Raw genomic sequence first — 72,089 nt, forward strand, 5'->3', positions numbered from 1 at the left:
TCCTGGCTAAGAGCTTCCAAAGTGGAAAATTCACTCCCCACTTCCTAAAAGGGGTCATCTGTTTTCAAATACCGGAAACACATCTCAACAGTTGGTATGGAGCATGAACTTTTAGGACATATATCTCCTGAGATAACAGTTACAACCTAAACCTTAAAAAGGTGTACAGGGGCAGCTAGGTGGCTCAGTGGATAAAGCGCCGGCCCTGGATTCAGGAGTACCTGAGTACAAATCCAGCCTCAGACACTTGACACTTGCTAGCTGTGTGACCCTGGACAAGTCGCTTAACCCCCATAGCCCTGCCAAAAAAACAACAACAACAAAAGGTATACAGAAGACCTTTTAGGAGAAAAAAGATATCCCTTTTGAAATAGGTAGGCTCTGTTTATATGAACATATTCAGTTGGCTAATTTAGGTCAAAATTGTGTTGCATATATTCCTTTGGAAATTAGATATTTCAATTGCAAAAATGTTGGGGTCTGAATTAATGATCTAATTGCTGTAATTGTCCTATTGCCTTTGGAAACACTTCCAAAGAAGCCTTTTCTGTTTGCATGAAAAAAATTATTTCATACCCGAAACGAATAACTTCATTCTTAATTTTGTCATTATACTTAATGCCCTAGTTATCTAAACACTTTGGGGGGGGGGAATGAGGCAATTGGGGTTAAGTGACTTGCCCAGGGTCACACAGCTAGTAAATGTAAACACTTTTTTAAAAATCTGAATTATCTAGTTTGTTATCTCAAGGCTTTCTGAACTTCTAAAATTCTGAAACTTCTTTTCTCGAACTCTGACAGATCCTTCAAAATATTACTATTTATTATTTAAATCTGTAATGACTGAGTAAACAAACTAATAAAGTACATTATTTTAGCCTCCCTAAATCTCAGCATTGTACTGCAGAGAAATTAGAAGCTTTTTGTTCCTGTATTTGCAATTATGATTAATGCACTAGGACATATATTTAAGGGCACAAATTAAGGGACAGCATAAGAGCCTGTGGAATATGAACCCTGTGTGCCAAGAAAGAAAGGGGCCCCAGGCTTTTCCTACTGAACATTATCATTTTATAGATTTCTCATATTAGAACTCAGATCAGACCCTCCCTACCTTGCCGTGTTAAATTTGATTAATGATTTATTGCTTTAATTAACATTTCATTTATGTATTCATTGAGGAGGTGACCAAATTCCTAACTACTCTTGACCCTCCAGTTGCTTAATTTGTTCCTGTATATGTGAAAGATACTAGCACTTTATTAAAATACTGAAACCTGATTTTCCTAAAAATATTAATATTATTCAGTTGTTCTAACTGGGAAAGAGGCTAACTGAAAGAAATCTATTTATTTAAATCTCCCTTTCCTCTGGCTCCCAACCAAGTAAGTCCATGAGAATTTTGTCCATGTATGAATATCAAGTCCTAGACTTAGCCGGTAGACTTATGTTGGATAAAATTTGAGTTCCCACATCTGTTAGGAGCATTTTTTGTTAAGCATATTTTTCAGGAGGGAGAACTGAATGTCAGTGCCAAAGCTTTGTACCAAAAGGACAAGATCTCAAAATACAATAAAATGTGGCTTGATTTTCTACTTTGTCTAGAAGTAGAGGAGAAACAATGACATTTTAATTTTTGAAAGGAGCAGGAGGAAATAGAAGAAAAAGTGCTGAATTGGGAGTCAAAGGACTGCAGTTCAAATCAAATAAGTCAATTCATCTTTCTGAGCCTTAACTTCCCTATTTGTAAAATGAGATGGTTGGTGGGGCAGCTAGGTGGTGCAGTGGATAAAGCACTGGCCCTGGATTCAGGAGGACCTGAATTCAAATCCAGCCTCAGACACTTACTAGCTGGGTGACCCTGGGCAAGTCACTTAACCCTCATTGCCCCTCAAAAAAACAAAAACAAAAAACAAAAAAAAATGAGATTGTTGGACTACTTGGCCTTCTAATGTTGCCTCCATCTCTAAATATATTATCCTCCAGCACTATAAAATGTTAAAATTTATTTAATTATTTTAAAAAGACCCAATGGATTCATATTTTTCTGTTCAGATGTTAACAGTGCTAGTTCATCATAGATTGAGACCTGGAAGGGATCTCAAAGCTCATCATGAGATAAATGAAGAAATTATGGCTCAAAGATCACACAGTTGGTAACTGGTAGAGCCAGAAATAGAAAGTAAACATGAATCAATTCCAATGAACCTTTCCCATTGTCAGAGAACTTCAAAAATGCTCATTTTCATAGAATCCAAGAAAATTGTAGCCCTTTTTTCCCCCATGGCCAGAGGAACAGATCACAGAAAAGCAACTATACTCTAGTGACTTTGAACTCTGGGATTGAAACTTGATTTCTAGTCTAACTCCACAGAATCTCAACGATTGTTTCTATCCTTGGCTCAAAGAAGGACAAGAAATCACAAAATACTATTTTTCAATTGCACTCTCATATCACTGTCAAAATCATTTTCCAAATGCTTATGTGCCTGGCCACATTACTATTCATTGATAGCCCCTAGAGTTGGGACAATAGTACATACAAAAAATATCTCACACCAATCTTAACTTCTGTCAATTACTATGACTTTCCAATACTACAAGATCTTCTTGGAAACTTTAATGCCACACAAGAAAAAGAGATGGGGAGGTTTGAAATTATCTAGTGAATCTGGACAGCGTAAACAATCAGTGGTGGATTATTCAATTCATGAAAAAGGTGGGGTTTTTTTAATGTACTTACTACATACAGATTATGCTAGTCCAAACAGATATAAAAAATGACCCAGGCCCCGCCCTAGCTCCCCATTTATTGGTCAAGCTGAAATGACAGACACCCAGGAGTCAAAAGATGCCACCTTTCTTTATTCTTGACTGAATGCTCTAATCACCCCCTTGCCTCAGGGTTCTTCCCAAGTGAAATAAAGTACCCTGAAAGATCATACAGTCCCACTGATTCATTTTGCATATGAGAAAACTGAGGACCCAGAGACATTAAGTAATTTGGTTAAGTGATAGGTACCATAAAAAGAATAGTAAATTTGAAGTAACCTGAGTTTAAATCCTATACTGTCTGATCTTGGGCAACTGGCCCTCAGGGTCTTCACCCCTAAAATCAGGAGGTTGGACTCAGTGGCCTCTAAATTCTCTTCTAGCTTTCAATCCAACATCCTAAGGCTACCCAGTTAGTAAATAACAGAATCAGGGACTATAATTTTGAGTTCCTCACTCCCAGTCCAGTGCTCACTCCAATAAACCAAAATTTCTGCTCCAATTATCTGGGAAAATCAGGCCAGATTCCTCTCCTGATCCCCTATTAAGTGGAGAGTTGTAGCTAGGGAGGTTTCTAGTTCTGAAATGCAGTAAGCCTCCGATTCTGACATTTACAATTTGTTTGAACAGATCTGGGTCAGAACCTATGATTCCTAAAATAAGTTGGAAGCCATAAACAAAGAGTTTTTAAAAGCAGGATTTCTAGGCAGGGGATGATGTGTTAGTGTATGTTATAAAGTATATTGTTCATCATGATCTAACAGCCTTAAGAATGATTTAAAAGAGCGGGGCAGCTAGGTGGTACAGTGGCACATTAAAAGAGCACATTTACTTTTGACACTCAGAAGAGACCAATGGTAAATAGCACTAATGAATTTTGTGGTGACCAGAATTGGTAAAATTTACAGGTAACACTGAATAAGGAAGCATGGTAAACACCATTGAGAGTAGGAAAATGAAATTGGAAATACAGAGGTTAAAAATGTGAGGAATAAACAACCAGCTAGAAATCAGGAAGGCAAAGTTGGTGAAGGATGGCCATTTCTAACACTCCAGAGATCATTCCCAAAACACTGAGATGTAGGAATACAAATTACCAAAGAGACTTAGGAGTTATATTGGACAAGTTCACCTCAAGGCTTCAAGGAATCAAAATGGTAATACTTAAATGGGCATGTACAAAGTGAGAGTATAAAAAGGACCCATTTGCCATGGCTTCATCAAGTGGGGACATTGTGGTATTTGAGAAATAGAAAAAAAAATTCTTAAACTTCTTCCTAAAAAATGTTATCAAAATTGTCCCTTTAAGCATATGTCAGAAACCGTTTTCCTTTGTCTCTTCTTAATTATCAAGTAAATAGTTTTCCAGAAAAAAGAAACCTCTATAAGGCAAAGGCTACTTGGGCAACATTCATAGGTGGCCATCCTTGTCTGCTCCAGTTTGTCTAACAACCTTGAGGGATTAGGTGGAGGGGAATCAAGAGGATAGAGGCAAGAGTAGATCATAAGGGTGAAATGTCTAGGGACAGAAAGATAGTCCTGACCTCCACCTCAGCAACTGAGTGGATCTAATGTTCCTATAGGACTGGTAGATGATTCACGGTGTGCCAACAAGGCATTTCCCACCTTCCTAAATCCCTCCCCAGTGGTTCCTGAAATTCCCAATTCTTGATTCATAGGCTCATGGGTATAGAATTAGATAAAGCCTTATAAGTCATCTAACCCTATCTCCTTCTTTTTACAGATGAGGGTACTGAGGTACAGATAGATTGAATGATCTGCCCACAGTCACACAGGTAATAAAAAACAGAGTTGGGATTCAAACTCAGGTCTTCTGATTCCAAACCTATCACTCTTTCCCACTACACCTCATTGTAAGTTAACTACTACTCTTTTCTTGGTCCTCTTCTAACATACAAACACTCCTTTGGGAAGAAACCCATTCAATCCTTTCAGAAATGAGTTTGTCAGATCACTTTCTTCCATGCTTAAGGGAGGCTGGAGCAACAAAAAACAACCCCAAGAGTGGGAGGAGGGACTGGCCCAGAAAGAGACGGAAGGATGGAGAATGCAAGAGCCCACAGGGGGCAGAGGACACCAAACCTGTGCTAGTTGCTAGAGATATAGAGGAAACAATGAAAACAGTCCCTGCTTTTGAGGATCTTACATTATACTTAGGATAGAGGTCATTGTTAGTTTGCTTTTCTCAGATGCCTTCACAAGTCACATGTCAGTTGAAAGGAAGTATTTTGTATGTGGAGGTATAGCCCCATGATCAGACCCATACCACTTGGTTTGAGCACAGCTGGGAGACTTGCCTTCCCTTTGACAGATACAGCTTTGGTGAGTCCTTAATGAAGTCCGGTTCACAACTTCTAGGATTATGTGCACTATTCCAATTCCAACTCCTCCAGGGATCAAGCTGGGATGAATTGCTGGTTGCTATGAAATCACAGCAAGTAGTACAGTGCTTAGCATGTAGTAGGTGTTTAATAAATGCATGTTGAGCTAAATTGATTGTGCCCACTGACTCTTTTTCTTACAGTCCTCAATTGATCAATTCAGGAAATATTTCTCAATCACCTTTGATGTGTAATATACTATTCTAAGCACATGGCATTGAAGAGAATAATTTTTGATGACTAAAAATGAAAAAATAAACTCTATGTAAATCATGCCAGTGAATGTAGTCAACACATCAACTACTATTTTTTGACCATCCAGTATGTTTCTAGGTGCTATTATTATCCCGATTTTACGGATGAGAAGACTGAGGTAGACAGTGACTTGCCCAGGCTAAATTTGAACTGTCTTCCTTGACTCCAGGTCCAGCACTGGGAGCTATGGTGCCACCTGGCTCCTTCAAATCCAAGGCAGCTTTATTAATGTAATGTAGAATAACATTTTACATTTTTATAGCAATCAGTTATCAATCACTTACTATCTTCCAGGCACCGTGCTAAGTTCCTGGGTCACAAGAACAGAAGCAGAATGATCCCTCCCCTTGAGGGCCTTAAAGTCTTTTGGAGGAAACAGCATATACACATTTAAGCAAATAAAAGATCAGATATGTACAATATATATGCAAAAAAAAGAATTGGAGATCAAGGAGATGTCCATCGATTGGGGAATGGCTGAACAAATTGTGGTATGTGATTATGAGGGAATAATATTCTGCTATAGGTGTTAAGGCTAAAATTCTAGCTAGTCTGTCTAAAATATCTAATGAGTGGTCACCAATAAATTATAAGCTTTAGGAAGAGTTAGGCTTTTAAGCATTTATTAAGGAGAATAAGAATTTGGTAAAGAGAGAGAGAAAGGCCTACATTCATCTATCTATTAAAGGGAGAGCACATTTCTAGTTCCACATCAGAGTCCACAGGAAAGAGAGCGAGTCAGAGCGCTAGGCTCCGCCCCCCTTCTTCCTCCCACAAGCAAATGTCACTTCCTGACACCAAAGAAAAGAGGCATGGTCTGACCCTCAGAGACCTTCACTTCATGGCAGAGCTTTTCTACAGTAAGTCTCCAGCAGGTGGCATCATTCCAATCATTACATAGGAAATGATGAACAGGATGCTCTCAGAAAAACCTGGAAAGACTTACATGAGCTGATACAAAGTGAAATGCACTGTGTACAAAGTAACATTAAGATTGTAAGATGATCTGCTGTGAACAATTTAGCTATTCTCAGCAATGAAACGATCCAGGACAATGCTGAAGGACTTATGATGAAAACTGCTATCCATCCCCAGAGAGAGAACTGGTGGTGTCTGAATACAGATTGAAGCATAGTGATTTTTTTAACTTTATTTTTCTTGAGGTTTTTTTTTGTCTGTTTTCTTTCATAACATGACTAATATGGAAATGTTTTGCATGACTACATATGTATAATTGTTGAATTGCTTGCCTTCTCAAAGGCAGGATGGGGAGGGAGGAAGGGAGAGAATTTGGAACATGAAGTTTTAAAAATGTATGTTAAGGGCAGCTAGGTGGTGCAGTGGATAGAGCACTGGCCCTGGAGTCAGGAGTACCTGAGTTCAAATCTGACCTCAGACACTTAACACTTACTAGCTGTGTGACCCTGGGCAAGTCACTTAACCCCAATTGCCTCACTTAAAAAAAAAAGGGGGTGACTAGGTGGTGCAGTGGATAAAGCACCAGCCCTGGATTCAGGAGTACCTGAGTTCAAATCAGGCCTCAGACATTTGACACTTACTAGCTGTGTGACCCTGGGCAAGTCACTTAACCCCCATTGCCCTGCAAAAAAAATAAAATAAAATAAAAAGATGTATGTTAAAATTGGTTTTGCAGGTAATTGGGAGGAAATAAAATGCTAAATAAACAACATAAATGCAAATTAATTGAAGGTATATTAATATCTGGGGAATCAGAAAAAGACCTCATGTAGCATGAGATAATTCCAAAACTTGTAGTCAGAGAAGAAGTGCGTTCCAGGCAAGAAGAAGAGTCTATACAAAGGTGTGAAGAGGGAAGATGTGTTTTGTACACAGACCAGCAATTGGGCCAGTTTGTCTAGAAAATAGAATACATGAAAAAGAAGACTATGTCATAATCCTGGGAAAGGTAGAATGAGGTCAGACGGTCAGGGGCTTTAAATGCCAAGCAGAGGAGTGTACATTTTATTTTAGAGGCAACAGAGTTTTGGAGGCAGAGAGTGAGATGGTCAGATGTGTTCAGGAAAGCCACTTTGGTGTCTATGGGGAAGGATTGGAAAGGGGAAAGATTTGCAGGAGGGAAACTAATTAGGGGGCTGTTGTAACAACATGTTGCCCATGAAAGCTGTGGTCATACTTATCATGGTTAATACAACATGAGGATTATTATTAAACTGCCTTCCATTTTTTGCAATCATCCAGAGAATGCTTTCACAAATGTTTTTCATTCGATTCTTACAAGTGTGAGGTAGCTAGGTATTATTATTTCCATTTCACAGAAGAGGAAGAAGGCTCAGAGAGGCTGAGCCATTTCTCCATCATCCAGACTACATTTGAACCCAGGACATCTGACTCCAGGTCTGGTGCTGTTTCCAGTAGTGGTATCCAGTCATCTAAACCTGGAGGACAAAACAGGAAAAGAGTCTACTTCTGAGGACTCCTGCTCACAAAGCTTGACTCCCCTGAAATTTTGAGAGCTAAAATATATTCATTATTTATTTACATCAATTATCATTGTCCCTGCTTGCTCAGGAGCCTTTGGATGCATTAATAAAGTTACGCTACAGAAGGAGGTAAAGCCATTCCTAAACCCTGAAAACTCAGACCTGTTAGGCACCCTGACAGACTTTTAAAACAATTCCTTGAAGCCCATGATACCAGAGAGCTCTGAAAGGAGGGGGAAAGACTATTGGCTCTACCAGTGAGCCTTGCCAATCACCTCTACTATTTAGTATTAGTCTCTGAAGAAAGCTATGCATTGGCCTTCCCCGCTGAAGCATATGAACCACATGTTTCTACAGGGAATGGGTTCAAGAAGAGCAAAGGATGATCTTTAGAATGAAAGGATGTAATGCATCCTTTGGTTGGAGTCAGGTATTATGCCTGAGGCAGTGGGAATTCTAACACATACAAACAGAAATACAGAAATTGCCTTTTAGATAGCTGCCATCAGCAATATTTAACAGGCAGGTTCTCACAGTATAGTTTAACCTTGTGTAACCTTACAGGGAAGCCACGAAATGGAGAAATGCATGTACATATATAAAAATAGATAGGTACACAGGCATGTATTGATAATTCACATAGATAACGAGTATCGCGTCTATTATGTTTAATATAAATAATGTTTATAGATACACACAAAAAACCAATTTCACCCATTTTAATGTTTTGCTGGACCTATGAGTTGGGAGTTATTTTATGGAGGATGTAATTTACATTGGAGAGGTGAAACTGTAAGCAGCAAGAATCTGAGTGCTTTGTGCACATCAGAATGGGGCCAAATGCACTCTTGGCGCCCAACAAATAATTAATAGTAATGAAAATTGGCATTGTAAAAATTAAAGTGAGGGCGCTGATAAAAAGGAATTGGCTTGGCTGTCAAACCTTAGGCCTAAAGGGGAACAGATTGCTTTAGAGAATCTTTTAATTAATTTCAGTTTCCCTGCTTCTTTCCCCAAATTGAGAAAAGTTCCTTTCCCGGCCCTTCATTTACTAAGCAGAGGAGGCAACATCTAGGGGAGGGGGCAGGTTGTGGTAAGACTAGGCCCTTACCATCCTGGGAACCTTTGAAATGCCTCCCCTCCTTTCAAAGAGAGCGGAAGGTGGGGGTGATGCGGGATTGTGGAGGGGTTCATTTTGTCAATTTACTTTTATGAAGTATGAATACGCCAGGAGGTCTGCCTCATTCCTAGCTAAAGTAAAGATGGATCTCTACAGTCTGACAAAGTTCAGCCACTGAGCTGCAGCATTAACTTGTATTCTAACAAGATTAAAATATATTTGTCCTGGGGATTAGCATACTCAAGTCCCCTTTTGCCTTTTTAGCAGTGGTGGGGCACTTTGATCTGTGTTGCATGGCAAGAGCGAGGCTTGGGCCCAGCCATCCGAGTGCCAACTGTGAAATCGGCCTGATGTCATCCCCTTTCTTCATCTTTTACATCTTTCACCAGTTTAATTATATTTCCGCCACAAAGCTCTGGAGCTTCATTGCATATTCAAGTTTGACTAGGAAGCATTTAAAAAAAAAAAGTATGGATGAAATAGCCCTGTGGGGGGAAGGGACAGAGAGCTGCAAATCTTATTGAGAAAAGGCAACAAGGTCTAACATTGGATTTGTCTCTAATAGATTTTCTCACCTGTGTAGAGAGGTCTGTTTAACTTTTCTGTGGATGTGCACTCTGTGATGCAGGGTACAGAGTACACTGTTATGGGTACACTCTAGGAGGGAGGTTAGGTTGGCTTGCATGACACTCATTCTTTAACCCAGTGTTTTTGTTTCCTTAAGGCTGGGGGATCTTAGGGTTGGGTACTCTTCCTGGCTCTCTTCTTCACAATACATTCTTCCCTCCACCACCAACCCTCCACCCCTTCACTGTGTAATAAGGATTCATCTACTGGCAGAATTGTTCACTTTAAATCAAAATGCAGTGAATTCATAGAGGCACTAGATATAAACTACAGTCCAAATGGAATACATCCAACCTTTTCTTTCTGACTCCCTGAGAGTATTTAAAAAATTAAACTAATATCTATGGCATCTTTACAAAGGGACCCTTCGGGTCACCCTTAAGAACCGACCAATGAACAGGATGAGCCACGGGGATGATCCAGGCTGGCATTTCTTGGCTCTTTCATGAAAATAATTTTTTTTTTACTAGAATGAAAAAAAAGAAAAAAGGAGAAAGGAAAGGAAGTCTTTTGTAAGGTCTTACATAAGGCAAGTCAACTGTGCAGTTCTTAGTCAGTCAGGAGTGGGTATCACCTCAGAGGTAAAGATATGTTTGGGGGGCAAGAGGAAATGAACCACCTGCAGTGGTGTTGGGGGCTTTGACCTTCACCCCAGTCTTCTGGATGCAGACTCCATTCATACTAAGTTAGAGTGTCTCAGAGACATAGGCCATTCTCCCTGAGGCTCATCGAGTCAGGGACCGTTGGGCGTTACTTCCACATACAAGCTGGACAGAATAGAAATGCAGATCAGGTTCTTTAGCATCTGAGAGCGGGTCAATGCTGGGAAATGCTCTTCTCAGACAGCCCCTTTTGTCTGTGATTTTCCAGTGTTTTCCACTTTCTAGATATGAGCATAGACAGGTAATGGGAGAATGGCTGCAGTAAGTTTATGTTCACATGTGATCGTTTTGGGGAAAGAAGAAACAACCTGAGAACCCTTTCACATGTTCTAAATTAATGAGAATTTTACTTTGAATCATCACTCCCATTTAAAATCTGCAGTTAACAATGCATTGCTTTTTAAATTGAATTGATATAATTATAAAATTATCTCCACATAATTAACTCAGGATTATGTTTGATTCTATTTAGCATGTAATCAAAGCCCATTATGTTTTAGCTATAGGAGCAGCATTAATTTAAAAGGGTTGCTTAGAATCATTGCTATTTAGACAAAATAGCTTATCATGCCATTAGTGCACCCATGCATTCCTGGAAGAAAAGATATCCAGTGGGCTAACATATATGTATATAAAGTCTCACATATGCGTATGTAAATTGCATGCTTTGGCTTTCTAGGCTTCCTTATGTAACTTCGTTTGTTTGTAGTAAGAGGCTACTGGGGAGGACTCTAACTTTGTGTTTGGGTTCAGTCTGCATAATGACTCAGCTATAATCTTTCAGTTAGTTTATCTTCACTTAGAGAAGGACATAGCTCTTGGGCTTCAGTCTGGTGAACATATGGAAGAAAACCTTTTTTTTTTTTAATCCTGAGTTCAGGAGAAGTTTGCAAAGAAAAATCTCTGAATGAAGAAAGGGCAAAATGTGTGAACATTCATCATATAAATAAAGAAAAAAAGAACATTGCAATAAAGGCCTTCCTAGACGAAGCTGACTGTTGTTTTTCATTCTTTTTCCTTCATTTCCTATTTACGTTTGCATAGTCATATATTTGTTTTCTCTAGTAAGTATTAAATTCTCTAATGCTTTTCTAAAGTAAGTGTCTCATGCCACATTGTCTTAAGACGAGACCTGAAGTACAAGGGATGGGATACAGAGGTCTCTAAGCATAGCATAGAATACACATACAGGAAAAATAATTCTGAGAAATTATGCTGGACCCATGGTAAAGATTATTCACTTTTGTTGTGTTGTGGACCATTCTAGAAGTCTGGTATAGCCTATGGATTCCCCCTCCCAGCATACTTTTTAAAATGAATAAAGTAAAACACATGCGTTTACAAAGGAAGTCAGTCTTTTGAAATAAAGTTATCCAGGCAGCTAGATGGCACAGTGGATAAAGCACCAGCCCTGGTTTCGGGAGGACCCGAGTTCAAATCCTGCCTCAGACACTTGACACTTACTAGCTGTGTGACCCTGGACAAGTCACTTAATCTTAATTGCCCCACCAAAAAAGAAAGAAAGAAAGGTAGGAAGGAAGGAAGAAACAAAGAAAGAGAAAAAATAAAGTTATAAAAAAATTAAGCTCATGGGTTCCAGGTTAAGACCCTGGTTTATAGCATCAAAAGGCACCTGGCTGAAAAGAGTAAATTTAAGGCAATCATCAGAACGATCAGTATTCATGAAACTAAACAACCACATATCTAGCTAAAGTTTCATCCTAAGTCTTAAACCTGATTCCAAATGCCCTGCTGTTTGGCAGCCTGCAGATCAATTTTCTGAACAATTTGACTGAATTTTTCCATTCTTCGGACAGATGTTTTGGTATTATACAGAGGAGCCTGAATGGTAAGGATGGGAAAAGAAATTATTGATTGGGGGAATTTTGACTATATTATGATCTTCATCATTAATAATAACAATACTGTAAACAGTTCAATGATTTTTCAGTCGGAGAGGTCCTTTAACTTTGTTCTCAAGAGCTCTGTCAGTACCACCTCTGCCTCTGAACCAAATAATGCAAGGTTTTCAAAGCCCAAGTGCACATGGACTTTGGGAAGGAAATGGAAAGAGTGAGGCTTTAAAACTCCACAAAACCTCTGAATCAGTTTTACCTTAAATGAAATGACAGCTAAAAGGAGAAACCAAATTTAGACCTGATGCCCATTCACCAGAAAAGAAGGGCAAAGATTTGAAGGAGACAGAGAAAATCACTATGAAGTTATCCAGGGCATCAGGAAAGAGGATACCGACTAATCCTGTCCCACCACCACCACTACCACCACACACATAGAGATGAACAACTTCTTGCGAGGACCTTGGCAACTAGATCCAGGGGCTATGCATTCAAACTGAAAAAGAAAATTGCATATAAAGGAAAGGAAGTGAAGGGGGACAAAGGATGGGGAAAGAAAGAAGGCAAACTATCACATTGTACCTTGATGGTCCCTTTTAAGCAAGGAGGAAGATAAGGAGAAAGAATAGAGTTATTGGATGTTGTTGTTTATCCTTAGTTTTCCAAGAAGACCAAGAGATCAGGAGGTGATGTCATGACTTGCAGTGAATTGGATTTAAGTGAGAGAGGGCTGTGCAAAGTTACCAGCTTCACTCTCTTCTCCAGAGCCATCTGGCTCCAGCAGCAAGATATACATTAGGACAACTGGAGATGGCCTCCTATGTTTGAGGCAATGGGGGTTAAATGACTTGCCCAGGGTCACACAACTAGTGTCAAGTGTCTGAGTCCAAGTTCCAGTGGTCTATGGACTTTGACACCCAGCTGCTCTGGGCATTAGATGTGAAACTACCCAAAGGAGCAAATACATATGGATAATTAAATAGACCTACAGAGTCTAGGTTACACGCATGATGGAGAAACTTTTTGCTTTGTTCCGAGTAGAGGTTCTATCTACTATCCTTCCTTCTGAATCTTCTCATGTTAACTCCTGTATTTGAAATGACACACTCAACCTCTACAGTGCAGGACTGTGGAAAGATCAATAAATTTGGAACTGGATGGTCTGAGTGCAAATTTTAGTAGCTGTGTGATCTTGGGCAAGTCATTTAAACTCTGTAGTACTTATATTCATCTGTTAAATAAAAAGGTTTAAATTCAGACTATTAGAAAGTTAGACTGAAGTTACTTCCTTCATCTCTTTCCAGAAGAAATTTTAAAAGGGGGAGGGGGGGTTTTGGTGAAAGGAGAGGTTGAATTGAGCATCTTTCTGGCCTATTCCAAACCACCACTTTATCTTTAATTTCTCCTTGGTGAGAAACGTGTGGTGGTGGTTATCCCAGCGGAGATTATGTTGCCTGGGGGGAGGCAATAGGGGGCTATGGGAACCACAATCTTTAGGATTAGGCATATCTTTGTTTCTGGGCTGGTCTCTGGCAAATTTTGGGGGGGGGGAGATCGGAAGGTAAAGGATAGGACTTTGTAGAGTTGGAGCCCAAAGTTTTCCCCAGCTAAGAAAAATTAAACATCATCCGTTCAGGGAGCAGAGACAGGGAAAGGGGCAAAGGTACTTTTTTTGGGGGGGACGACTTCTGTTCCACGGGCTCCTCTGTTGTTCTCCTCAACGGAATAGTCTTCGTCTTGGAGGGGGGGGGGCAGCAGGTGAGGAGAGACAAGAACCGAGGCGAGGAAAGAATCTTCTTACCTGCTGACCCGTAGCACTCCAAATAGAGATGCCCTTCCCTTGTGCTCCCCAAATCTTTCTCCGCGGGTTTCCAGCCTAAGTTGGGAGAGCCACGATCCATTGGGCCCTGATGCGGCCGTGGTGAGTACCGTCATCCAAGTGCATAATGATGAGAATATTAATAACAACAACAATAATAATAACACCATCATTATCGGCTGCACGTGCAAGAGCAGGGAGTGCTGGCGCACCACGCTTGATTAAATCAAGTAATTACGAGGCAGTTTAATGAAATATTATTACATTTGTAGGGGATTTTGAAAGTGGTCTTTTTTTAAGGGCTAGCAGCGTTGATGTAATGAAGTATTTGAGATTATTAATAAAAAAGTATGTACATGAAACCTAACCCACCCAGCACAGGCTGGAATACTCGCACACCACATATTTTCTTTCCCAGACCCTAAATTAAAACTAATTTCTTCCCTGGGCTACGAGTTCCTCCTGACACAAACCAAAACCTGCAGAAACTCTGACCTCCTTTTGCAGGGAAGTACTTCCCCAAACCTCTGGTCGCCCGCCCTCCTTTTTGCTATTTCGTGGCCTAAAAAATTATTCTCCCTTCCGGCTAAGAGATGGGACAAAGGATGGGGGGGGGGGGAGTGGTCACTGTGTATGGGGACGGGGGCGGGGGGGGGGGGAGAGAAAGAAGGAAGAGGAGGAAAAAGGTGGGAGGTGCGGGTGCGCAAGGTTGTTTTCTTCTCTAGCCCAACGCAAATCTGCTTTTCAAAATTGAGCTGTGGTCCTTTGTCATCAATTGCTATTAACCTTCTTCCGTAGAGCAGCTCAGACTCACAGGCGCGAGTTGCTGGCGGAGCCCAGACCATCCCAGGGGCGCTTTTGGGAGCTGGTTGGGCGGGGGAGTGAGTGTTGAGGTCGGATATTAAATCAGCGGGAGACAGAATTACTTTTTAGCAGAACCCGAGCGAGCAAAATACTCCTTCTCAACCCCCACCCCTCCGCCCCACTCCATCCCGCCTCCCCCCAACTCAGATATGCATTACACCCTCAATGGCGAGGGCATTTGCATATATAGTGCCTGGATATTTGTTTTGTATGCTGTATGCCTGGGCACACCTGTGATATCCTGCGTTGGAGCTGCTATCGATTTGCAGTTTTCAGTCAAGGAAAGAAAAAAAAAATACAGCATGCCTTCGTACTTAGACACAGGCTCATCTAAGCGTCTCTTGATTTCTTTTTCTTTGGGAAAATAAAGCGCATCTGTTTTGGACCACGTCGTTAAAGTAGTAAGCTATCTTTATTCTGAGGCCCTACATATCACCAGCTAGCTTTGTCAAAGCCCTACTTACTGGTCTATCTCCTGTTGAGATGCTGTAGCAGCTAACACGTGGTTAGATGGGGCGGGGGGGGGGGGGAGGAAGACCGTGCTGAGGGGCGATGGGGGTGGGAGCTCGAAAACTGGGAAAGAGACTAGTCAACAACGCCCATCTATCTCTACAGAGGAAAAGACAGTGTCCGTGGCCCCTGTGCACATTATACTAAGTCCTCTCCCACCCCTGCCATCTGGCTGTATGTGCCACTATGTGGTGGGCACACAGAGAGACGTCCTTGGGATCTCTGGATTTCCCTGTTCTCCTAAATCGATCCTCCCGCAGTTTTTTCAGAGTTAAACGACCCACACAGCACGACGAAATGTCTGCTCTCCCATGTGGTCAGTGACACGTACTGGCAGGCCTGGCGACCCTGATGGCTAGAGGGGAACTAGCTTTTACCTCCTATGGAGGGCTAGAGACCCAGCAAAGCGAGTTCTTTAAAGTTCCAGACGCTTTCATTTAGCTCACACACACTCATGCAATTGCAACCTTTGGCACTAGTTTTGTATGAAAGCAGAAAAAAATGATAAAGAGAGAACCCAATGGAGAATCCCTCCTCTATAGTATGCAATGTATACTGTATTAAAGGGGTGGGCGTTTAGCAAAAAATGAAGGCAAAGGAATACATTGAGTTTAAACACCAAAAAAAAGGAAGCCAGATCCAGGGCCTTACTATCACTTTAAGAGAAAATTGGCTTTCCATTTGAAAGAGCTGCCTTGTTTTGGGGGTGGTTTTGCTTTCCACTGCTGATTTAAATGGCAGGAATCATGGAGTTGGCATTATATGCAATTATTCTTATTGGCAACAGTGGTGCTGGTTTTAAACAGTCCAAACATTCCAATTCATTGCCTTAAATTGAAAAAGATTGTTTTTAAGTCCCCAAACCCTCCACTCCCTGTAACCCCCAGCTACCTAACCTGGGCCACTAGTCTTGAGACTGGACAGATTGTTGTAAATGACAGGTGTAATCCAGGCCTCCCTTATTATCCCCAGGCCTCCAGAGAACCTCACTGTATCCCCGTTTGACCCAGCATGTTCCCAAAGACCCTGGAACACAAGAAACAAGCAACTCTTTGGAAAACTAATCTCATCACTCTTTCTTTCCCACACTACCAAGTATTCACTTTCTCCACATACGGAAAACCCTTCCCCACTCTCCCCTTCTCCCTACCTCTCCAGTCTCCCTTCTTATCTCCTCAGTTTATCTCTCCCCATGCTTCATTTAAATCAATAAATATATTTCGCCTAACTGATACGCATATAGTGCTTCAAGATTTGCAAAATGCCGTGCATGCATTTGCTTCCTTAATCTATCTACCAAAAGTTTGTTTTTAAAAAATGTTTTCTTTTGCTGGCTTTGAGGTTCAGTCTAAATCACCAGCATCCCACATAGAACTGGCTGCCTGGGAAATCAATGACTGACCTTCCATCTCTACCCAAATAGCCTTCAAGAACCAGATCTCAGCCCAAATCACCAAGTCTTTGCCTTTGGCAAAATGAGTTGTCCTTTACTCACTTAAATATATGTACAGTTTTAGAGGGGGAAAGCCTGGAGAACAAGAAACTGGACCTACAAAGAAGCATCTTCCTTTTCTGGGAATTGGGGGTGGGGTGGAAGAAATGTGACAAGGTACACTTCTCTCTTAGGCGAAAGACTACTTAGTACAAACAGCAACCGATGATTTTTCTTAAAGTCCAGATCAAAAGGAAACAGCACATTTCCCCTCAATTTTTCAGAGATCTTTGCAAAGGTATCTGCCTTTTTTTTTTTTTAATCAACTCAACAACAACTAAAATGATTCTCTGTCCAGGCAGCAGCCTCTCTGGATACACAATAATTGGTTTGCAGGCAACTTCCCCCAAATGTCTTAAAAAAAAAAAAAAGACAAGATTCCTTTTGAAGCTGAAAAAGGAGACCTGTTGAGCTTTGTGGGATTAAACATCCTATAAAAAAAAACATAATATCCTATTTTAAGCATTTCCTCCTGGTAAAGGAATGGGGATTTAAAATACTTTGGCTGTTCTGTGTTCACATTTGAGGTGTCAAAAGTGTCTTCCTTATTCAAGAAATTGATTAAATGTCTGGCTGCAAAATTATCCACCCCCTACACTTCGCTGGCACCAATAGAAATCTATTTACACCTCCACATTGATCATCCGGGCTCCCCACTCGGCTCACAAGACTCAGAAATACACTTTCGAAGGACTAAAGTCCTTCCACATGCCACATTGTGTATTTTATAATAAAGTGTTTTTATTTAATGTAATCTTCAAGAATTTAAACACACAAAAATGCAGTGAGAATGTTCACAATCTTGATACCACAGTTGTAAATAGAAACATTCATTTTTCATAAGATTATAAATATTTGATACTGCAATTGTAAAATGCACACGTTTTATAAACTGAGAAAAAAAAATCTTTGCTTCCTGCTAAAAAGGCATGTCATTTCATCTTGTCTCCTAAGCAGCAGATGATTATTCACAGAATTTAAAATTACAGCTTCTGTTTTATAGTTTCCTTTTTTTTAAGGTTTATACTAATATGCACAACGTGTGTCTATTATAGCTGCGAAATAAAGAAGTTTAAGGCAAAGAGATCTAAGAGAACCCTCCATCATCAGGGATACAACCCTGAATCCTTGAACAACACACACACACACATACACACCCTCCCCTGTCTGGTTCCACAGGTTGACATTTGGACACAATTCTTTCCCCTCATACCAAACAGAAGACAAGTGTCAAAATATACATATAATGTGTGTATATATAATATATTAAAATTGATGGGGTAGGGAATATATTTGTTTATTACATTATATCACATCTTCAAATCAAAAGAAAATGTATGTTTTAGCTAGAAGTGCCCCCCCCAAAAAAGTGACAAGGAATGATTATTTACACTGACTATACTTTCCTCGAGATCTGTGGAGTACTACAGTTAAGTTCCCCTGAAAATCAAGACAGTTGCACTTTTCAAACTTTGGGCTGACATATCTATTTATATATGTATTTATGGTGGGGAAAATACACTCCATAGCAAAGGAAGCTACTAGGATTTCATATGATTAAATTAAAACACTAGCTACCTGTTCTGGAGCCTTCAGGGTGCAGTGGGCAATATTTATGTTTTGGGCCCCTATCTAGCTGAGAGCCTGTAGAACCTGGCATAGAAATCCCTGGATCCCAAAGGCGTCAGGGTTGGTGCTTTTAGCCCAGAGTGGAACAGCCAGGCCTTGGAAGTGGAAGAAGCAGGGAAAGACGTGTGTGAAAGTGGGGAGTGAGCCAGAAGAAAACTTTTACCCCAGAAGCTCCCCAGATCACCAGCCTTAGCTACCCCACATATCTACATACATACAGCCTAGAATCACTAGCCATGAACTTATCATTACTCCCAGAAAATAGACAGGGAGCTCAGCAGATGGTGGGCAGAGGAGGGGGGAAAATCTGATCTTCCAAACTATATGGGAGCTAAGCTGGGGAACTAGCAGCTTGTGTGAGTGTGTGATGTGTGATGTCTGTGTGTGAGAGAGAAAGAGACACAGGCACAGAGACAGAGAGAAAAAGAAAGAGAGAGATTGAAAGAGAGAGTTGAAATAAGAGACTGAAAAGAGAAAACACGCATGGAAGGACTAGGACCTCAGAAAAAGGAGTATGTGGAGAGGAGAGAAAAAGAGAGAGTAGAGGAGCAGAGAGAGAAGGAAAAGAGCCGATCCACGAGGAACAGAGTGAAGGAAGAAGGAAGATGTGATTTTTTTTCTTCCTCTCCCATTCCTCTAACTTCCCACTGCATGGCCCCGGAAGTTGTGGTGTTGACTATTCACACAAGACAAGACATCAGGACCTAGTCCAAACAGTCCCGAGAAAGGAAAATAGGGAAAGATCCCCCAAGCGGCTCCTCGGTGCACTCCCAACTTCTCCCTTCCCTGCCTAGCACCACGGAACCTCAGAGCCCACAAACCCGGGGGGGGGGGGAGTTGGGGAGATGGGTTGCGGGGTGGAGAGGAGGGAGACCAAGCTAGGACAACCCAATCCAAAAGAAGAAGGAGCAGTTAAAAACAAAATTAAAGAAGCTCCCCATGCTCCAGTCGCTGGAGGGAGGGGGGGACGGGGGTCGAAGACTAGGTCCTAGAGAATGTCCTTTCCTCCTTTTGTCCCCCACCCCAAAAGCCAACACAAAGAAAGTGTAGAACTCATAGAACAAATAGGAGCTATTTATTCGGTTCACAGTTGTGTGAAATGCAGCAATAAAAATCTTTGGACTTCAGCAAGTTGTTTTAATCTTTTTTTTCTTCTTTTGAATTAAAAAAAAATAGTGTCTAATGTCCCTTAATGGCGCTTAAGGAATTTAAAAAAAGATGTAACCCTAAGCACCCCCAAAAGTAATAAAGATAATATCTAAAATCCCATAAACACAAAAAACTCAAAAAATACTTTATAATCAGATATTTCAGATTTTACAACACCTGTAAAGTATATACATAGAATATTGCAGAATCATACCGAATACACAATATCTTCACTATTAATGCTGGTATAATCTTTTTACACTGGCCCTTTTTTTTTATTAAATTATTGCATTGTTTAACTTGGACTGAAAACTGGATTCCCCGGGTCCCTCTCCCTCCCCGCTCTGTAGCTTCCCCACTCCCCCCCACCCCCACCCCCATCCCTACCTCCCCCCTCTTTCTTCCGCTACTCGCTGTCCGACTTGCCGTCTTTCGCCGTGGTCGAGTGGTTGTACAGTCCCTGCGCCATAAGATGAACAGCCAGAGTATTCTTGTTGCCCGTGGCCTTCTTTATCTTGGCCCTCTTGTTCTGAAACCAGATCTTGATCTGGGACTCATTGAGACTGAGCTCCTGGGCCAGGCTCTGCCTCCGCTGCTCCGTCAAGTACCTGTTTGTCTGAAATTCCGCTTTCAGTCTCTGCAGCTGTTCGGCGGTGAAGGCGGTCCGGGGCCGCTTGTCCTCTTTGTTCGGATTCTTCTTCTTTGGTTTTCGAGACCTAGGACCTGAAGAAGCGTTCCAGGGTGGCGGGGTTGGGGCGGTGACGGGATGAGGGAGTAGGGAAAAAGAGAAAGAAGCCAGTGACCAACTGTACCCTATTGCTGAATAATTGAGGGGGTGTTGCAAATGAGAAAAGAGAAACAAAAGCAAGCCCCGAACACCAACAGTCCTTTGCAAATAAATTTGGAGACGCGAACTCTAGGGGTACGGCTTGCTTTTGTATAGGGACTGGGTGAGTGAGGGGACCGTCAGGGAAGAGGTAATTGTGTTGAAAGGGGAGTAATGAGAGGCTGGGGGAGGGGGGAGAAGTGGAGAGGAGTAGGTATTTGGGTCAGAGGAGGAGGGGGTCCCGAATGCAAGGGGCTTCAGATCAAAGTTACATTAGTGGAGAGTTGGGGAAAGAATCCAACTCCTACTCTTTCCTAACCTTTTTGGAAGATAAAAAGAGGAAAGGAGGGAGGAGAGAAAGAGAGAAAGAGACAGAGACCGGTGGGAGCACGGGGTGGGAGTGGGGCAGCTAAGAGAGGAAAAAGGTCTTAGGGGTAATGGGAGAGTGACTGCCCTGGGTATCTCACAGTCTCTTTGCAAAGAGCAAAAAGGGGTGGTGAGTCCCCAGTGAAGGGAGCTACGGAAAAGAAGAGAACCCAGGGCATTTCCTACTTCTAACTAAATCCCTTTGCTTCCCCCAGGGAGGCACAATCTGCTCAAGTTCACTGTTTCATTTAATGACCCCGGTAGCAGTGGACTCCAAAGCTTTCCAGGGTCTAGGCATCTAATGGTTCCACAGCAATTCCCTCCCAAGAGTTTTTCCACATCCTGGGGCACCTGAGATGGGTAGGGGCACAACACAGACCAATTCCCAGCTCCCAGAACAGCCAAGTGTTTCCTCAGTACTTTTCCTTTTTCTCAATGACTCCCTTTCCCTCACCCCCACCCTTGCTGAAAAATAAGCTTACCTACAGGTGCTACCTTCTTGATTTCTCTCCTCTCAGACCACGATAAACATCTCATGGCTGGGACATTTGACAGTTCTGAAGGTGATCTACACGTGCTTACCGGAGCCCAGTCTGCCCCCACCTTCTCCCATCACTCTGGTGCCTTCAAACTTCACCAGCTTCTGATTTAGTGGTAATAGGATGCTTTCAGGGCGGGGGGGAGTTGTAATTTGTACCTTTAAAAATCTTAGTGTATGGTAACTTAACTGCAACTAAGAGGGCTATAAAGTTTTACACACACACACACACACACACACACACACACACACACACACACACCAGCCGAAAAAGACATCAAGGGAAAGAGAAAGAAAGAAGAAAAAGAAGAGAGTGGAAGGGAGGGGGAGAGTGGGGAAAAGGAAAAGGGACTTCTTTTTGGTTTTGACAAGTAGTCAAAAGGCCAGATCTTGGATGAAAAGAAAATTGATAAAGGTAGGAAAGAGCCAGTAAAGGGTCTTTATGTCAGATTTTATAAATCTCAGCATTTGTTTATAAACTTTGGTGTATGACTATTCCCCTAGAGCTTGGTCAAGCAAGTTTTATGATGCTAGACAGAAAAAAAGTTGGGGGGAGGGGATCTGACTTCATTTTCAATATCCAAAAGAGGACCAGCATTTGCTCAACACTTATTCCCCTCCCTATCTTTTTTCCTTCCCAACCTCCACCCCTCCACTGCCTCAGGGACCCTATTACAGGGCCTTCAGTGAACTGCCATGGAAAGGGTACCTAATAATGTCCCAGTTTTCACAAAGAATAAGGGCAAATTTTGACCTTGGGTGGAGCTCTCTTTTCCGGGAGGGGAAAACTCTGCACCCCATGGAAATGGGAGGACAGGATGGAGATAAGAGAAGGGAAAGATAAATATTGCCATGGGAGAAGGAGCTTGGGGTAGACAGACACCAGAGGTCTCGAACTGTCTCATATTTGGGAACTGGTATTTCTAACAGCAAAATTAAACTGTATTTCTCTCTGAATCAAGTTAAAGATGGGAGGGGAAGGGGAAGAGGAAGGGAAAGAGGAAGAGAGGAAGAAAGGATGGTGAAAGCAGTTCTACTCTGGGACCATTTAATTTTCAAAATCAAATACAACAGAAAGGTGGAGTGAGAATTGCTTTCGAGCTTGGCCTTGTTTTTCTAAGCATCTTCCCTTTCATTTTTCCAGGTTAAGGATGGCAGTATCTGGATAAGGATGTGAAAAATAATGATAGTCATCCTCCCCCTCCCCCCCCCACCTGATTTTGATCTCAGAATGTCCATGTGAATGCAGTTTCTGTTTGGGCTTGGAGGGCAGTTATTTTTCTGCCTTTCTCCCCTCCTCATCTCTCTGTCTTCTTACACAAATCTATCCTCAAAAGTTCCCCATAAAGGTACAGAAACATCCGCCCCCATAGCTATATACATATTTTAAAATAACAACAACAAAAGAAGAAGCTCCCCCTACCCCCAACCCAAACATCACACCGGGTCCCATTCTGAGATCTCCAAGTTTTCTCCACTCATGAAAAGTAATGAAGGAGCTAAGAAACACATTGGTCCCTTCCTTAAAACGAAAGATGGAGGGGTAACTGGGCTAGAGGACAGGGATAAAGAGAAAAGGCAAACTCTCCCCTCCCCCATGCCATATATATATATATATATATATATACACATATATTAATATTAACTGTAAGCACTGTTGTTTAGGTTTTTTAATGGAGGGTGGCTGTTAATACCGAATTATCCTGGTGACGATTTCTTGTGGCTCCATTGCTGAGTTGGAAAAGAAGAATCCTGTTTTTATTTCTTTGGTCTCGGCACAAAGCACAGGCGAGGAGGTTTCTCACCCTGGCCTATGCCATTGTGAGGATATATGTTAATTAAATATTAACAAAGGAAGGGAGTCGAGAACAATGGAGTAAATTTCAGTTCTGGCTAGTAATATTATTTTATCCTAATTATTCATTTGGGGGGTGAGGGAAGGAGTGTTGAAGAATTCTTTTCAAACGTTGCAAACTTGTTCTTAGAGAAACTAAATTAGACCTTTCGCCCCAAAGTCAGTATAGTTGTAGAGTAATGGGGGGGGGTATCTAACACAACAGGGGACACATTATTATGAATATTATTTTTATTCTGAATATAATTTACAAATGCAGACGATTTCCTGTGGCTCTTCCCAGACCTGAAACTATTTTGGGTGCTTAATGATTTCAAAGTTCCTACGGATTTTTTGAAGGAAAAAAAAGGCGTATCGAACATAATAGGCCCTCCGAACTTCCCCACTCTCCCCACTTAGACACATTTATCTCCCTCAATCCTATTTCTCACTAGTGTAAAACAGCAAAGAAACCTTTTGGGACGGAAGGTTCTTTTCTAAAGGATTTTAGAAGCCGTGAAAGAGTCCCAGACAGCGAGCCGCCTGCCCCCAGCTAACTCTCCCCTTTTCTAGCCTGAATGGAAGTTCCCCTTCCCCTTAACCGAAATCTGAGCCGATCCTTATCCCGGGGAGTAAAAATAAAAGATGATAAAAAGCAGAGAAAAGGACATCACTTCTGGCCCTTACCCCTGCACCCTTTCCTTACATGTTCCCCACAGGTTCATACTCAGTCCCCGATCTGTCTAGGCCTAAAGAAAGAGTGCCTGTATACAGAAGATTTCAACAGTTTGGATGTTTTTACCCCCAGCCAAACCACCCGATTATTGGATTGGGAAGATAGGTGGAGGGAGAGGAATGCAGATTCTGGAGCTAGTCTGAGCTGACTCGGAAGAAGATGGGAAACGAAAATGAGGGGATGCTTGAAAGGAAGAACTCTTTTATCTGGGCCTCTTTCTTTTCCCCCCTATTTTCTCTGTTTCTAAATGACCAGAAACATAACCCTCAAACAGATCTTGCCTGCTGGCCCAGGCTTCAGAGCAAATTTATACATCAAGGACGAGGTCTAGTGGAAGTGCTTAGAAAAGGAAGGGCCCTTTCAGGATCTCTCCCCCCCCCCCCCCAGTCTGTATTTACAGTCTCATCCTTTCCTCTCTTGTCCTCGCCACTCCCCGGAAAAGCCCGCCTGGGGATAAAACCTCGATTCACTCAACGTGCATTTATGGGTTAAGTTTTCGTCGCCCTCTCTTGCGGCTCCTTGACTTCGCCTCTAGTTTTCATTTTAGGTCGAGTGTGTGTGCTTTCACCACCACTCCCCCTTCCCCACAGGGTAGGAATTTAGACCCTTCCCTACAGTTTTCACCCTCCCCCCCCCCCCCAAGCTACCAATCGTTTTTCCGAAAAGAGCAGCTACAAGAGACTGAGTGGTAGCTCAGCCATTTGGCTGGGATTAAAGGGAAAGGAAGGAGGGAAGGGAGCCTGGTGCAGGGATGAGGGAAGGAAGAAGGGAGCCGGATGAAGGGAGGGAGGGAAGGAGTAGAGAGAGGCTGAGGAGGGGTGACGGATTCCAAGGGTTCCAAATTTGCCAGACTGACACTTTGGGGCTCAATGGTAGCAGAAGTAGGATCGGAAAAGAAACGTCGTCTTTACCTGAAGAAGGCCTGTCCGAGTACCGGGTGCAGTAAACCCAGGCGGGCCAAAGCATGGGTTGATTGCCGGGGTTGGAGCTAGCTTGGGAGCTGTCCGAGTCTGAGCTCACCGACAGATCGCCGCCGCTCAAGCCCCGAGACTTCAGGGCTCCTTCCAATGGTCCCCCTGGCTCTCCTCCCTTCTTGCCCCCTCCTCCGTGCAAGGAGAGTGCTTTGGAGCCGCCTTCGCCGTCCCCGGGAGAGCCTCCCCCGCCTCCGGGCAGCTGCCCGCCAGCTCCCGGCGCCGAGGTGGAGCTCCGGTGCTCCCGGCTGGAGAGGAGGAGCCGCTCCGGGCTGCCTCCGCTGCCCCCGCCACTTCCTACTCCTCCTCCACCACCGCCGCCGCCGCCTCCTCCTCCTCCTCCCTCTCCTCCTCCTCCTGCACTTCCTCCTCCTCCTCCTCCTCCTCCTCCTTCTTCTCCTCCTCCTCTTCCTCCCCCTCCGCTGCTGCAGCAGGTCCCGGCTTCCTTTCTTCGGCCGAACTCTGGCCGCAAGATGTTGTCGATGAAAAAGTTAGTAATCCGATGCGGGTGCTGGTGGTTCCCGGGCGCCTGCAACACCACGGGCAATATCAGAGCCCTCCTCCGGCCAGTGTCTCCATCGCTGGGGCTGCCGCCGCCGCCGCCCGATTCCTGTTGCTGCTGCTGCTGCTGCTGCTGCTGCTGCTGCTGCTGCTGCTGCTGCCTCTGGTCCTCACTAGCAGCTGCCGCCGCCGCTGCTGCCGCCGCCGCCGCTGCTTCGCTGTGGTTCTGCTCATTCTCCTCCATGCTGTACATAACAAATCCCAAAATGTTTCTCTCCGGGTTAAAAAAAAAAATGCGACACCCCCAACCCTCCAAAAAATCCCACCCCCTCCCCTCCGCACATACAGCCCTCACGCCTGCCCGCCCGTCCGCCCGCCTCCTCCCTTCAGTATGTATCTTCAGTGTATGTTTCTGAAGCCGCCTCTGGCTGCTGTGGCCACTGCGGCGGGTCCTGTTGTTAAAGGAGTGTCTCTGGCTCCAACCGGAGCGAAAGCCACGTTCACATCCACATCCAGAGAGTTGGTTTGGGGAGGGGGGAAAACACCCACCCTCGCAGACACCGAGAGATTCGGAAGAATCGGGTGTTCTTTTTTAAAAAACAACAACCCAACAGGCACCCACAGCACCGTAACAATAGTGGGAGTCGTGATAACAGAGGCGCCGATAATTCTTCTCCCCCTTCCACCACCACCCCCTTTTTAAAAAATCCTCCTTTCCTCTCTGTCTCTGTATCTGTTCCCTTTTTTCTTCCTCCTCGTCCTCCTTCTGCTGCCGCGCTATCACTGTCGGTCAAGGTTTTAATTCCGGACACCAACGCATCCTTTTCTCCCAAAGGCATTCATCGTTGCACTTTCCTGCCCACCTCCCAGCTCCCACCCACCCCACCCATCCCTACCCCCTCCCCCTTACCCCAGCTCCTGGTGAGAGCGCAGTCTCCTAAAAGGTGAGGATCGGTCAGAGGGAAAGCCACCGCAGCTGCACGCACGCACATGGAGGAGCGCGAGTCAAATAGCCACAACAAGGTGCAATATTCCTCCTACACGCAGCCCCCCCTGCTCGCGGACCGAGAGACGAGCGCAAGAAGCATGTGTAGAGTCTGCCGCCGCCTCGCTTTCCCCCCTTTGAGTTCAATATTCCAAGTTGCACGGGCGAGGGGAAGGGGGAAAGGGGGAGGGGGGCGGGTGGGTGGGTGTGCGGGGGATGTCTCCCCTGTTTCTCCCTCTTTCTGTTTCTCCCCGTCTCGGTCTTTCTCTGAGTGTCCCTTTATCTAGTGTGGGTGTAAATTTGGAAGCCACTTAACTGAACCTGAAATACTTTCACTCTGGATTTTTGTTCTTATTTTTAATAGAACCCCTCAAGTGACGTTGCAAGCCCGGTATCCTAGACACGTGCCTGCGGCCAATGGCAAAGCCGCCGCGTACACACGTGACGCCGTGGCAGGCTGGTAAGTGACAGGAGAGAACGCGGCAGCGGCCTCCCCCTTTCCCTCAGTGTCCCCCTCCCACCACCCCCTCTCATTCCCAATCTCCTCCTCCTCTCCCCGCCTTCCCTCCCCCTCCCTTAAAGCTACAGTAGCTTTTCCACTCAAGAATGCATTAAAATGGGGATGGCCGGAAAGCAGTCCCCGAAACCAAGGATGGGCCCCAAGACCACTGGTCTCACCATCCGTTTGGCTTATTATCCCTTAAGCCTTATTCCTCTTATTGACCAAAAAAAAAAAAAGAAAGAAAAGAAGAAAAAGCAAAGCTCCATTAAGCATTTATGTAGACATATGATATAAGAATCTATTTTAAAATTTCCATATTGTTTACGGTGGGGGGGAGGAAATCCCACAATTCCTTGCACAAAAATGCATAAATAATATTAAATGAGCTGCGGCGATACAAAGGGACTTTGGTGCGGCGGTTTTATTTATTGGAACGGATTAAAATTGTCACTTACTTTTTTTTTTCCCCTGCCCTAACCTCGACTTCTTCCTATTCTAAAATGCAGGGCAGACTCGAAGAATCTTTCCCCCACCCCACCTCCACCTTATATACTTATTGTAAACGTGAGCGTACGTTTAGACGGTAGAATTCCACCTGGAGTTCTCTGATCTTCAAGAAACATGTATATAGATCTGGAGGAGAGCGATGGAGGGCTGTGGGGCATGATTCGAGAAATAAAGAAGTAGTTGTGGATGGAAGGTAGGATCGTTCTTTTGCAAAGAGGAAGCGCGCTTTTGACCACACGTCTCCGCCTCCGGAACAGTCTGAAGAGAGAATTCACAGGAAGACGACTGTCTCTAAAAGTTCAAGGTGGGGGGGGGGGGTGTTTCTTTTCCTCTTCATCAAAAATCTGCCGAAGCATCCACTAACCCCGTAGCTGTCTTCCCCGCTTAACTAACTGTATGGCCAGTCGTTTTCTTGTCTTTATCGTAAAACCCCGGAAATTATTTTGCTGAAGAGCCAGGCCAATTTAGAAAAGGAATTAGAAATTAAATGATATGGTAGTGGAGCGGAGGAAACTCCCATGTGCTTTTATATTGTTTTCCTTCTCCCTCCTCCTTTCCCACTCTTCTTTATCCAAACTTTCTTCCTCAATCGGTGGTAGGGTCTGTCCCTATTAGGATTCTCCTCGTTCTCCATCCACATCCTCTACTGTTCTCTTCTCTCCCCATTCCTCTTCTTTTCCTTCTCTTTTCTCCCTTCTCTCTCCTCCTAGGCCAGTTTCTTCTGTCCAAATAATTCGTCCAGACTACTTACCAAAAACCACACCAGAGATAGTGGAACTAATACTAATTTTAAAAGATTTGGTTCATCTTGAATTTGTGGAAGTCAACAGAATCCAAAAGGCCTATGAGGGTGACTGGCTTTTAAGACGGAGATACAAACACACTTACCATGTTCTGAGCGAAGACCGTAGTAGACCGGGAAGGCTGTGCCAAATCAGTGATGTCAAATAAATCAAGGGATTCCTCTGGCACTGAAGTGGAGAAGGGCCCGAGGAAGCAGGCAGAGACGGCTTTGGAGAAACTAAGAGCTGTGAGAGTTGTAAGGTACAAAAGCCGAAGTACAAAGATTCCTATGGGCCTGAGCTAGGACTTGAAGGGCCAGGGGGTCTACAGACTGTGGGGGAAGAAGTTAGGGGTGTGTGTTGGGAGGGGGGTCGCGGAGAGGCAATGTAAGACACCATCAGACAGACAAGATCAGTTTAGTACCGCTTTTGCCCTTGGCCAACCGCTTTTCCATAAGCGTGTGCAAAGATGTGTATCTTGCCAAACTTTGCCCTCCTCTTTTCCTCCTTTCGACCCCGACCCCTCCCGTCCCGGCTCTCGTGCCGTCATCCCTTCCCCCCTTACCCTCTGAGTCCCTGAAAGCCAAATAGACTGGAGCTGCGGGAGCTTCGGAATGGACAAGATGCAACAGTTACAAAGGAAAATAAACATGCATTGGCAAAAGTGCTTAGACAAGGTGGCTGGGGGTGGGGGTGGGGGTGGGGTGGGTGAAGGACATGGGAGGGAGGAGGGAACGGGAAGCCGCTCAGTCCGGGTTCATGGGGCCCACCAACAGCTGGGACTGGAACAGGCTGGTCGGCCCAGTCTGAGGAGCATCGCCGCTGCTGGAGGGCCGAAGTGGCCTCCCTAGCGAATATTCAAAGCTTTCAGGACCCGGAATGAAAAGTCGGAAGGGGGTGAGGAACAGTCCCTGGACCCGACTACAACAGCCCTTCACAAGTGTAAGCACACAGATCCGCCTAAGCATGGGCACAAGCGCTTCCTTCTCTCCCTTTCAAGGGACCCAGACCAAATTCCATCCCTAGGCCACAACACTCGTTCCAGCTTTCTCCTCACCACCCCCAGGTGACTCAGGAGGACAAACGTCAACCTGAGACTTATTTTTATTTGTATCAACTCCAATAGTTTGCGTGTGGAAAGGGAAAGAATTTAAGGGGCCGTCCTTTCTTTGCGGCGTTCTGGAAGAATTTCCTGCACTCCCCAGGTAAATGCCTACTCATTTGAGCTAGAAAAGATGTAGGAATAACTTATAATCGTGTACATCTCCGGAAACCGGCTCAGGTATAACCGCGCCAAAGGTGGTTTTGCTTCAGCAAGCTACACGAGGTTAATTTCTCCGACTGCCCCCATGATAAGCGATTATCTGTCTCCCAAGAAATATTTCCCAATTATTTGAGAGCCCTTTCCCAGCGACTACCCCTACCCTGTAATTAAACGTGTCCAAGGTGTTATAGTTCAAATATTTCCCTGCCGGAGGGACCTAAATTATTGGCTAAAGCTTAAAGTATCTGGAAAACAGCAAACTCCTTTAAGCTATACTCGCCCGGTGTTAATAGTGGCCTGCTTGGGGCGGGGGCGGGGGGGGGCAGTTTATTTTCTGTTGCTGTGGAGGTAGCCTTATTTAGGGAAGGGAGATGGTCAATGCATGAGTTGTCAGGCATGGAAAGGGAGAGGGAAGAAGAGAGAGGGAAGGAGAGAGGGAAGGGGAGAGAGAGAGAGAGAGAGAGAGAGAGAGAGAGAGAGAGAGAGAGAGAGAGAGAGAGAGAGAGAGAGATTCCTTAGGTCAAACAAGTCAATACATAAGAACTGACTTTGGGTGTCCCATACAATAGAGAGTGTATCCTCTTTAATTTACCTGGCTTGGGCCATAGCTAGAGCAAACTGGATTCTCTGAGGCTGTGGAAATATTCTGTCTTTAAAGTACAGAGCAAGCAGGCTATTTGCTACATGCGTTTGTGACACAGGGAAAAGTCCCATCAATGGTGGCCACTTTGGAGACAATTTTCTCACCTACCATGAAATCTAGAGACTCTGTCCCTTTTTAACTGATTTCAGAGATGGAAAGAGCTGCCTTTTGAGATAGCTTTGCTCCTGTTTAGAATGCACCAAAATGTCAGTACTGCTGCCTCCAGGGTTCCCCAGAACCCAGGAGATGTCTGTATGTCTGGACTTTTCTAGAAGCAGATGAGATCATTTATATCACCATCCATTAATCTGGCATTTCTCTGCATGAAGTCAGGTGTTACCACTTGCCATAATTTCCCTCTGACTATAAAACAAGGGGACATTCTCATATCAAGTATGTTTTCTTACTCATGCCAGGGGAGCAGGAAAGTACACTAAAATACTCACACACAGTGTAGTTTCTTTTGCCTTTCCATTTCTATATTGGGAAGCCAGAAATTTGAGATGGGGGTATGTATGAGGAAATTATTCGTTAAAATGAAATATTAATAATAAAATATTTATTGATATTCAAAAAAACCCCAGACACACTGGGATGAAATTAATGTACTGAATTTTACTAACATGCTAGTGGACATGTAAGAATGTCTGGCTAAACTAGTTGCTTCCCTTTTTCATAAAGGGAGGAAGAAGCAGAATGATTTGTCTGACCACTCTGCTAACCTCATCTCCTACAGCTTATCTGGGATGATGGTGAAAGTTGGAAGTAATGAAAGCAATTAGAGAAGCCAGTCTCTCGCTGTGGTTGTCAGTCACCCAGTTGGTCTAGATGCCCTGATAATTTGGAGAGCAAAATTATGACAGAAACAATGGCAGTCAGGCCAAGCTGGGTAGTTCCTGGGTTCCCCTGAGCCTAGGAGCCCAGATCTGTGTGTGCAGGAACTAGAGCAAAGAGGAGAAAAGCAATAGAGCTGAGGCAAAAAGATCTATATTCTCTCTGTGTCTGTCTGTGTCTGTCTCTCTCTTTCTCTCCCCAACCTGAACTTGACACCAAAAAAATAAACAATGAAAAAAGTATTGCTTGGGAAGGGGAAGAGGAAGGGGGGGCCAGGGAAGAGGCTGGGCAGGCAGGTGAGGAAAATGTCCATACAACCCCATGAACAGGGTTGAACAATTTCCCACCCACCCCCAACATACTTCTGAAGCCCTATTCTGGGATTCCTGTCTCCCTCCTAACCCAAAACAAAGAAGAGAGCAGATCCGACAGTCCAACAGACAGATACCAGAATGAATTCCTCATTTAGAGGAGGGGAATAGTCAAAGCATCCGAGAAAGGTTAATGGAAGAAATGGTTAAACTCAGCTGAGGCAAGCCTTTAAGGGAACTCAAATGTTCATTTGTACACAGAGCATACACACACACCATTTTGTTTGCTAGCTGGACAGTATCTTCTCTTTTCTAGGGAACTGCCAAGGTGGCCTGTTTGGATTGCCTTTAGGAGAGAGAGAGAGAGAGAGAGAGAGAGAGAGAGAGAGAGAGAGAGAGAGAGAGAGAGAGAGAGAGAGAGAGATTTCATATTCCTGTTCTGCCTAGAAGTCTAGATGGAGAGTGGGGCACTGAGGACATATATTAAGCAAGAGCTCAATGCCTGGAGATGCTCTGAAGCACCTGGGAACTGCCAACCTGACCTGGCTTAAGGAAAAGAAAAACAACTTGAAATTCCTATTTCCTTGCTGACCCTCTAGAATTGTGTGTATTAGGGAGGAGGCAAGGCTGGAGGTGGGAGAGGAGTAACACTCTAGATGAAAAATGCACAAGTCTTTACTTCAGGGTTTAAAATGAAACAAAACTTGGGAGAATACCAAATACTGGCAGTAGACCTCACATTCCAAGCCTCCCCCCCCCATTCCTGAACACACATATTTGACTAGAAATTCATTATCTAACTAGAAAGTGCCCCCCCCCACCTCTTCCCTTGCTGCAAGACACTTCAATTTGCCCACTGACCACGGCCAGTTCTCCCATGGGACTCTCTTTAGACTATCAAGGAAAGTGTGTGGGGGGGGGGGACATACTTAGGGTCTCTCCATCAATCAGTCTGCACCCCTAAACTCAAGTGCTTCCTCATTATTACCTCCTCCACCCTAACCCAAATCATTGCCCTTTTGCACTCCCAACAGGAATTTTGGCACCTCTAAGAACCGAATGTGAATGTTGCATTCTCATGCTGACCATGGCTACTCTATTGTGCTTGGATGCTTCTGGATTTTCCCAAGAGCAGAAGAAGGGCATGACAGTGGACTCTATTCAATGAACAACTTCTCTTCATTGTCATGTACATTTAACCTTAAGAAAGACTTGTACTAACAGTTTCCCCATTTCCACTTGCATTCTGTGAACCAGAGAAAATGGCACACCAAGGTTACCTGTGAAATACACATTCCAGTTGTCAAAGGCAATACGGGATCTAGGCTTTTATATTCAAGCTGCCTCTTTTGCTGTTCTTTTAAAGGCCTGTGCTTATCAATATGTCAAAACAGAAGAAAATAAGGAAACAAACAAAAAGATAATCTGCTCAAAAAGAAGATAGCGCTAACCTTCCCATCTTTTCCAAATGATTGGACCAACTGTAGCATTTTTTTTTAAACCTTTCTGGCTCTCCAGGATTACTGAAAGGAAACCAGATTATTTTTTTAAATGAAGGAGTTTTAACAAACTATTCCCCAAGCTGTATAACATGGCATTTATCTTTCCTTTTCATAGACTTAAGCATAGCCCTATAGTTACAGGTCAAATCCCCCAAATAGCTTAAAGATCACAGCTGGTCAGTAGGGTGCCTGTAGCCCAACCTTAGTTCAAGTGCCTTCTCTTCTGTGAAAACCCTCAAATCTTCAGAAGTTCTGTTTTGACTGGACAGAGAATTCTGTTTAGCTTCCAAAAACACTATCTTCGGGATTTCCAGACGTTAAGACAGCTACAGGGTTCATTCACCTCTGAGAAATTGAACTCATACAGTCAAGCTAATTTTAAGAATTTGCTTATATTTAATGTAAATTAGAAACTTTTATTTTTAATGCCCCGGAATGAGATTTAACTCTGGAAATCAGGGTTCGAGTAGGAATTACCTACATCCTAAATACTTGGTGGCCTATTCTTTTTTTTTTAAACAAACTTATTTGTATTAAAAGTCATGCCAGAATGTTATTAAACAGGAACTACACTAAGTATCTTTTCAGATAACAGAAACTAAATTATGAGTTAAATATCAATTGTCCACTATAATTTAATCTTTTGTTTGGTTAAATAATCCATCAACACCCTTCAGCCTATGTATGTATGTCATAGAAAGAACATTTTCTGCAAGTAAGATTAATATATTTCCCATATAGGGATGTATTATGTAATAAGCATGGATGCAAAAACAAGTTTCATACTTATTCTGTGTCTACAAATGTCTGTGTCTGGAGTTTATTTTAGTTTTACAACTATTCAGGAAATTAACTTTGTGAGCTCAAAGGCTAGTAAATTGAAATATGGATACACCTAAGCTGTAGATTTATTAACAGAATTACTGATTTATAAAAGTCAAATTCTCTTCTTCAAATGACCTGCTATCCTTCCTTTCCCACCTCTGTCATTGTATTAAATATAATTTGAACAACTCTCACATTCCCTCGTTTCACATTACCACATCCCTAATCTTTCCAGCAAAAGTCATATTTTAGGGAAAGTCTAGGCAAGCGATATTTAGAAGTGGAGCAGTTGTCGAAGATTTCTCTGTTTCAAAACACATCTGCTCAGAGTTCAAATTCAAATATTCCATTTCATCTCAGGCAACCATTTAGCATTTGATTTTATAAAGTTTCAAGGTTCTGTTTGTGTATGGCTTGGCTTAGTTAATCCCCTCAGACACAACAGCTTGTGTTGTGACGGTAAAGTTGAGCAACTCTACACCATTCGCAGTATTAACACGGGCTAGGGAAGGGAAATGGGATACGTGTGAAGATTTCCCACGTATGCAGTTAATTCCCTTAAATTCCTCAGGATTTACACCTCCCCATCTACCCAGAGCAAAAAATAGGAACTCTTAATTAACTGAGTGATTTTCACTCGAAGTTCCCATTAAGAAGGAATAACTTTTATGGTCTCCCAAATATTCTTTATAGATGTTTCGGGGGAATGAGGGGAAAGGGAGTAATTCTGAATGTGCTTGGCACTCGACCGTGAATGTGGATTAGAAATAGTGTGCTCTTCACATAGTTTCTAAGAATTTGGGAGCCGAGGTAGAGAAGGAAGCTTGAGAAAGTATTTTTTTTTTTTGCTGCTGCTGCTGCTGCTGCTGCTGCTGCTGTGTTTGTCTGTGTGTGCGTGTGTATGAGTGTGTGTGAGACCTAGGTCTACTTTATTTGCGAATACACACTCTAAAATATTTCGCAACCAGCCAATCCCTAAGACTTTAACATAGAGATAGACTAACGGGGTCTCGTTTAATTTTAAGTATTTTTTCACGGTAAATTTTCCTATTTCTCGCCCAAAGTAGAACCCCTGAACAAGGATTCGAAACTCTTAAAGCGGTCTTCGTCTAACCGGGTTTGGGTTGAGGAGGAAAAATTTGGGTCCACTGCACTGGGATCTTTACTTTCACTTGGTCCACTTGAAGAGACAAAAGAAAAGAAAAGAAATTGGCCACCCCCAGTCTCCACTTTGTTAAGTAAATAACCCGGGTACAAGAAAAGCTCCTTACTTTAGAGACCCGGGACTGCAGAAAGTAGGTATTGAGAGACCAGCAACCAAGCTCCCTAATTCGCGCAACTTTCCGGGGTGTAGAGGAAGGGAAATGGGGGCGTTTCCGCCTTTGCATTCTAGCCTGGTTCCCTGACTTGGCTCAGGTGGTTCGATTTTGAAGAGGAAGAGGAGAAAGGAGGAAGGCAAGAGGGTCGAGGAGGGGGAGGGGTGAGGAAGACGTGTAGGGGAAAGAATTGAAAAAGAGGAAAGGGTGGAAGGTGAAGAAAAGAAAAGGAGGAAGACGACTAACTAGCCCAAGACTCACCCCACTTTCTAGTAGTCTCGGGTATTTCCAGAAAGAAGGTTGGGGAAGTTTCATTGTAGATTTACGGGGTTGGGGAGGGGGCAGTAGCGAGGTCTATGTGGAAAAGTGGAAATGGAGAGTTAGGCTTCCCTTCCCCCATATGGAGAGGGTAAACTCGACCCCCCCCCCCGTTTGTATTAAATTTTGAAGTCATTTTTTAAAATGACCTCCACGAGAAGTCCTTTTCAGCTTCAAGTAAGACTACAAATGTAGCCATAATCCTCTTGCTCTACTGCTCCTTCCTTTCTTTTGGACTGACCAACTTCTGGGACTGTTCTGGTGCGTGGATGGGTTTTTGCTCCGAGGGACCAAGAATCTGTTTCTTCAGAAATTAGCGTCTCTGCCCATCGCCCCCCCCCCGCCCCCCCCGCCTCAGCCCCCGCCCTCTCCAAGAAAAGGGCCTCACCAGTCTGGGATGGTTAAAGAGTCCATTCTAGAGAAAGACTACTGTCTCCATAGGAGCAGCCCCGAATTCACTGGAGAGCAACCCGGGTCCCCAAAGGCCTTCCTCCCCAACACTGCCTTTCATTTCCTTTTTAAGAACCTCCCAGGCTAATGGTTTTAGAACCGGGGTGGAGCCACTTCCCTTCTCTCCCCCTCGGGCCGCAGGTCTCCTCTACCCTCCCCCTCAACTATCCCTCTTCTGGGCTCAGGATCCCCTCAAATTGAGTCTGGAACGACTCGCGGACCTTTGCATTTCCCTCCCCAGCCCGAGGAAGCTGCATAAGAACCAGGTACTCGGAAGACCTGGTGCACTGGCAAACTTAAGAGAGAGATCATGGGAACTTTTTCAAGTGATAAAGTCCCCTCTTCCGTCGCCCACACCGGGATGGACCCACATGAAAGAGCCTGGGTATAGTTTCCTCCTGCGTTACCGAAGGTGACAGGGGCCCTCCAAGGTGGGGTAGCCAGCCCTTGGATCCCACATACCCTCCCTTCTCTGCCGCGTTTCTCCTCCTGGAAGTCACGCTTGCTACCTCTCGAAAGTTTTGTTATTTAGTTTGGTCTAAGGGGGTAAAGAAGACCCCTGGCCCATATGTAAACCCCAGACCTGCCACCTTCAACTCAAGACAACGCCCCCCCCCCAAAAAAAAGATTCTTGGAATCTCGGCCCTATTTCCCTCCAGCATCTTCACTCTTTCTTTGAGGAAACTTCTCCCTTAAGGCAATGCTTCTTTCTCCCTTGGGCCCCCCATCCTGAGCGCCGGGGCCTAGGCGCCAGGGAGGGAGAAGAGCAGGGCTTGGTATGTGACAGTATGTAGCGGCATCCTAGCCTAATGCAATATTCATGGACCGGCGTCACCGGCGAGCCCTGCCTCCTGGCTGGGCCGCGGCAGCCGCGGCAGCTCGGCGGACAGCCCCGGAGGCGGCTGCGGCTCGGTCACGGCCCAGCCCCGCCGCTCTGCTGATCCGTCAGGGCATGGGCTCACAGATCAGAGAGCAGAGATCGCTACTACACCGACGTGGTCCAGTGAGTCGCGGCAGTATCGGTGGGATTACAATGCCGGGGTCACAGTCAGAAACCGCCAGTTCCGAGCACAGGCCTCGAAGAGAAAAGCTTGTCGGATTCTCTGAAAAGGTTATGAATTCCCAGGGCGGCCAGATTGCCTTTTGGGTTTGGGTTGGTTTTTTGTTTGTTTGTTTGTTTTTCAAGCCGACCCCCACCCTCCCAACACCGTTTCGGGATCCATCCGCCTGGGTCCCTTCCGCCCACGTTTCCAACACCTCGACATTTCCAGAGGGCGATCGGAGCCGGAGACCTAATCCTGCTCCTCCCGGCGTGAGTCCCCAAGGTTCCCGGCCTTCCTCAGGATGGATTTATCTGGTCCTCGCTGGACTCGCTTCACTAAGTATAGCTGGGTTAGTCAAAGGTCTTCCTCACTCCCACCTCCATTACCCCCCAACTCTCCCCACCCCACTTCCCAGCTCGCGCTACCTTTTTTTAATTAAAGTCTTTCAACTTCGCCAGGCGGTCCCGGCTTTGTTGGGACTGGGGGCTGCACCCACCCCTCCAGGGTATTACCATGGATTCGGTTGAGAAAGCGCCCTATAATGTAATACGGTATAATACACCCGCGCGCGGCTTCTCAAACAGAAAGCAGACTTCTGAACCCACAGACTTCTCTCCATTCTGAGGGTTTGGGGATTGTTTTAGGGAAGGACAAACACACACACACACACACACACACACACACTTTCTAGCTTCCTGGTTATAGTTGCCAAAGGGGGTGGAGTGGGGGGTGGGAGAAAAGGGAGGAGATGTGTTTAATGCCTTGGCTTTTTTTTTTTCCTGGAGGAGAAGAAAGTAGGAAAGATCCTTAAAGGAAGAGAGGTCAGGAGGTGAGGAGGGATTAGGGCCCTATGATCCCTCCCTTCCTCATAGAATGGGGAGGGGGTCAGCTATTTTTTTTTTTAAGAAAGGACAAAATAGGAAGGGGGAGGGAATCAATCATCTAAAATGCCTCGAAAAAGAATGAGTTTAAAAAGAAATCGAGGAAGACGACAAGGTCTAAGGAGGAAGGAGAATAAATAAAAGGGGGTGGGGGAAGTGTGACCAAAAAGAAAGGAGATAGGATTTTCTTCCCAGATGTTTCTGCCTCCAGCTACCTCCCCTAACAACCTTTCAGCAACCACACCCCAGACTGTTTCCCAACCTAAAGCGAGAAATCTGAGTTCCCTCCCAGCCCCAATAAAGTAAATAAAGGTGCTTCATCACCTTCCGATACCTTAGCACCGACCCACTCCCCTAGTTTTTGTTTGTTTGTTTTGCTCCTTTTAGCTAGAGAACTAGCAAGAAAACTATACTAACAATTTAGCACCGAAGTAACCATGTCTCCACGTCCCCAAACCTCTGGGGCTCCAGGTTCGAGCTCTCCATTTTCACCTTCTAGGAGAAGGGTGGTGGATGCTGCTGAGCTCCCCGAGGAGGTCCCGGATCATAGATCAACAAGAGTTGGAGGGAATTTCCAGGTCATCCAATCCATCCATTCCCCTTGTTTTACAGATAAACTGAAGCACCAAGACCATAGAGGTGGAATTCAAGCCCAGGCTGTGGAATTCCAGAGCCAGCAATCTTTCCACACACCATACTTAAGAGCTCCTTGGGTAGATCTGGGACAGCTCCTATAGCTGGAAGGGCTCAGGTGTTCAAGGACCGCGGTGAAACTCAAGAGATAGCGAAAAGGAATGTAGAGGTGAATGATGTGAAGGTGTTTTCCGAAGGATTAATCATTTGAACCCTGTTTCTTTTCCTTATTACTAAATGCCTCTCGAAGAGTTACCGCTATAATAATTTTTGCTGTTGTTGCTCAGTCGTGCCCGACTCTTCGTGACCCCGTGGACCTTTGCCCATGGGGTTTTCTTGGCAAAGATGTAGGTAGGGTCTGCCATTTCTTTCTCCCATGGCAAACAGAGGTTAAATGACTTGTCCAAGGTCTCACAGCTAGGAAGTTTCGGAGACTGGAAGTACTTGAAGGCTTGCTAAGTACATTACAAAGATGTTATTTGATCGGCACAAAAACCCTCTGAGGCAGGCGCTATGATAGATAGATAGATAGATAGATAGATAGATAGATAGATAGATAGATAGATAGATAGATAGATTGATTGATTGATTGATTGATTTATGGGGCAATGAGGGTTAAATGACTTGCCCAGGGTCACACAGCTACTAAGTGTCAAGTGTCTGAGGTCAGATTTGAACTCAGGTCCTCCTGAATCTAGGGCCGGTGCTTTATCCACTGCCCCACCTAGCTGCCCCCAGCAGGTGCTATTATTACTCCCATTTTACAAATGGGGAAATTCAGGTGGCTAGAGGTTAAGTGACTTGTGCAGGATGCCACAGCTAATAAGTATCTGAGACTGAAGCCTCTAAATAAGTGTCCCAGAGAAGAAGATGATTTAGATTGAGGCCCCTTAGACCATATGTTCGATGAGGACAAAGACTGAACTTTTGCTTTGTTTTATAAAGGCCTGAGGGCACCTGATATGGACACCTAGCTATCTGGGTGATGATGGTGATAATGGTGGTAGTTTATCTCTACACTCACAGAATCCAAGAAAGTTAGACATTGTAGGGATTTTAGGAACAATTTGGTTCAAGCCCCTCATTTTACAGTCAAGGAAACTGAGAGGAAATAGTTATTTCAGTAGTAAATTGATACTGGAAAAGTAAAGTAGCTACCATTTATACAATGATTAATGGTAGAACTGGGGCTGGAATCCAAGACCTCCTGACTCTCAATCCAGTATTCCTTCCATTTACCCTTATTCCTGGAGCTTCCTAATGACATAAAACATCTTTGCATTCCTTAATCCTTCAGGGTCCAATGAAAGGCAACTGTACATTGGGACGAATCTCAATTTCTTTTTCTGAATAGGATGCATACATTCCATCTAGCACACGTATTAGTCTAATGAGATGAGAGAATTTTCTCCTCCAGCTGCCTACTAGTCAACTCCATCTGAATTTCTCATTGGCATCTCAAACAAAATATAACTAAACATGCCATCTTCCCATCTAACCCTACCTTTACTCCAAACTTCCTTATTTTTATTTGAGGGACCCCCCAAAAAACACTCTTATATTCAAACAGCTGCCAAGTCCTGCCATTCCTGCCTCCCCGCCTCTCACAGCCTCTATATTCACAAAGCTAACTTCCCACTTCAGGTTCTCAGCACATTTTGCCCTTTAATAACTTTCTAATTGGCTTCCGGGTTACCAATCTCAACTGTCTCCAATCAGTGTTCCCCATATCTACCAATATAATCTGTCTAAGGCACCATCTGACCATGTCAAAAAACCTTCAGTGTCTTGACTTGCCTCTAGGGTAAAATACCAGTTCCTCAGCCAGGTATTTAAGCTTCTTCACAAAGGTACACAATCTACATGTCCCTCTCTCCAAGTGGTATTTCACATCACCCAGAATTATACTTTAGTGATCAACTGGCCCACTTTGTACCTGAAAAACAACCCATTCTACAACACACCTGAATTGGAATACATCCTTTGCTCGAAGACCTCGAATGAAGGACAATTTTTTGGATAACTTTGTTGAGAAGTGTTTCTTAAGGGGGCAGCTAGGTGGCGTAGTGGATAAAACACCGGCCCTGGATTCAGGAGGTCCTGAGTTCAAAATAGACCTCAGACACTTGACACTTACTGGCTGTGTGACCTTGGGCAAGTCACTTAACCCTCGTTGCCCCACCCCACCCCCCAAAATTAAAAGGTATGTTATTAAAAAAAAAAGAAGTGTTTCTTACATCAAGCCTCCATGTGCCTCTTTATATCTTTCAAGCCAATCCATCACACTTTTGAACATCTCTGATCATTAGAAATATTTTCCTTATTTTGAACTGATATAACTCTACCCTATAACATCTACTCATTGTTCCTAGTTCTTGCCTTTCAGGGAAGCCAGGGAAGGTTCTGCCTCTGTCTCTGTCTCTGTCTCTGTCTCTATCTCTGTTTCTCCTTTCCTCCTTCCCTCTTTCTTCTCTTCTCTTCTCGCCCCTCCCTCTTCTCTCTCTCTCTCTCTCTCTCTCTCTCTCTCCTCTTTCCTTCCCTCTCTTGAAAGGCAATATCCTTGTCCTTAGATCCCCTTCTGAAGCCTAAAATAGTCAAGAACCAAAAAGCCCATTTGTCTGACACCAATCAGATCATTATGTTCAAGTCAAACAAAACTACTGTAAACAAAGAACCATTGAGAACAGGGTTCAAAAACCATTCAAGGATGAGATCTGGATGCCCAGTGTTGGTTACAGAAGCAACAAGAAGGCAAAACATGTTACCCAATTGCTCCAGGATTTTTTTTTAATAAACAGGGTTTTTTGATACATGATATAAAAAAGAGTTAGTGCTTCTGGTGCACAAAAAAAAAAGACAGCTTGGAGAGATTATTCACAATGTTGATTCTAAAAATCATAAAGACTTTGTGAAAAGGACAGCTCAGGTGGTCATCAAGATCACCAATCGAAATGTTTGACTGAAGAAGGAAGAAAATAAGTAAACTGCATTGCACATTTTAATTTGCATTGAAAAAAATTTTAATTACAAAAAAGAGGAAAGTTTATAAAGAGCAAAGACTACTCTCATCACGGGGATGGTAAGCGAGCACCAAAGATTAACTTCTTGCTTTACCATCCAAAAAGAATCATGAATTGCCATCATATGTATGACAGTATGTTTATAATTTGTTCATGCAGTAGTTAAAGAGAGTAGAATAAGTGATTGCTACAAGTATTTACTATTTAGGATTCATGATGTTTGAATGATAAGATAAGGGCCACCAGGGGCCTAAAATCTCTGACTAACATAGGATAATGATCTTCCCACCTGGTCTTCTTGCCTCCAGCCTATACCTACTCAAATTAGTCCTTCCCAACGCTGTCCGAGTAATCTTTCTAAATCACTGCTCTGATAATCATCGCTCTACTCAAAGACCTTTGGTGGCTTTCCACTGCCTACTAATTAAAGTACCAAATGCTTATTCTAGTATTCGAGAATTTGCCTCAAACCTTCCTTTCCAGCTTTACCTTGTATTATTCCCATCTAGAAACTCTATACTCCAATCAAATTGTACTGTACCACTCTCTTTGCTTTCCTCTTGTTCTTATTGGTTCTGTCTCCTTGTGCTGGTATAGATGTCCCTTCCATCTATGTAGATTGTAACAAACTGGTAGATTGTCCTTTGAACATAACTGGTGTTTGTATGACAGTACATAATCATTAATATAAAGCGTTTCCATCGAGGTAGGACTTATCAGAGATTGGCCTTTATTGGCATAGCTTTTGAGAATTGAGGGACCTTTCTACTGCCTAATAAAGCATCTGAGAAGGACTTCAAAGTTGCCCCATGTCCTCTAATTGAAATTGTTTGCTTGACTTGGTTGCATAGGTCTTTCTTTTTTTTTTTTTGGATGAGGGAGTGGGGGTTAAGTGACTTGCCCAGGGTCACACAGCTAGTAAGTGTCAAGGGTCTGAGGTCGGATTCAAACTCGGGTCCTCCTGAATCCAGGGCCATTGCTCTACCCACTGTGCCACCTAGCTGCCCCTGCATAGGTCTTTAATCTAAGTGACATATTGAATTTTAGGTGTCAGTGAGACATTATTGTTCAGTTGTATCTGACTCTCTGTGATGCCATTTGGATTTTTTCTTTCTTTTTTCTTTCTTTCTTTCTTTCTTTCTTTCTTTCTTTCTTTCTTTCTTTCTTTCTTTCTTTCTTTCTTTCTTTCTTTCTTTCTTTCTTTTTTCAGGGCAATGAGGGTTAAGTGACTTGCCCAGGGTCACACAGCTAGTTAGTGTCAAGTGTCTGAGGTCGGATTTGAACTCAGGTCCTCCTGAATCCAGGGCAGTCGCTTTATCTACTACACCACCTAGCTGCCCCCCCATTTGGGTTTTTTCTTGGTTTGACATTTTCTTCTCCAGCTCATTGTACAGATGAGGAAATTGAGGCAAACAAGGTCAAGCCGCTTGTCTAGGGTCACATATTAAGTATGTCTGAGGCTGAATTTGAACTCAGGTCTTCCAGACTCCAGGCCTGGTGCTCTATCCACTGCATCCCCTACCTGCCCCAGTGAAACATCCAGGTGGAAGAACTTAGTAGTAAATTGGAAGTGTTGAGCTTGGCGGGGAGGGAAGAGAGATAACAGATTTAAAAGGAAGTGCATCAGATAAAATACACATAATCACAAAGGAAACCAATTACATTGAAATATAGTCATTAAAATATAAAAAAATACACGACATCACTCAAGGACTCCAGGTTAAGAACTGTTGCTACAAGTGTCACTTAAACCAAGCTTTGAGGGAATCGAGGAATTTTCTAAGCTGGAATTGAGGAGGGATTGCATCCTGGGTAAGGGGCCAAGTCTGTACAAAGAGTTTGATTTTCAAATATAGTCTTTTGCCAGCAATGGCAGGTCATGGACTTCTATTTTTTCCAGTTATCTTTTCCCCTAAACCCAAACGAACCAAACAAAAAAAAAATCCCCCCTCTACTCTCTCTGTGACATTAAAGAAGACATTTTCTGCTGTAAAGGATCCTACATTGGATGCTTGGATAGATTGCTTTATACTTCAAAGAAAGACATGTGCTGAAGGAGTAAAACAGGTTTAAAACAGCTGCTCTTTGCTTCCAGTGGGGCTCAGATCAGAAATGCAGTAGATGCCGGCTTCAGCTCCCTTTTCCACTGCCAAGTCATAATATGTAAGCTCCGTCAGTATATTTGGTTGGGCCATGGAGCAGTCTCCATTACTGAAAGACAAGCTGCGCTCTCTCAAGGGATTCAACACTAGGCTGGAGCGAGACCAAGGCCTCATTGTGCCACTTACAGGGAGCCTTGGCCGGATGACAGCGGATGCCACGACAAACTTTCCCCAGGCTTCTCAACTGCAATATGGGCCCTACATAGATTGCTCATTTAACTCCATGAGGCAATGCGGAATAGGAAAAAGCTTGTAGGCTACAGCCTCCTCTCTGCCACTTATTCCCTTAGGTGGCTCCCTTCACTTATTATTTTCCTCATCTGTTAAATAAAGATGGCACTACATGCCCTGCCTGTCTCCAGCAGTTGTTAAGATCAACTTAGGTAACATGGATTTTCAGAGGTAGCACAAAGTATTTAAAGTAGAGTGGATTGAAGAACAGAAATTGGAATCAGAAAGACATGGTCAGTCAACAAACATATAATTAAGTGCTTATTGTGTATCAGGCACTGTGCTAAGTCCTATGGGATACAAAGAGAGGTGAAAAGAAGTGAAAACACAATTCCTGTATACAAGGAACGACATTCTAATGGAGGAGATGATAGGCAAAGCCCTAGGTACGTAGATCTATACCAGGTAATTGGAGGGTCACGTCAGAGGGAGGGTAGTTGGGAGGCTGGGAAAGCTTCCTACACAAGATGGGGTTTGAGCTGAGTCTTGAAGGAAAATAGGAGGCAAATGTCAAATTGGAGGGCATTCTAGGCATGGAGGACAAGAGAGTCAGAATCTGGGTTCGTGTCCTGCCTCGGACTCAACTTTGCAGTCCTGGGGCAAGTCACTTAATTCTTCAATGCCCCAGGTAACTCCCTTAGACAATACAGATAGGCTATGTGATGGAAGCCTGGAGTCACAAAGACCTGAGTTCAAATTCAGCCTTAGACTCTTACTAGCTGTGTGGCCCTGGGCAAGTAACTTCACCTCTGCCTGCCTCAGTTTCCTCAACTGTAAAATAGAGATATTTGTATCTACCACAAAGGGGTTTTGTAAGGATCAAGTGAAATAATTTTTATAAAGTGCTTAGCATTTTGCCTGACACCCAGTATGTCCTTTATAAATGCTCTTCCCTTCTAAGACTGTTAAGTCACAGATGAGTTGCCGATCTGCATCACTGGAGAAAGTTTCCACACTGGAACTTCTCTATTCTGACGAAAATGCAGATTTGGGTCCTCCCTATTCCCAAATAAATAAAAATCAAAGGGGCTGGGTATTTAGCAGGAAAATTATAATTTTAAAATGCTAAAGTGGAATCATCACTATAGGGATTGCAGATTTTCAGAAATGGAAGACCATCTTATTTCAACCTATACACGGATGGATGGATGGATGGATCAATGAATCAATGAATGAAAAATATTTTATTAAGCACTTACTATGTTTCCAGCAGTCAGTTCCAAATGAATGCTATCTATACTAGATTATTAAATCATAAATCTACATTTCCCATTACAATCCATTTCTACTTTGGCACAGTTCTAATTGTTAAAAAAAGGTTTTCCCCTTATAATAAAATAACACTCGCTTCATTGCAAATGTCCACACAATGCTGCTATATTTTTATTTGGGGGCCAAGGAGAACAAACTGATTCCCTCTTACACATGACAATCCATCAAGTATTTGAAAATATCTATCATGTCCCTCCTAATTCTCTATTCCCAAACAACGCATAATCACAAATTGGACCCCCAAAGTTAATTACCCAAGGTTCAACTTTTTCTGTGGATCCCATTCTACTGTGGGTCTACATCCTTAACCCTATCACTAAAGCCCCAACTGATGTGTTTGCCTTTTTATAATTAACCAGAGAACACAATTAACTCAAAGCAAAGACATTTGTCAAGATAGTATAGTGAGAACAGTAGAAATAATGCATCCTCTCAACCCGAACCTGGGACACACTCCTCCAAAATGACACACAAAAAGATCCAAAACACACAAATATCATAACACATTTGACACATTTCAACAATTTTGACACATTTGACACTATTTAAAGTTATTGTCTTCACAAAATCACCAAGTAATGCAATTCCCAAACATTCCAGTTTATTATATTCATTAATTATAAAAAGGGAATGTATTCTCTTTTACTTTTGGGGGGAAGCAATAGGGGTTAAGTGTCTTGCCCAAGGTCACACATCTAGTAAGATTATGAGGGCCAATTTGAACTCAGGTCCTCCGGACTTTGGGTCCATGCTCTATCCACTTTGTCACCTAGCTGCCTTGAAAGAGTGTATTCTTGGGGGGGGGGCGGGCAACTAGGTGGCACAGTGGATAAAACACCAGCCCTGGATTCAGGAGGACCCGAGTTCAAATATGACCTCAGACACTTGACACTTACTAGCTGTGTGACTCTGGGCAAGTCACTTAACCCTCATTGCCCCGGAAAAAAAAGAGAAAATTTAAAAAAGAGTTTATTCTCATATTTAAAAATTTTGACTTTATAGCTTCATATCCACGGAGATTAATGAATCACCTCATGAATTATGTTTCTATTATTGCTACTATTAACAAGACTATTGACTTATTTGCTTAAGAGCAACCTTACACTTGGATGAAAAGTGCAAGAATGTGAAAGTATTAATGATGTGCAGACTCTTATATTTCCATTCAGTATTTGGAAAATTCAAATATACTTGTGGCAATTCAAAAACTTATATTTACTAAGGTCTGAAATCAAGGTAAACTCTTTTACTTGAACAAATAATTTTAAGGGGGAAAGTATAAGCAAACAACATTTGCCGTTGCTCAATTATATGCATTCTGTTTTTCTTTGTAATGTGATTGCTTGGAACTTCTTGAAAATGAGAAAGCAACAGACAGTCCAAGAAAGCTATTTGCAAAATTTAGGTGCTGTGGGGGATGGAGGTGGGCAGCATGTGAAATGAATTTTTCATTTTAACCAATATATCATTGTAAATTAGGAACATTTTCTTATATCCTCCAGTGTTCTTCTAGATTTGAGAGTAATCCTGAGAAAGTGACCCTCAGACAGAAGGCTACTAGTTCAACCAGATAAAGTTGTGCTATAGAAAAATATACAATGTCTGGTGCTGGTTGCTTTGCCTGGGCAGCTATTTTATCTGATTTTCTTCTTGGAGCCATTCACGTATGAGTTAATAATAGCACATGTTTGATTTGGGCATTTGGGAAATGGTCTTTAGATGATAGCACAGACCGGAACAGAATTGCTATTTCCCCCCCAAATTGTTTAACTTTTCATAGATTTATATTGGCAAAAATGCTCAGCCTTCCTACCATCCCACATCTCCTGCTTTGAGTTTATTTACAGAAACTGATGACTTTTCTGATGTAGACACTTAAATCCTAGATATTTCTTCTTGAGTTCATGAGATTCACATTTGGGTTGATTTGGATCCGGGGTTCTTAACTTTTTTACGTGTTGTGGACCCTGTTGGGAGTCTGGTGATGCCTATAAACGATTTCTCAGAATAACGTTTTAAATGCAGAACATAAAACACATAGGGTTACAAAGGAAACCATATATTCTGAAATACACCTATTGAGACCTTTTTGAAGTTCATGGTCTTTAGGTTAAAAACCCTGGATTTAGGTGGCGCAGTGGATAAAGCACTGGCCCTGGATTCAGGAGTACCTGAGTTCAAATCCGGCCTCAGACACTTGATGCTTACTAGCTGTGTGACCCTGGGCAAGTCACTTAACCCCCATTGCCCCGCAAAAAAACAAAAACAAAAAAACAAAAAACCCTGGATTTAGAGAGAAGTATACAAATGTATTATTTTAAAAAGTCCTCACCCCACAGACTTGCCAAGAATCAGTAGCTACATATGTAAAAAGGATTTCTTGACAAGAAGCCTCTTGCCAAATTATGCAGATGCAAATCCACTTTCTTTTTTCATATAATAAACATTTTTATTTATAGTTTTGAGTTCCAATTTTTTTTTAGTGAGGCAATTGGGGTTAAGTGACTTGCCCAGCGTCACACAGCTTGTAAGTGTTGTGTCTGAGGCCAGATTTGAACTCAGGTACTCCTGAATCCAGGGCTGATGCTTTATCCACTGTGCCACCTAGCCACCCCTTCAGTTCCAATTTTTATCCCTCATTCCCCACTTCCTCTCCCCACTCCCTGAGGCAGTAAGCAATCTGATATGGGTTTTACATGTACAATTATGTAAAACATTACCATGTTAGTCATTTTGTCCAAGAAAACTTGAATAAAAGAAAAAATGAAAGAAAATGAAAAATAGCATGCTTTCAGTCTGTGTTCCATCAATATCAGTTCTTTCTTTGGAGGTGGATAGTATGTTTCATCAATAGTCTTTTGGGATTTTCTTGGATCATTGTATTGCTGAGAATAGTTAAGTGATTCATAGTTCTTCATCAAACAATATTGCTGTCTCTGTGCACAATGTTCTCTTGTTTCTGCTCACTTCACTATACATCAGTTCATACAAGTCTTTCCAGGCCTTTCTGAAATCATCCTGCTTGTCATTTCTTATAGCACAATAATATTCCATCACCATCATATACCACAGCTTGTTTAGCTATTTCTCAATTAATGGATATTCCTTTATGCAAATCCACTCTCACCAGAAATATATAGATTATAATAGCAGCAACATCTACCCCCCACCAAAGGCCAAGCTAGTTTTTCTTTAAGGTAATGAAACCATCGTTGAGATATGATTGGTGCAGAGGGACTAAGGCTCAAGCCATTGACACAAGCTTTTTAGTAACCTAAATAGAAAAGTGTAGTTCAATCCTGACACTTGACATCTTTCTGACCATGGCAGGGTCAGCTTCAGGGTAACTGCTCAACTGAATTGATGCTGTATAGTTATTGTCCAGTCGTTTCAATTCCTGACCTCATTTGGGGTTTTCTTGGGAAAGATAATAGAATGGTTTGCCATTTTCTTCTCCAGCTCATTTTACCGATAAGAAAACTGGGGTAGATAGGGTTAAGTGACTTGTCCAGGGTCACACAGCTAGTAAGTGTCTGAGGCCAGCTATGAACACAGGAAGATGAAACTTCCTGACATCAGGCCCAGCAGCTACCCAAATCAGTGCTATATCCTTGTTAACTGTATGTGGTTGAATGCTAGATGACTTCTCAGTCTCATTCCCTTCCAATACTGAACCTGAACCACTGTTCGAGCCTGATTCAGGCCTGACCCTGAACACAGGTCATTGAAACAGATGGTTGTTTTACTTAGGGAGGTAACCAGGATAACCCAAACAATTTGTAGAGGTTATAGAGAGGTGAAATTGCTTGAGATTTCGGTTGTATATCCCTGTGAAGGTGGTGGACGCACCTACTGGCACTTCCTTTGAAAAGATTGAGGACACTTGGGGCCTTAGTACTGACACATTTACGTTTCATTAAAGATAAATAAGTCTCTGCTGTGATGAATTATTTGATAGGCCTATTTGAAAGGGGATAGCTCAGATCTTTAATAGCCAATCAAATCCAGCCCAAAGCTGAGACTTATTCATGCATCTTCAGTGAGGAGCAAAAGGATCTTCAAGAATCCAGGCTCTGGGGGCAGCTAGGTGGCACAGCGGATAGAGCACCAGCCCTGGAATCGGGAGGACCTGAATTCAAACTTGGTTTCAGACTCTTACTAGCAATGTGACCCTGGGCAAGTCACCTAACCCCAATTCCCTCCCCCTGCCCTCAAAAAAAGAATCCAAGCCTCACAAAGGGAGCCTGTTGGAATCACTTTGGGATCTAATTGTTAGAGGCTACCTAAAGTTCTTCCCTTTATTAGATCCTAAATTTACCTCTTGGAACCTCCCAGTCATACCTAGGTCTTTCCTCCAGGACCAAGAAGAACTGGTCTAATCTCTCTTCCATGTTACAGCCTTTCAAATGTCTGAAGACAGCTATCATGCCTTCATCCCGCCCCCTCCCCTGCCTTTCGTTCTCCATGCTAAATATCCATAGATCTTCTAAGTGATCCAAATAGAGTGGTTAATAAATATATATCAGATGAGGCATGACAAAGACGTAGATAATTTTTCAAAGGTCTGTCGAGGATTTAGTGGACAGTAGGCACAATAAGAGAGGTCATCATCCCTCTCTCTGCCCTGTTCAGACAAGATCTAGAGTATCGTTTCCCATTCTGGGCACTACGTTCAAGAAAGGACTTTGAGAAACCCCAGAGTCTTCAACAGAATTACCAGGATGGGGGCAGCTAGGTGACACAGTGGATAGAGCATGGGCCCTGGATTCAGGAGGACCTGAGTTCAAATCCAGCCTCAGACACTTGACACTTACTAGCTGTGTGACCCCGGGCAAGTCACTTAACCCTCATTGCCCTGCAAAAAAAAAAAATTACCAGGATGATATAAAGAGTTTTGAGACAACAACATACCAGAATTGGTTGAAGAAGCTGGGGGTATTTGTACTGGAGAAGAAAATATTTGGGAACAGGGAAAGGAACATGATACCTGTTGACCAGTATTTGAAAGATTGCCATGTGGAAGATAGATTAGATGTTTTTTCTCTGCCTTGGAAGGTGGAATTAGGAGCAAAAGGTGAAAGAAAGTCAAAGGGAGGTTGTTGTTTTTCCAATAATCCCATAATCTAATAGCCAGAAAGAATGTCAGAAGTCATTTAGTCTGGGGCAGCTAGGTGGCACAATGGATAAAGCACTGACCCTGGATTCAGGAGGACCTGAGTTCAAATCCAGCCTCAGACACTTGACACTTACTAGCTATGTGACCCTGGGCAAATCACTTAACCCTCATTGCCCCGAAAAAAAGTCATTTAGTCCAACCCATACTTGACCAAAAATCCCTTCTGCAACTTCCCCAAGTCCAACCTTGCTTGAAAGTGAGAAATCTTATTACCTTCCAAGGCAACCCATTCTTCTTTTGGACAACTATCGTTCATTCTTTTTTTTTTTTTTTTTTGCGGGGCAATGGGTGTTAAGTGACTTGCCCAGGGTCACACAGCTAGTAAGTGTCAAGTGTCTGAGGCTGGATTTGAACTCAGGTACTCCTGAATCCAGGGCCAGTGCTTTATCCACTGCACCACCTAGCTGTCCCCAACTATCGTTCATTCTTAGCAACATCTTAACTTCTTAAACTTGGTACCATGCAAATTCATTTGCTCCTAGTGTTGATCCTTGGGGCCAAACAATCTGATCATTCTTCCTCATGATACATTTTAAATATCTGAAGATGGCTATCATGCCCATTGATGTATTCAAATGAAGGTTGCATGACCCTCATTTGGCATTTTATAAAGAATTCTTGGTCAAGTACAAGTTGGATTAGATGGTCTCTTTTAACTCTGATATTCTATGATTTGTAACAGACCTGAAGGGGCCATAGAATCATGTTGTCCAGCCTTTCATTTTCTGTGTAACCTTTTTATCAGAGGTACCCACATGACAGAAAGAAAAGAAAGAAAATTAATATTTTCTATGAACATTTGTTATTTCTTCCTCCCTACCCTCAAATGAACAACATAAAAAGAAACCCTCACTATATATATATATATATACATATATATATACATACATATACATATATATACATACATATATATATATATGTATATATATATATAGTCTGGCAAAAGCAAATTCCCTTAGTGCCCATGTCCAAAAATGTGTGTTTCATCATGCATTTTAAGTCTATCCCCTCTTTGGCAGAAGATGTATGGTATGTTTCATTTCCTTTTTCTTTTTCTTTTTTTTTGGTGAGGCAATTGAGGTTAAGTGACTTGCCCAGGGTCACATAGCTAGTAAGTGTTAAGTGTCTGAGGCCGGATTTGAACTCAGGTCCTCCTGAATCCAAGGCCAGTGCTCTACTTACTGTGCCACCTAGCTGCCCCCCATATGTTTCATTTTCAATGACATGATCTTGTGTTTTGATCAGAGTTCTAAAGTCTTTCTAAATTAGTTTTCTTTGTAATATCATAGAAATTCTCTCTATAGAATTCTATTCACTTCATTCTACATCAGTTCATAAAGGTCTTGTGTATATTTTGGGTTATGTCTTATGTAATATGGATTCCAATTATCTTCTGGCCTAGGAAACTTCCATGTAGGTGGGTATGCATCTCGGTGAAATATGTGCTGGTAGTTAGGCTTTGTTGAAATGAGTCAGCACTACTGCTGAGAACCACTGATGAAAGAAACTTCCCCCTCTCCTACCTTGTTAGAAGTTCAAGGGAGAGAAAATGTTGGAGGAATCTTCAAGACCCACAAGAAGTCCAAAGCCACTTTTTCTTTCTCCTGTTATAGAGCACAGACTAGACGGCTCTTCTGAACCAGGTCCAGTGACCTTTGATGCCATCCCTGTCATTGATGACTAATCAGGAGTTGCTGCCTCTTGGTTCATGCCTTTCACAAAAGATCAGTAGTACCTGTCTCACAGAAAGGGCCTCTCCCTGGGCCCATGGAAGGTGCTCTAACTCACCAGCTCAGGAGGTTGATCTGACTGTCCTCATTATGCTCAGTTTTCTGATTCTTTGTGTCCATTTGAACAGTTTGGCCCAGAATGATTGTCCAAGTTTGTTTATGTTGTTGATGATGATAAGAATATAACGATAGCATTTATATAGCACTTTTAGGGTTACAAAGCACTGTTAAAGTGTTATCTCATTTGCACTTTACAACAACCCTAGCAGGCAGGTGCTATCTCTGTTTTTCAGATGAAGAGACTGAGGCAAACGGGGTAAGGGTCTTGGCCAGAGTCATACAGCTAGTAAGTGTCTGAGGCCACATCTGAACTCAGGTCTTACTGACTTGAGATCCATTGCTCTATCCACTACAACAGCTAGCTTTCTCCTGACTGTTTCCCCAGCTTCCTACAGGGCACCATTCTTTTACTCAGCCTGCAAGTTCTTCAGAGTTGACAGAAGATGGCAGCGATCATTGCTTCCAATATTGGTTCTGTTGCTGTATTTAGACTTCATTATTCAGACTGTAGTTCTCTAAGAGATGGTGTGAGTCCTTTTCTGCTAATGGCGTTCCAGTCAGTCTTAGAGCTACAGGGGATATTTTAGTCTTTTCTTATCTTGGCCAGACATACTTGGCCTTGCTATTTGAGCTTCAGACATAGTACCAAAGAAGAGATCCTGTTCTGGGTAGTTCTGTTCACTTCTGACTTCCTCAGTCATCAAGAATAACCTTTACAGGGGCAGCTAGGTGGTACATTGGATAGAGCACCAGCCCTGGACTCAGGAGTACTTGAGTTCAAATCTGGGCTCAGATACTTACTAGCTGTGTGACCCTGGGCAAGTCATTTAACTCCCATTGCCCCCCCCCACACACACACACAAAGAATAACCTTTTCTATCATTCTATCATTACCTGTCTCCCTGATACTTCCAAGTTGGTTTCCTTCCTTGGATTGGTCCATGTAACAAATCAGAGTTTGGAGTCTATGAGAGCTCTCAATCAAGTATTTAGGCCAAGGGTAGACTCAGAGTCAAGAAAAGATAAGTGACAATTTGACTAGAAGTATAGATGGGATATTTGGGGCAATATTTGGTTCCCATATTCCCTTGCATCCTGTTAAATAGCTGATGCCTGTAATTCAGCACTTGTACATCCAGCTGCCCACAAGCAAATAAGGAAGGAGTCCATATCTTTATTTTCCAGCAGTGGTTGCATGTGCTGCACACAGACCTACTATGGAGTCAGTCACAGGCCTAATACGAGGATATGCAGCTTGAGATGAGAGGTCTCGTGAGTATTATTAACCAGTCACTCCTGCAACAAGTGATTTGGATTAGTTGATGCTGCCTTTGTGAGGCAATTATAGGGGTCGATAAAAAGGTGGATTGGGTCTCTTAATTCTGACCTTGGGCCAAAACAATGAGGATAAGCCTGCTATGTACCTACAGTTAGGAATCCTATGAGGGGCTACATGGCTGGAATACCTTTATAGCCTTTTCTCCACCTCCACCAAATGATTCAGACTTTGTAGTACACATAATTCATTTTTCTGAAGCCAGAAAGATACCTGAGGCAACTAGTGGTATATAGAGGTTGACATGGAATCAAGAAGACCTGAGTTCAAATTTGGCATCAGATATTTACTAGCTGTGTGACCTGGGGCAGGTCACTTGACCTTAGTTTTCTCAACTCTAAAATGGGAATAATAATGCCACTTGGCTCACAGGGTTTTTGTGAGGCTCAAATGAGATAATATTTGTAAAGTATTTAGCATAGGACAAGCACACAGTAGGTGTTTAACAAATACTTGTTTCCTTATTGCTTGGACCAATAATGGGTTGAGTCAGGGTAAATATCACAGTTTTATGTCCTCTTTGCCCACTAAATAGGTGGTGTACCTCTTGCCTCTGTCAGCGCATTCCAGAGATCTAAAGATTTAGCGAAGCTTCTGATTTCTGTCAAGTAAAAGTACCAGGACTGGAGTCAGGAAGATTCATCTTCCTGAGTTCAAATCTGGCCTCAGACACTTTCTAGCCATGTGACTGGGCAAGTCACTTCACCCCATTTGCTCATTTCCTCATCTATGAAATGAGCTAGAGAAGGAAATGGCAAACCACTCCAGTTTCTCTGCCAAGAAAACTCCAAATGTGGTCACAAAAAGTCAGATACAACTGAAAACAAATGAACAACAACAAGAAGAAACAAACAAACAACCCCCCCACACACACCATGTCCCCATTCATCCGAGTTTGCGGTCTTGGAGTAATCTTTATTTCATCATTCTTCGTCATCATCATGTCAATACTGACAGTTTTCAATTCTTGTTCATTCTACCTAAATAGCATCTCTATCCTTTTTACTCTTCACTCACATTACCCCCAACCCCGGTTCAGGCTCCCTTCCCCTCTCGCCTGCACTATTGGCAATAGCCTCCTAATTGATCTCCTTGCTTCCCTTTCCCAACTCATCCCCCACATAGCTGCCAAGCTGATATTTCTAAAACGGAAGCATGACTATGTCATTCTCCTACTCAAGAAGCTTCTATGGCTACCTATTGCTTATATGACAAAATTCCAAGGCCTCTGTCATTTAAAGCTCTTCATAATCTGGTTCCAACCTATCTTTCTAGATTCATTTCACACAATTTCCCCTTACACAATCTATATTACATCTGCATATGCATCTACTTACTATTCCCCACCTCTTTGCCTTTGAACAAGCTGTCCCCCATGCCTGGAATGTTCTTACTCCTCACCTTTGTCTCTTGGAATTCCTTACTTCCTTCAAGGTTCAACTCAGGCATCACCTCCCACAAGGGGACTTTGCTGATTTTTCCTAATGAGGTCATTAGTCTCCTCCCCTAAAAAAATTACTTTGTATGTAATTTTTATTTAGAACCCTAGATTTAGAGCTGGATGGACCATCTAGCCCATCCACTCATTTCTCACATCAGGAAGCTGAGGCCCAGAAAGGACAATTAACTTGGCCAACAAAGGTGATAAATGTCGGAAGCAGAATTTAGAATCAGGTCCTTTGGTGATTGTGTCAATACTCTTCCCTCTGGACCCACACATAAACCTATGTGTTTATTTTATACACCCAATAGAACAGAAGCTCCCTGAGCATAAGAACTAATTCTTGGTTTTATATCCTCGGAGCCCACCTTGTACACAGTGGGAGCTTAATAAATGTTTATTGGGTTGAATTGATCCAATTGATTAATTCTTTGGATCCTTCTGTTCCTTAGAGCTAGCCCTAACAAGGTCATCTTTGTCAGTCCAATGGATGTGAGTTGCAACCTCAGAGATACTTTAATTCCAATGCTCTTTCCATCAAACTCCAATCATCCCTTGTGCTCAAATGTATCTTCTCTCCTTCCCTGCAGATGATCCAAAGGGATAATTCTCTGTCAGAGTTTGGAGGAACTGTTTCCTTCCTTGGACTTTTGACTGCGTGTTTCCTATGGATGGAGAACAGTCCTTGAAGCCAGGATTAGTCCTGCCCCTGACACAGAGGGCTGTGGGACCCCAAATTAGATGGCCTCTCTTCAGGCAACTCTGTAAGATTATGAATAAGAGAAAAGGTGGGTTGGTAGAAGGAATTCTTTTTTTTTTAATCATAAAAGTATTTTATTATTTTCCAGTTACATGTAGAGATAGTTTTCAACATTTGTTTTTATAAAATTTCTAGATCCAAATTTTTCTCCCACCCTCTCTTTCCTTCCCCCTCTTCAAGACAGAAAGCAGTCTGATACAGGTTATATATGTATAATCACATTAAACATATTTCTTTCTTTTTTTGGGGGGGGTGGTAAGGCAATTGGGGTTAAGTGACTTGCCCAGTATCACACAGCCAGTAAGTGTCAAGTGTCTGAGGCCGGATTTGAACTCAGGTCCTCCTGACTCCAGGGCCAGTGCTCTATCCACTGGGCCACCTAGCTGCCCCTAAACATATTTCTGTATTAGTCATGTTGTGAAAGAAGAATCAGAACACAAGGGGAAAACCTCAAAAAAAGAAAAAAAACACAAAAAAGTAGAAACAGTTTGGTTCAATCTGCATACAGATTCCACAGTTCTTTTCTCTGGATGTGGAGAACATTTTCCATCATGAGTTCTGCAATTATCTTGGACCATTGTATCACTGAGAAGAGCTAAGTCTATCACAGTTGATCATCACACAATGTTGTTGATACTGTGTACAATGTTCTCCTGGTTCTGCTCATTTCACTCAGTATCAGTTCATGTAAGTCTTTGAAGGAATTCTTTCTAGCAGTGAGCACAGGTCTTAATCCCCATCACTATGCCCAGAAGTTCAAAGATAAGAGGATAGTTATACCTATCTGTAAATGGTAGTGGTGGGGAAGCATTGACTAAGCACCTACTAAGTTCCAGGCACTATGGCTTCTTATTGTTGTTGTTCAGTTGTGTCCAATTCTCTGTGACCCCATATGGGGTTTTCTTGGCAAAGATACTGGAGTGGTTTTCCATTTCCTTCCCTATCTTGTTTTATAGATGAGGAAACTGAGGAAAACGGGATTAAATGACTTGACCAGTGTGGCACAACTGGTAAGTGTCTGAGGCTGGATTTGAACTTAGGTCCTCCTGACTCCGGGCCCAGAACTCTATCCACTGAGTGAACTAGTTGCCCTAGGCACTAAGCTAAGTGCTTTACAAATATTATTTCATTCGATCCTCACAATAATCCTTGGGAGGTGGGTGCTATTATTATCCCCATTTTACAGTTAAACTAAGGTAGGGGGCATCTAGGTGGCACAGTGGATAAAGCACCAGACCTGGATTCAGCAGGACCTGAGTTCAAATCCAGCTTCAGACACTTGACACTTACTAACTGTGTGACCCTGGTCAAGTCACTTAACCCTCATTGCCCCACCAAAAAAAAAAAAGAAAGAAAGAAACTAAGGTAACTGGATGTTAAAGGGTCTGATCCAGGTCACACAGCTAGAAAGTATCTGAGGCCAGATTTGAACAAGGGCATTTCCTTACTCCAGGCCCAGCATTTTCTTCATTGAGCCACATGTTGTTGTTTGTCCTGAGTTCTTGAAGAGGACGGTGACATCAGGGTGATGTCATGACTTGCATTGAATTGGATTGTAAGGGAGGGAGGGCTGTGCAATGTCACCAACCTCACTCCTCCAGAGCCATCTGGGTCCAGTGGCAAGATATAGATATATATAGATATATATCAGGACAACTGGAGATGGCCCGGAATTTTTAAGGCAATTGGGGTTAAGTGACTTGCCCAAGATCACACAGCTAGTAAGTATCTGAGGTAAGATTTGAACTCGGGTCTTCTTGCCTGCAGGGCCAGTGCTCTATCCACTGTGGCACCTAGTTTACAGGGCCACATAACCTTATTCAAACTCCAGTGATCAGTTGAAATGATATATACAAAGCAATGTGTAAACCTTAAACCTTCGAGTGCTATATTATTATTGTTGCTGTTATTTAGGACTATTAAACATCTTTTTCTCTGTCTTGAGGTAAACAGAATAAACAACCCCCTGCCCAAGTGGGGACTAATTATGTCAACTTTCTTCACCTTTCACAATCATCAAAGCCAAATTCTAGAAGCCAGATTGTCTCATAAGTACCATCTTCAGAGCTTGTTGTTTAGTTTATTCTATTTAGAACCAGTAAGAGACAACTTGACATTTGCATTCCTAATAGCCTTCTTTCTTTCTTTCTTTTTTTTTTTTTTTTTGAGCTGAGATGGTTTCTCTGAGTTTGTTTTGGGAATTATTAGCAAATCAGCAGCCCTCCTTTTCCTTCCTCCCCTACTTTGCAAAAAACACATTTGAAAAGTGCTTTATGTATAAATTATATGTGCAGCACTGTTCAAGAATATAGGAAATTCAGCCCCTGCACGTCCCCCTCCCCATCATTCCCATCTCCTTCTTACCTCTCTTCTCGCCAACCCATCAAGGGAATGGGAACATCCCTAAAGGTATAAGCTGGATGGTATTGTGAGAAAAGGTTGGTCCATGACTCTTGTAAATTGGATTTGGTTTTGGAGGCCAAACAGAAGTCATTTAGTACCTGTGAGGAAATACGGAACGGTCTCCTTTCAATAAGGATATAAGTCACTATTCGAATTACTCTTCTCTGGACCTGTTTGAGGAAAAAGGTCTCAGTCCCCCTCCTTCCCCTCCAGCAAACAAGAGCACGTGGTTCAAGGAGCCCTGAGCTGGTCTCAGTTGGGTCCTCTCCTGGGATGTGTCCATATAAAGGAAGACTGAAGAAATGCCCTTGTGTTACCTCCCCCCAATTGGCTAAGAACCCAAAGAATAATTATGGAAATTAGGGCTACGAATACTGCGTTCCAATTAGCTAGTTTTTTTGCATAGATTGTAACCCTTGAGTAATCAGACCAGTTATGAAAAAGGGGAGGGTCCGTTCGCATTAGGGACCAGGGGTTAAAACGGGGCCTGCGAGCCCTAATTCCTTGCACCCACCAGCCACACACGGGGTTGCCCATTCTCAAGAGGATGACAATAAATGAGCCTTTGACACATTGCTGCCGCTGAGTTCCAGAGAATTATTGAGCAGGAGTCGTTTTCCTCACAGAACTAGGCTACTAAATGGTGGAAGGTGATCAAACTGCATAATATAGCCTTGAGACAATAATGAAACGTGCTACAAACTTGCAGTGTGAGTCTCAATGATTTACAGATATCCCTTTCACACCATGACTTCCCCTCTCTAGCTTTCCATATATCTCCAGTTGGCATAAGAAAGACCAGCAGATGACACAGAGCCTATGACCAAATACTTAACCCAAATATAGTAAGGTACTGTAAAAGACCCCATAAAAGAGAAAGAAGAATTTCTTCTCTGGTATGAAGGGAGGGCCAAAAAAATTTACGTGGATTTTCCAGATGTTGGGGGTGCCATGCCCCTAGCCCCCAAATGTGGAAGGGAAAACTGTAGTTTGTGAGCCCTGTCAGAGCTTCTTTGGGCCTCAGTTTACTCATCTGTATAATGACCTAATTCAACTAGACCTCCCAACTCTAAAATTCTAGACTTACTTTATTTTGTAAGGAAACTGACTCTTTTGTGGCTAGCAGTCTGGCTTTGAAGCGAATTTCAAAGGAAGAGTTCCGGAGATGCAGCAGCCCTGTAGTAGCAGAAACCCTGGAACGAGTGTATGATCTCCCACAGTGACTACTTGGAAGGGGGCAATCCTCATTTGAATGTATTGGCTCTGGCAGGTTTGTTTAGGGGGGCAACACTCATTTAAATGCATAACTTTCAGTCTTCTTATTTATCATCATGACGTTTTCTTAACCTGTTAAAACAATAAATGATTTTCTATACAGACATACCTTGATCTGGCCTAGCTGTTAATAAGGGCTACAGGTCTACATTAACCATGCAGGTTTTTATCTCCTTTTCTGGAGGTATATTGAGTAATCACTTAGTCTAGAGAGTTGTGGCAGCTTATCTGGGGTGTCACATTCTCTCTCTCCCTACACTGACTGGAGAAAAACTTGAAAGAATAAAACAAGCTTATTTAAATGCATCCTCCCCCCACCCCTCAAGGCAAGTTCTATGTTGACTGATTAAAGTCTACTCCTTCAGCACTTTTCTCTCTCTCTTTTTTTTTCAAGTAGGTCTGCTTGCCAAGAAAGTTTCCCAAAGTTTCTGAAGCTTTAATTATTAGGCAGTTTGGAAATAAATGAGGAGTTCTGTGCTTTGGAATAGAGATAGCTCTATCGACTATGTCAACCCTTCCGAACAGTCTGTGCAGAGAGGCAAGAAAACCTGTCTCGCTTTTTGCTGCCCTTCATATAACAGGTATGGCTCTTAAGGGAGGACTTCAAGTTAAAAAAGACAAACTAATTGAGCAGCTAGGTGGTGCAGTGGATAAAGCACTGGCCCTGGATTCAGGAGAACCTGAGTTCAAATCCAGCCTCAGACACTTGACACTAGCTGTGTGACCCTGGACAAGTCACTTAATCCTTATTGCCCCACAAAAAAAACCAAAAAGACAAAACAAAAAAACAAAACCACAAACTAATGTGACTGGAAAATAGATCTCCTTCACTCAAAACTGTCCATCTGGAAATCATCTAAGCTTCATGGTGTCTCTAGGCTTCCAGAAAAACCAGGGGTCTCAGTTTCCATGTTGAACTTAATTAAAGGATCTCATTTCACATGACAAGTGCATTTCTCAGCTGTCTTTAGTCATTAAATCTGAATGTTAGAATCATAATCATGATTCTCTGTTATACCCTAATAGAATGTAAGTTCCTTTGGGGGCAGGGACTGTATGTACTAGAGCATTTAACACAGTGCTTGGAACATAAAGGGGGCTGCTTAAACCTGGAAGTATGAAAGATCTTACTTCCAATGCAGCCTCTAACACTTACTAGCTGTGTGATCTTGGGCAGGTCACTTAACTTCAGTTTCCTCAACTTCGAAATGGGAATAATAATAACACCCACCTCCTGGGCTTGTAAATGAGAATCAAATGAGATCTTTTGAAAGCACTTAGTTCCTGTTGTTCATTCATCACAGTCATGCCCACTCTGTGTGACCCTATCTGGGGTTTTCTTGGCAAAGATAATGGAGTGGTTTGTTATTTCCTTCTCCAGCTCATTTTACAGAAGAGGGAATTGAAGCAAACAGGGTTAAGTGACTTGTCCAGGGTCACACAGTAAATGTTGGAGGTTGCATTTGAACTCAAGAAGATGAGTCTTTCTGACTCCAGGCCCACCACTCTGTCCAGTGTGCCATCTAGCTGCCCTGGCACATAATTGATGCTCTATAAATGCTAGCTATAAATGGTTGCTGCTGCTGCAACTGCTTGCTTCACCACCACCACCACCACTACAACCACCACTACTGCTATAGTAAGCAACTAATGAATGTTTTTTATTCAGTCATTTCACTCTGAGCTTTGAGGTCCCTTTCAGCTCTGGGTGTATGTTCTATATGTTCTGTGATTATTCTTTGGTGTTGTTCAGTTGTTTTCAGTTATGTCCAGTTCTTTGTGACCCCATTTGGGATTTTCTTGGCAAAAATACTGAGCAGCTTGCCATTTCCTTCTCCAGTTCATTTTACAGATGAGGAAACAGAGGCCAACAGGGTGAAGTGACTTGCCTAGGGTCACAGCTGGTAAGTGTCTGAGACCAAATTTGAACTCAGGTCCTCCTGACTCCAAACCTGGAGCTCTATCCACTGCACCATGATTAGTCTCCTGAGAAGAAAGTAGAGGCACAGAGAGGTAAAACAACATTTGTAAGTCAGTGGATGAGACCTTCTGTTTCCTGGACTGTTATTCTTTCCATCACACTTCAATGCTTTTGCATAGCCAGAGAGGAAATCAATTTGTAATTCAGTCATATGAAAAAAATGTTCTCAGTCACCATTGATTAGAGAAATGCAGATTAAAACTACTCTGAGGTACCACCTAGCTCCTATCAGATTGGCTAATATGACAAAAAAAAAAAAGGAAAATAATACATGTCGGAGATGATGTGAGAAAATTGAAACACCAATACATCATTGGTGGAGTTGTGAACTGATCCAACTATTCTGGAGAACATTTGAAACTATGCCCAAAGGGCTATAGAACTGTGCATAACCTTTGACCCAGCAATACCACTACTTAGGGTCTATATCCAAATAGATCATAAAAAAGGGGAAAAAGGACTCACATGTGCAAAAATATTTATAGCTGCTCTTCCTTGTGGTGGCAAAAGAATTGGAAAATGAGGGGATGCCCTTAAACTAGGGAATGGCTGAACAAGTTGTGGTATATGAATGTAGTAGAAAACTATTGTGCCATAAGAAATGATGAGCAGGGGGAGTTCAGAAAAACCTGAAAAGACTGAACTGATGCTGAGTGAAGTGAGCAGAACCAGGAGAACACAATAACAGCAATATAGTGAAATGATCAACTGGGATGGACTTAGCTCTTCTCAGCAACACAATGACCCAAGACAATTCCAAGACTCAATGATGGAAAATGCTATCCACATTCAGAGAAAGAACTATGGAATCTGAATGAAGATTGAGGCTACTATTTTCACTTTTGTTCTTTACTTTTTCTTTCTTATGGTTTTTCCCTTTTGTTCTGATTCCTCTTTCACAATATGACTAATGTAGAAATAGGTTAAACGTGATTGTACTCTATAACCTATATCAGATTTCTTGCTGCTTAGGGAGGGGGAAGAAAGGGAGGGAGGGAGAAAAATTTGGAACTCAAAATCTTACAAAAATATATGTTGAAAACTATCTTTATATGTAATTGGGGAAAAATAAAATACTATTAAGTGAAAAAATTGTCATTCAGACACAGGGGCTATTATCCCAACTCACACAGGGACTATAGACCATGTCTTCAGAATATGACTGACTTCATCTTTCCTCAGGTCTCTAGGGGTTGCCCTGTGGGGTTGGGGGTGGTTTTCTAGTACTGTTGCTTATAACCCTCTATCCAGTGGTTTTCTTGATATTATTTGATCAGTTATCATCTTCCCAATATCAATAAACAGATGAACACCAAGTTATCTTTTACTAAGGGATATTTATTGAAAAGATATGGTAAGGTGCAGCAACTTCCTGACTCCATACCTTGGTCACTGGGAAGAATAGACTCAGACTTGAAAAGTGAGGCTATGGAACATTCACTCTCAGGAGTTTTTTTTTCCTCCCTTCATGGGATTACTGCCAAGTTCACTTCTGGGTATGGCATAAGCTAGTGGACTGTTGTTCTTTTGCTCCTTGCTGGACTGGGTCAAGCAGGTCATTTACTCTTCAGGGATGTCTCCTACCCAGATTCTGCTGCTGCAGCTGCTGGCAGACCCTGCCCTTGACTCTAACTGCTGCACCTTTGATCACTCTTCTGACCTTTCAAACCTCACAAGGTCATAACGAGACTTGTTTTGTCTCACAGAACTCATTTACCTAAGGTCAGAAAGGAAACACAACAAAGATCAAAAAAGGAAAGAACAATGCATTCATGGCAACGAGGCAGTCAGGTGAGTAATAAGGGAAATAAGGCAACTGGGACAGGCTAATGCTGCTACCTCTTCCCCCCAGGTAGAGGTCCAAAGCATTTCACCATCCTCATTCAAAAGCCTCCAGGGAAGAGAGAGTTGGTCCTTTTGAATCTTTTGTAGGCCACCTCAGTTCCAGCTTAGAAACCAATTAATAGGCTGTTTATCACTTCACAGTAAGATGATAAAAAAAAAATTCCCAGAAGATGCCTCAGTGTCCTCTGAAATTGGGAGGAAAGAAGCTTCCACGTAGAATTCATGCAAGCTCCAAAGACTGGCCCTCATTGACCAGTCCCCCTATTACAGATGTAACAATATAAAATATTTTGGTGCTGTTTGGTCGTGTCCAACTCTTCATGAACCCATTTGGGGTTTTCTGGGCAAAGATATTGGAATGGTTTGTCATTTCCTTCTCCAGGTCATTTTACAGATGAAGAAACTAAAGCAAAAAGGGTTGTGACTTGCCCAGGGTCACACAGCTATTAAGTGTCTAAGGCCAGATTTGAACCCATCTTCCTGACTCCAGGCTTGGCATTCTATCTACTGTACCACCTAGCAGGCCATACAAAACATAGCTATCCATTAACCACATGAATAAATGGAAACAGTGACACAGATAGTCCAAGCTTATTTGTTATTTTTGAAAGCTTCAAGTATATTCTTTTGCATTGGATTTACTTTTTGGATCAAATTTTGCTGGAGGTTATTTTTTTAAAAACCAACTATGTTTTATTGATGTTTTTTGTCTCTACATTACAGTGTTTTTTCTGTTTTGTTTTTTTGGTGAGGCAATGGGGGTTAAGTGACTTGCCCAGGGTCACACAGCTAGCAAGTGTCAAGCGTCTGAGGTCAAATTTGAACTCAGGTACTCCTGACTCCAGGGCCGGTGCTCTATCCACTGTGCCACCTAGCTGCCTCTAGCTACATTACAGTATTTTCTGAAGAAAAAACTCAGTCCACAATATTCCCTCCTCCTTAATCTCTATACTCCAGGTTCTATTGAACCCTTCCTTGTGACAAAGAAACAAAATGTAGCAAAGACATCCAACACAGTGACTGCCTCTGAAAATGTACACAGTATTCTGTCCTTGTAGCCTCCCTCTTTTCTGCCCTGAAGGGAAGTATATTTCATGGCATTTTCTGGAACCTTCATTGTGTTCTCCAATTATACAAAGTTTGGCTTCTTTTTAGTGGTCTTTTGATCTCTATTGCAATAGTGTCATTAGTTGCATTCCTTGAGTGCCCACAGCAATGCCAAGGAGAGTGGTACAGGAGGATCGTGAATAGTGAGGGGAAAGCCAGCTCAGGATGAAGACACTGGCACCAGGAGTGAAGCTATGCACAAATAACTGAGTGCTGAGTATGAAGATAAAGGGCTATTTCTCAGGAGCTTTCTGAAGGTGGAATGGGCTAAGGGGAAAAGTAGTATAATGTAGTGGAAAGAACACTGAATTTGGAGTAAAAAGACCTGTGTTTGAATCTTTTTTGGAGGAAATCCGGATTAAGTGACTTGCCCAGGGTCCCACAGCTAGTAAGTGTCTGAGGTCACATTTGAACTCAGGTCTTCCTGACTCCAGGGCCGGTACTCTATCCACTGTGCTACCTAGTTGCTCCTTGTTTTTTAATCTCTTACTGATTGGATAGGTTTGTTTCTCTTCCCTGGGCCTCTATTTTCTCATCTTTAAAATGACGGGAATGGACTTAATGCTATCTAAGGTCCCTCCCAGCTCTAAGTCTATGAGCACGAGACATTTTGGGGATGATGGAGTGTGGCTGAGGCCTGAGGAAAGAGGGAAAAGTTTGGAATAGTCACCATAGGAAGTGAGATTAAGAAATATTGTCAAGCACTTAGCATAGTGCCTGTCACATAGTACTTAATGATTGTTTTTTCTGTCTGTCAGACAGCATGGAGGGTGCAACATGTGCATTATTAATATTTTCTCCATTACTTTTAAAAGTCTAAACAACCCAGAAAACAATAGATTAAGGCCTGATTTGTAGCTTGTACACATTGCTGAGATGTAAATAGTAAGTGCTCACACTGGACTTTTAACAATTGGCTCTCCCACACCCGTACAAACTGGCTCCAGTATATCCCTGGGTGAGGGAGTTGATTTAGGATTAAGTGATTAAATCACTGTGTGGCCAAATTATTTGAAGGGTTATCAATAGGAATATTAAAATCCCTAAGGATTAGAGTAAGAAATGGGATAAAGGGGAAGACTGTGAGTCAGGTCCTAATTCCACTGACAAAGTTAGTAGAGTGACTTGGAGACTGGTGGGTGACAGAAACAAGGATAGGGAGAGAATGCTATAAATATATTGAATGTACTTCAGAAAAGAGAAGTTTATTGAGGAATGGTAACAGAGGAATAGTTTGGATGTAGCTGTGAGGAACAAAGATATGTCAATCCCTCCTTCTGGTCCTGTTTGAGGGAGAGGAATAGGAAAAGAGACAGTTCCAATAGATGTGGTATCTTCAAGCAAGAACCAAGATTTAGTTTAAGCAAAGAAGTAGAAGAACTGTTGGTTGAAGAGTTCAAGAATGTTGACAGAATGAGAATTGAAAATTGGGCTCCAAAGGGCAAAGTGTAACAGAAAAACTGGGTGACGGTGGCCCAGGAAAGGAATAGAGTGGATTATAAGGGGTCTCAGGTCTTAGGAAGTGCTAGAACAGGCACAAAGCTTTGCAACTAGGGTGGTAGGACTAAATTCCATATTGTGGAACTAATATGATGGAAGGTAGATTAGTATGATGTTCTCTGTTGGCAGATTTTAAGTGATAGGGGGTTTGAAGAATTAAACTGCCCCCAGTTTAAAAATAGAATTTGAGGGACAGCTAGATGTCGCAGTGGATAAAGCACCAGCCTTGGATTCAGGAGTACCCGAGTTCAAATCCAGCCTCAGACACTTAATACTTACTAGCTGTGTGACCCTGGGCAAGTCACTTAACCCCAATTGTCTCACTAAAAAAAAAAATAGAATTTAGAGCATCTCAGCATTATCAACTTTTGCAGGATTCAAACACTGAAGGGGGAGGGGCTTGCTGATGGATTTGGCAAATAAGAAGTTATTGTTGACCTTGGAGAGTATTTTCTTAGTATAGTGATGGGAATGGAAAGCAGATAATGAATAATTCAGGACACACTTTCAAAAGTGATACTAGCGAGTAGATGATGAGGAAGCAGTCAGCAGGTATATTATTTGTTGGAGAAGTTTGGTGGTCCAAGAAAAGAGGAAAAGAGATGGTTAGCCTGAAGGAACAACAGGTTGGGGAGCTATTTGAGGGCAGGAAGTCCTTGAAATGCCCCTCGAACCATACCATCGAAATGGTCTCCTAGTCTTCCTCAGTGTATGGCTGGCCCTGATAATAGTGTATGAAAAAGATGATAAAGAAGGCAAAATAATCGGCCATTTTATAATCCTATATCCTCCTGGCTGAATCATTCTTAGTTTTATCTCTTGGAAACAGACATATAGTACAATGACTTTGATTTAAACAACAAATTAGACAGACTATGGTTTCTAAAATTGGCTTATGATGTCCTGGGACTCACTTTCCAAATTCTCTTGTACAGAGTGAAACACAAGTCATGATCCAGTTATACACTTTTGCTGATACAAAAAAAAAAAAAAAAAGAAACATTGCATTTTTTCTTCTAATTATGTAGGTGCTTTTATTACATCAGTTATTATATACGTACAGAGTTTGGGGGTGTTGGGTTTTTTAAAGATTTACCTAAGCTTTTTTTGGACTGCTCATCCTAAATACAATGCATTCTTTGGTTGAATATGGACTTCCAACACAAGAGACAGCATAATAAATTAGATAAAGTCTTGGACAAGGATTCAGGAAGATTTGGGTTCAAATCCCATCTCGGACCCATGTGTGACCCTTAGACTCAACAGCCTCTAAGGGCATTTTTAGCTATAAATCTATGTTCCTCTGAATGAACAAAAACTAGTTACCTAATTATTACCACTTCCCTTGGAAGGCTTCAAACATTCACTGAATTATTATCTCTGTTTCTTTGCCAGTATGCTTTCCAGGGACATCCACATAGATAATGAAGTCGACACATGCATTGCCAGAACTAGCTCAGTATTTGGGAAGCTCTGAAAGAAAAAGTGGGAGAGAAAAGATATTAGGCTACCCACCAAATTGAAGGTCTACAGAACCACTGTGCTGGCCTCATTGTTGTATGCCTGTGAAACCTGGACAGCCTATTGGTAGCATGGCGGAAAATTGAACCTCTTCCATTTATATTGTCTTAGAAAGAAGATTCTGAAGATTACTTGGCATGATAAGGTACTAGACACTGAGGTCCTCTCTTGAGGTGAAACATTCAAACTCTTCTTCAGAGAGCACAACTCTGATGTGCTAGCTCCCATAATCTGACTTCCAAACACATTTACCCAAAAAGAGAACTCAAGGCAAGCATTCACATGGAGATCAGAAGGAGCAGTACAAGTGTAGTGGGAGGCCTGGACACAATTGAGGGGCTCAACTTGCTGGGGTCAGTTAGAGAGTACTCCTCCTCTGGGAAAGCAAAGCAGTTAATGGACCAGATAATGAAACAGACATATCAAGGCTACCCAGAAAATTAGGTGCCTTGAAATTTATAGTAGGAGCCTAATTGGAAGCTTTATTTCCTCTTTTGTCTTTTTTTTTTTTTTTTTTTGCAGGGCAATGAGGGTTAAGTGACTTGCCTAGGGTCACACAGCTAGTAAGTGTCAAGTGTTTGAGGCTGGTTTTGATTCAGGTCCTCCTGAATCCAGGGCCGCTGCTTTATCCACTGCGCCACCTAGCTACCCCCAGAAGCCTTATTTCCTTACTTATTTGTTTACTACCTGACTAGGGCCAGGTGGTGAAAATAATCTCTAGTTAGGCAAGCATCTCCACTCCCCAACAGCTGTAACTTTTCCCCTTCTATCCCCCTATAAAACCATTATCTTTCTTCTGGTGTAAAGAATCAATTGTTATTTGAGGTTTTTATGCCTCGGTGGGCACTGGCCTGGGGCTCCGCAAATCGCATGGTGCTCCACCCACTGGTTGTAGCCATTGCCAGGGCTCTGGCACCTCATGTCATCACCACTCTCCGACGCCTACATGGGCCTGGCAAAATTATAATGATTGGAAGCCTAGTGAGGGCAGCCAGGCCAGTGCGCGCTGAGGCATAAAAACCTCAAATAACAATTAATTCTTTACACTGGCTCGGAGAGGACAATGTCTATCCACTGCGCCACCTAGCTGCCCCGGGCATTATCATTTTTCTTTTTTCTTTTTTTTTTTTTTGTGGGGCAATGAGGATTAAGTGGCTTGCCCCCGGCAGCTAGGTGGCGCAGTGGATCACCGGCCCTGGAGTCGGGAGGACCTGAGTTCAAATCCGACCTCAGACACTTAACACGTACTAGCTGTGTGACCCTGGGCAAGTCATTTAACCCCAAGTGCCTCACCAAAAAAAAAAATATTGCTCATGTTTATGTTTCGCATATGCCTCGCAATGTCTTGGGGTTTAAAGATGGACACACATTTTTCAGTTGTGAATACTTCAAACCTCCAGAAAGTACCACTCTGATAAGAGGCAATCCTAGATTTGGGAAGACTGGGTTAGTGGATTGCAGGCCTCTACCCAACTGGAAATGCTTTGAGTGGCAGATTCATGATAGACTGCATGTCTATCATTCGGGGAGTAGCCTAGTTAAGTTAGGAGAAAAATTCAAACCACAAGGTCAGCCAAAGGGTGATGAAATCTGCAGCCACAGCAACTCAAAGGCCATCTACTAAATTGTAGAGGGATTTCTATTTGTGCTGGTGGAGAGACTACATATATCAATGACATGCCCAGTCCTCTAAGGAAGTATGTCTTTAAATCACAGGATACAAGAATTACAGTTGGAAAGGATCTTAGAAGTTGCCTACTCCATCTCCTAGAGGAATACATAATAACTAACATTTCCATAGCTTTTTATGTTTACAAAATGCTTTCCTCGTACCAGCCCTATGAGATAGATAGGTGGTGCAAAGTTATTTACATCCATTTTGCAGATGAAGAAATTAAAGCTCAAAGTCACATAGGTAGTAAGTAAGTAGTTTACTATTAGCTTAGTAATAAGATCTGGACTGGAAGCCAGACCTTCTGATTCAAAGATCAATGTTCTTTCTACTATGCTAGGCCTTGTCATTTTTTTATTGTTCCCAGCCTTCACTTGAAGAACTCCAACAGCTTCTTGGGAAAGGAACCAACTTCTTCCCAAAGCAAATCATTCCATTTTTGGATAACTCTAATTGTTAGGCATTATAAGTTTTTTTCTGACTCCCTATAATTCCCTCATATTGTTTTTCATTCTGCACTTTGATGGCAAAAAGAACAAATCTAATATATTTGCCACTTTACAATACTTCAAATATTTGAAGCCAGCTGTCATGTGTCAGATGATATGACAAAGTAGGTGGAGTACTAGGTTTGGAATCAAGAATGACCGAAATCAAAACTGACTGTTGATGCTTAACTAGCTGTATGATCATGGACAAGACATCTAATATCTCTTGGTTCTTCATCTGTGAAATCCAGGTGTAAAGGCTTGCAATATCTATTCCACTCAGTTGTTGTGATATTTAAATGAGGCTTAAATGAATATAAAATACTTTGAAAATGTTAATGTGCTACATAAACATCAGTTATTGCTGTTATTACCAAGTCTTTCTGGGTTAAACAGCCTCATTTGTTTGCCCTCTCCTTTTATGGAGAGATTTGAGATCTACTTACCATCCTTACTACTCTTTCTGGATACCTTCCAGTTTGTCAATAATCCTAAAATGACACTGAGAACTGTCAGTCATAGGATCATCGTTGTAGAGTTAGAACCTCAGAAGTCATCTAGTCTAACCTCCTTGAGGAAATCGAGGACTAGAAATGTTAACTGACTTTCCCAAGATCATAGAGTTAGCAAGTGTCAGAGCCAGCATGCAAACTCAGGTTCCCTCCTAGTTCATTGCTTTCCAGTTGGGCAAAGGATTGTAGGATTATTACCTCTCTAATTTATTGTTCTATTAAGTTACCCAATAATGATATCGTAAGCAGCTAGGTGACACAGTGGAGAGAGCATTGGACCTTGGAGTCAAGAAGACCTGAGTTCAAATCTGACCTTAGACACTTACTAGCTGAATGACTCTGGGCTAATTACTTTATTTCAGTTCCCTCAACTGTAAAATGTGGAGGATCAAATGAGATTATATTTGTAAAGTGCTTAGCACAGTGCTTGACACATAGTAGGTGCTTTTGAAAAGGCTTGTTGGGCAGCTTGGTGGCGCAGTGGAGAGAGCACAGGCCCTGGATTCAGGAGGACCTGAGATCAAATCCAACCTCAGACACTTGACACAAAAATGTTTGTTTCCTTCCTTCTTTACATTTGATTTTCATTTGTTCCATCAAAATTTGACTCCCTTTGAACTTGCTAAAACCTCTCAGGATTTTCCACATGAACTAAATCCTAGTCATATCTCCCTCATGTTCTATTGCACAATTGATTGTTTAAATTCAAGTATAGGCTTTATAATTATGATCTTTATTATATTTTATCTTTGATTAGCCTCCACGAATGTGAGTATCTTCTTACTCTGTTTTTGAATAAAAGATTTTTGATGCATAGACATATGAGTAATTTATAAGCCTTTGCTCTCTTTCATTCTTTAACCATAAACCATATTTTCCAAGATGTCATTCTACACCTTTGCCTTGAAGTCACCAAATATAAACATATACATTTACTTAAACTGGACAATCTTGTTAAGTTTATAGAATTTCTTTAATAATGGTATATAAGTTGCAGTTATCTTCATGGTAGGGTTCAGGTTTGGGGTTTTGTTTTTTTATTTATGCTCTTCATTTTTCTTTTTTCTTTCTTTTTTTTTTTGTGGGGCAATGAGGATTAAGTGGCTTGCCCAGGGTCACAGAGCTAGTAAGTGTTGTAAAGAATTAATTGTTATTTGATGTTTTTATGATCCCATCTTTTGGCTAGAATTAAAAAAAAAAAACAACCTCGGCATGCACTGGCCTGGGGCTCCACAAACTGCACCGTGCTCCACCCACTGGTTGTAGCCATGGTGCTGACACCTCACATCATCACCTACATGGGCCTGGCAAAATTATAATGATTAGAAGCCTAGTGAGGGCAGTCATGTGACTGTCAGAGGGGCCAGCCAATTGGCTGGGGGCTGTGTGGGGTGTGCTGGGAAGAAGAGAGCTTTTCTGGCATTCTAGCTGAAAGCTGGAAGGCAACAGGAGTGCTGCTGTGTATTCTCAGCTGATTCCTGGGTGTTTTTCAGGTTGTATAATTTCCCTTTCCCCATTTTATTTCCTTTCCCTTGATCCTACTGATCCTGTTTGTGTGTGTGTGTGTGTGTGTGTGTGTTATTTTTTAAGTTTGTTCTTGTTAAAATAAATCTTGCTGTTTTGAGGGAGACTGCCGGTCTCCTTCCTTGCCCCAATATTGCGGCGAGCCGCTTAGCTAACACTCCCCAATTAAAAATTGGTCCCCACAGTGTCAAGTGTCTGAGACCGGACTTGAACTCAGGTCCTCCTGACTCCAGGGCTGGTACTTCATCCACTGCACCACCTAGCTGCCCCTATGCTTGTTATTTCAAAAGAAAATAACAGGGCAGCTAGGTGGTGCAGGGGATAGAGCACCAGCCCTGGAGTCAGGAGGACCTGAGTTCAAATCCGGCCTCAAACACTTAACACTTACTAGCTGTGTGACCCTGGGTAAGTCACTTAACCCCAATTGCCTCACTAAAAAAACAAAACAAAAGAAAAAAGCAAAAGAAAATACCCAGGTATCTCCTGAAATTATGTTTCTTGTTGTCTAGATTTTAATGATAAAACCAACTTCACCAGCTCCTTTATTTTTCTCTCCAAGAAAAAACTGTGAACCATTGTTTCACTTAACTGCTACTAACTTATATCTTCCTACTTCATTTATAGCAAAAATGTCACTGTTGATATGATTCAGTTCCTCCAGTAGATGTCAGTTCTTAGGTCATCTCCCATTTAGAATACCACCAGGTAAATTTATGTTTCTAGAAGGTCTGAAATGTATCATAGGGTCAGGAAGACCTGAGTTCAAATTTTATTTTTATTTTTTAGTGAGGCAATTGGGGTTAAGTGACTTGCCCAGGGTTACACAGCTAGTAAGTGTTAAGTGTCTGAGACCAGATTTGAACTCAGGTACTCCTGACTCCAG

At 42.5% G+C, this 72,089-nt stretch overlaps 1 protein-coding gene across 1 annotated transcript; it reads right to left on the minus strand.

Annotated features, from left to right (window-relative positions):
* Window positions 1-20,015: 20,015 nt before the first annotated feature.
* On the minus strand, window positions 20,016-26,545 carry EN2 (engrailed homeobox 2). Its single transcript, XM_043967262.1, has 3 exons — window positions 26,302-26,545; window positions 24,831-25,636; window positions 20,016-20,342 (listed from the first exon to the last, which is right to left on the minus strand). Exons 2-3 carry the CDS (start codon window positions 25,633-25,635, stop codon window positions 20,026-20,028), a joined length of 1,122 nt encoding a protein of 373 aa, XP_043823197.1. The 5' UTR covers window position 25,636; window positions 26,302-26,545; the 3' UTR covers window positions 20,016-20,025.
* Window positions 26,546-72,089: the final 45,544 nt, after the last annotated feature.

Source organism: Dromiciops gliroides, chromosome 5, assembly GCF_019393635.1.
Source record: "Dromiciops gliroides isolate mDroGli1 chromosome 5, mDroGli1.pri, whole genome shotgun sequence".
In the NCBI taxonomy this organism is placed as follows: domain Eukaryota; kingdom Metazoa; phylum Chordata; class Mammalia; order Microbiotheria; family Microbiotheriidae; genus Dromiciops; species Dromiciops gliroides.

What these genes read in the sequence shown, in the direction of transcription:
- EN2 (XM_043967262.1), bottom strand. Translation starts at nt 25,635, where the DNA reads ATGGAGGAGAATGAGCAGAACCACAGCGAAGCAGCGGCGGCGGCGGCA. An exon ending in CTCGGACAGGCCTTCTTCAG is followed by an intron (nt 20,343 to 24,830) that starts GTAAAGACGACG and finishes ACGCTTCTTCAG; the next exon opens with GTCCTAGGTCTCGAAAACCA.